The sequence below is a fragment of the Arachis hypogaea genome, chromosome 18 (genome assembly GCF_003086295.3).
Source record: "Arachis hypogaea cultivar Tifrunner chromosome 18, arahy.Tifrunner.gnm2.J5K5, whole genome shotgun sequence".
Taxonomy (NCBI): domain Eukaryota; kingdom Viridiplantae; phylum Streptophyta; class Magnoliopsida; order Fabales; family Fabaceae; genus Arachis; species Arachis hypogaea.
Window position 1 is genome coordinate 129,376,384 of NC_092053.1, and position 72,089 is coordinate 129,448,472.

The 72,089-nt window shown below is 34.9% G+C and overlaps 4 protein-coding genes and 1 long non-coding RNA gene across 10 annotated transcripts; all 5 read right to left on the reverse strand.

Annotated features, from left to right (window-relative positions):
• Positions 1–19,129: 19,129 nt before the first annotated feature.
• LOC112771822 (uncharacterized) lies at positions 19,130–20,929 on the reverse strand. Its single transcript, XR_003187230.3, has 3 exons — positions 20,198–20,929; positions 19,817–19,944; positions 19,130–19,492 (listed from the first exon to the last, which is right to left on the reverse strand). It is a non-coding gene; the product is annotated as an uncharacterized lncRNA (long non-coding RNA).
• Positions 20,930–28,960: 8,031 nt separating this feature from the next.
• Positions 28,961–32,859, reverse strand: LOC112771075 (F-box/kelch-repeat protein At3g23880). 3 transcript variants are annotated; one of them, XM_025815665.3, is made up of 2 exons: positions 32,349–32,859; positions 28,961–30,713 (listed from the first exon to the last, which is right to left on the reverse strand). In XM_025815665.3, exon 2 carries the CDS (start codon positions 30,603–30,605, stop codon positions 29,289–29,291), a length of 1,317 nt encoding a protein of 438 aa, XP_025671450.1. In that variant the 5' UTR covers positions 30,606–30,713; positions 32,349–32,859; the 3' UTR covers positions 28,961–29,288. The 3 variants fall into 3 exon arrangements, with proteins under 3 accessions (XP_025671450.1, XP_025671449.1, XP_072080621.1); XM_025815664.3 differs by having other exon boundaries at positions 28,961–30,768; XM_072224520.1 differs by having other exon boundaries at positions 28,961–31,205; positions 31,386–32,857.
• A 17,638-nt stretch (positions 32,860–50,497) lies between these two features.
• LOC112770541 (F-box/kelch-repeat protein At3g23880-like) lies at positions 50,498–51,811 on the reverse strand. The gene has a single exon (XM_025814883.1). The coding sequence runs from the start codon at positions 51,809–51,811 to the stop codon at positions 50,498–50,500; it is 1,314 nt and encodes a 437-aa protein (XP_025670668.1).
• A 9,868-nt stretch (positions 51,812–61,679) lies between these two features.
• On the reverse strand, positions 61,680–62,987 carry LOC114925810 (F-box/kelch-repeat protein At3g23880-like). The gene has a single exon (XM_029294959.1). It carries the CDS (start codon positions 62,985–62,987, stop codon positions 61,680–61,682), a length of 1,308 nt encoding a protein of 435 aa, XP_029150792.1.
• Positions 62,988–66,004: 3,017 nt separating this feature from the next.
• Positions 66,005–68,090, reverse strand: LOC112770542 (uncharacterized). Of its 4 annotated transcripts, none has more exons than XR_003815401.2 (4): positions 67,652–68,090; positions 67,110–67,177; positions 66,376–66,640; positions 66,005–66,253 (listed from the first exon to the last, which is right to left on the reverse strand). XR_003815401.2 is itself a non-coding variant. In XM_025814884.3 (4 exons), exons 1-3 carry the CDS (start codon positions 67,779–67,781, stop codon positions 66,448–66,450), a joined length of 387 nt encoding a protein of 128 aa, XP_025670669.1. In that variant the 5' UTR covers positions 67,782–68,090; the 3' UTR covers positions 66,005–66,253; positions 66,376–66,447. The 4 variants fall into 4 exon arrangements, 2 of the variants coding, with proteins under 2 accessions (XP_025670669.1, XP_029150617.1); XR_003815402.2 differs by having other exon boundaries at positions 67,106–67,177; XM_025814884.3 differs by having other exon boundaries at positions 66,376–66,636.
• Between the last annotated feature and the right edge of the window lie 3,999 nt (positions 68,091–72,089).

The following is a 72,089-nucleotide window of genomic DNA, read 5'->3' on the forward strand; positions in this document are numbered from 1 at the left end:
GCGATCCGTTATCATTGCATAATGTTGGTGTAAACAGGTGTGTGGTTTGACGTTCTTGTTAATGCAGCAGGTACCCGTCGTTGTCCGAGATAATTGTCAGCCTGAAAATGCATGTCAAGCCGGAAGCGACAAATGGGAACACTTTTCGCTTGCAGACCCATGATGGCGGTCGACTTAGTTGTGACCTGTTATTCCAACTATGATGTTAAGGAGAACATGTTAGCCTGAAACCAATTTTTATCTAACTTCTTATGTTTGCACATAGGGATATTGTTAATAATAAACTCATAACTCTAATTTGCATGTTATTTGATGGCCACAATGTTAGATTCTGCTCCTACTGTCTTTTATTGGTAAGAACACAAGCTCCCTTGTGCATTGGAATTATAAATTCCTTTATGGACGGGATTATGCCGATTAGTTGGATTTTACGTGTAGTTACGGAATGATTTTGACGTTCTGCGTTGAGAATTGATGCACGAAGCTATTCATTTAGGTAATGTAAACCATGATGTGTTCCCATAGCTTGTGTATTGTTCTAGGAGTCTTCGTTATTGTTAAATTTCATAACAGTTTATGGTCTCAAATCACTGAAATTGAAAGCTAACAATTTTATGAGAACAAAAAATATTTTATGTAACATAGGTTGAACTTATTTTGTTATTTAATTAAACAAAATATGCTATCATTATTTATAGTAAAGTTATCTATATTGTTTCGTAAATAATATTGATATAATGAATACTCCTAAGTATGCTGTTTTCTAAAGATTAACGAGTGGAAATTATAGAAGTTTTTTACAACCAAGTTTTAGGTTCTAACACAATAAAAGATTTAAGTTCTAACATAATAAACCAATTCTTATTCTGAACGAATCACTTCACAATTTATAATTACAACTAAGATTTGCTCCCAAACTATTTTTATGATTTTCATTTCATCCCATACCCTAATATTTCTGCACAGTGGATATAGCAACAATTAGATATCATTGTTATAGCTTATCTTAATTAACATGACCAAAATTAATTGAAAAATTTTATCCCTTTTCTTGTTCAATCAACATGTAAGAAAGGGAAAATGGGGACAGCTCCTGCTATTACTTTAACACTAGCTAGAACTTCATTCATTAATAAACTTCATATGGTTGACATAGTCTTCCAACCAAAAGCAGTCAGCCATATATGGCATCAAGGGAAACCAAATTGCCACAACCTAGGTACAAATACGTATTGGCCATATACCCCCTTTCAATGACAGTTGTCGTAGCTTGGGGGTGTGGATATTGTGCTCTAGTCTGTCGACAGGACCACTAGTATCCACACACAAAAGTAGGCATGATACACATATAGAAGCAGACATACACATACTACACATTACGAAATAGAAGTTAACGAAACAACTAATACAAATTGTACTTAGATCACAGTTTTCGGCTTGTAATCATACGTTAATCTACAACAAAATGCACTAGAGTTCTGTCTTTTGGCCAGAGTTGGAAAGTTTTTCACTCCTTCATGCGAATAAGCTTCCTCCACGCTGCATCTGCCTTCGAGACCACTGTTGCCCTCACCTCGTTACAATCCAAAAGGAAAATCTTTGTTGCGGTTTTCATCCTTAATTTCAGCCGGTCCATCTGCTTGTAACGAACATAAATGGTTAAAATGCATGTACTCCTTCGTACAGACACAACATGGTTAGATAAGGGATGACGAACCTGCCAAGGAAGGTTGGAAACCTTGAATTTGCCCTCTGTTTGGATCCAGTTCAAAATCCACAGACATGAATCGTTGCTGCAAATTCGGAACATGGCATTTCAATGACAAATCCCTTCGGGTTGGACAGATGACACTTTAAAAATAAAGAATTACCATTCCGGGTAACTTGGGACTCCATCGGGATACTTAATTGCTCCCCAAGTGGTCGGATCAGAACTAACATGGGAAAAGCTCAGCATGTTAGGTTCCAGGTTGAAAAACTGGCCGAGCATTAGTAGCTGCATGCAAGAATAGCAGAGTTGTCACATCGCACGGAATGATAACCGCATTTAGAGCTGTCAAACTTATGGACTATTTCAGTGAGGTGAAATGTTGTGCAAATTGTGTTACACTTACAATGGTTTGCATGTTCCGTTCTCTCCGTTCCTTGTGCTCCGGAGCTCTCGTCACATCTAGGCAGTACACCCTCCCATGCTTTACGTCCACCACCATCAGGAACCAGGTGTATGTTGGTTCGCACACCGGGACGAAAACCTGTCAAGAGAGTGATATGAATGATAGGTTATAACTTAAATGAAAAATGTGCAATTGTGGAGTTAAAGGTTACGTTAACAACATGTTCGAGACGACTAGTTGCCGGCATCTATCTGTTCATGTATTTTCTTCTAATGACCTCGAATGGCCTCATGGCTAGGACGTCGTCGGCAAAGACGGAAGGTGTGTACCAAACGCGAGGTGGCAGAACGCAGCAGGCTCGCATGGACGCACTCATAAGGATTATGTTCATTATCTGTGCACAGAGGAAAACAAATGTGTCATCGTTGTTATATATATCATATTACTAAAATTAACGCCACCGTCGGTTTAAACTCACGTCAACATTGGGCGTATAAACCGGCGATAACGAGTGGAATCCTGCTCTTGGGACCTCCAATGTTGAGAACTTGAACAGCATTTCCCTGGAATTTAGGAAACAACATTGACACTCACTACAACCTTTTCTACGAATAAATATTGGGCACATTGTAAAGAATTTAATAATCACAAATTATCCCTACAAATATTGATCATTTTTTCCATAAATGTACGCGGCCATCTTGCATTCGTCAAGTGTCAGGTCCATGTGAACGGTTGGCCTAAAAACCATTTGGAATCCCTTCAGAAAAAGGAATACAATGTTAGTTACTCACCGGAAATATGGTACTAACAAATTAATTGCGTAACGAGTTATATACTGAGCATTCAATGGTGGGGAGACTTGCCAGTGGAATTAATAGCACCGGAGACTCCATTACGTTCAGCATTCCATACGGTTTGAATGCACTCCCACCCCGTATCGAAGAAACATTAACATTCGTCAGGCTATTCTGCTGAGTGGTTGCAAGCCTGGTACAGTCCGGCTGTTCTTCCACGAGGTTTTGGTTAGAATCGATTGGCTCCAATTTTGGTATTTTCAGTGGAATGTCGCATGTTTCTGGAAGAGAGAACATCTCACATACTTTTATTGTGCAGTCAAGGTTAGACATGCTGGGTAGGTCCTTGTAAATCTGCACATCGGAGGTATCATTTATAAGTCATTTATTGAAAAGACAAACCAAGGCTGTTAGTGAAGCTATGAAGGCTGTAGCTTACTTTTTCACAGACTCTGTCAACTGAGTCATGTGTAATGGTCCCAGAGTGGGTGGTCCTTTTAGGCACACCAGAGCACCAGTACTGCGCAAGTGTTCGCTTTGGCTGGCCTGAAGTGTTCATGCCCTTAATTCCCTTAATAAGGCGAGGAGTTGAAAGTGCCTCGTCTATGATGACGTCGTCGTCATACCCAGGAGAATTTGGCACGATTACGTCTAGGGAGGAAATAACATTCGACATTGCCAACCCCTTTCCTTTCTCCAAGGTTTTCAATGTTTCTGCTGGTGATCCAATATCGTTAGTAATTGCTGCTATACTTTGCCTTTGCCCTATTATGTTGGTTTTAGTACCGACGTAACCATCACTAGGCATTGTCGCGGCAGCTGTGGATGGTATAGTGGCTGCTGCAGCTTGACTCCCCCGTTGGCTGGTTAGTAGTGACTGGATCTCAGTTACGGACTTCCCTGTGTGGTACATAGGTCGCTCCAATTCCGACATGCGATCCTCCAAAGCAACTGTCCGAGCATCGATCTTCTGCGTACTCAGTCAACAAACCAAAAAACACAAACAACAAACAATATCACATATCAATACGACTTATGAAGCTAACCATCATGTTAGAACCGGTCAAATGCGGGATTGGTAAGACATGGTGACGTGGAAAAAAAATTTTCGCAGGGTCAAACAATAGACATAAAAAGGTGTGGACGATAAAGGGATCACCACATGTTCAGTAACACAGGGCATGTGAAATATTTGTTACAAAAGGTGCTGCTTTTGTTCCAAACCCAGGCACATTTCATTAATCTCTCTAGGTGCATAGTTTGATTAATGTTTCTTGAAATATCAATTGGCTCACGTACCTCGAGCAGCTTCACTGCGAGGAGCAGTAGTCCATCATGTTGGGACTTTGGATCTTCAGTTAGGTTTTCACCCCGACCCCCATTAGGGCTCTGGGCCATAAATCGAGTTAGACAAATCATAATAAGCATCTCGCGTTTCGTACAAAGATAACAGGCTACAAGAATAAAGGGAAGTGTCATTCGTACCACGTTCATCGTTAGCTCTAGATTAAGCGTCGAGGTTCCATCTGCGTTCGAGACGCCTCCAAGGGTTCCCATATCTATCGTGGGTACAACACTGGAAGTCAAGGTGAAAATTGTTAGTAAATTAAACAAACTGCATAAACAGGTACAAATACAATATTTTGACAACCCGATTAGGCCGAAGAAGATGTGCGCTTGTAAAGACCCACGGCGGAGAAGCAATATAGACGAATCAAAATGTAACTTACGCATCATTGGTTTCAGGCTGCTGGGACTCTTCCAGCTGATGCTCAATATCCTCCATTCCCGCCATTTGCTCTTTGAGGGTAGCGTCTGCCTTTGGTAATTGGTTGGAGTACCGGGGTTAGGCTTCCTTTAGCTTGTGTGCTCCTCTCTTGCTTCAGCTAAGATTTGCTTTTATAGAGATCCAATGAGTGAAGAAAGGGTGCCAACATTGATTGATGTGACCCTTTCAGGTTGACCCACCTAGTCCTGTGCTACCCACCCCATGACAATCTATGTGGAAATACTCGTTATTGTTCACAATATACTCCTTGAATCACTTGCATTTGCAAACAAAATGAACAGTCTTGCCTTTTAGCGGTTCGCATTTCCACCAGGTTTAATACACACTAATAAGCCATCCTTTAGTTGCACGTATGTGCCGATGTTCGCGGTACGGTTTGGACCGGTTTTGAGCCAAAAATTCAGAGGGTCCGAACACTAGTTCTGTCTTCGGTTCGGTTTGGTTTGGATGATTTTCCTAACAAAAAACCCCACACGATCGGATACAATGTTAGGCGGTGTGGATTGGATTGGATTTGATGTTTCCGTAAATTATATTATTTAAATACATATAACAAATCTCAACATAAAATGTAAAATAATCAACAATGGCATAACAAGTCTCAAGAATATCTTAAAAAGGCAACCACAAACTAACATAAAAATAAATTTATCAGTTTGTTATAATAAATAATAAATAACATTTTGCACATAAACTATTTATTAAACAATCACAACAAACGAATAATCAAAAAATTAGTATTATGAATTTAACATTTATCAGTATAATCATAAATATAATAATAAATTAAAAACATTATAGCACATTTTGCGGTTTGGATTGGATTGGATCCGATATGAAAAGTATATCCGAAATCGCATTACGATCAAACTGTCCGTTAAAAAGAAAATCTAATAAAGTCGAAACTAGTGCGGTTTTAATCGGTTTCGGTTTGGATTGGATACGATGAGCGGTTACATTTGGCTCTGTTTGGATTTGAAGACCTTCAAACGAATGATGCACGACAGTTTAAAAGGTAATCGAACTGAAGTAAAAGTTAATTTGTATCTACATTAATCAGTACATACAACGTCTAATATTCAATGAATTCCAGATAGAAGTATTCACCATAGTTACAAATAAACCTTTACCGGTTTCATGATGTGGTACTTCATCAATTTTGCATGAACTTCGGATAATTTCAATAGCACATCTTAGATTTTTCCATACAGAGGCCTTACTCGTTCATAAGGTACTGTCGATTATAGATAACTCGATAAATGCAACGACATAAATGGAACCATATTTGTAATAACGGGACGGCATGGGCGTATTCGGTCCGAAAATCGATGAACCTTTGGTCTGCTCGGCTCGGAAGAACCTTTGCTGCGGTTGTGGAGGCTAGGTAGCACGGGTTTGTGTGATGTGGCCAATTTGGAGTGACACGGTAGAAACAAGATTTTTTACATTATCAAATTTATTGTAATAAATTTGAGAAAATGGCACAATGAAATCACTTTTCATCTTCTTCCTCTGCCAAACCATTCGAACCCTACGAACCCTAAAAACAGGACGAAAATAAAGTCTTCAGTCATTCTGTTGATTTTCTTCTGTCCATTTTCTTCCTGTCTATTATAATGGGGATTTGTGAACTCTAATTTATCAAAATATCGCACTTTCAAAGAAGGAATAATAAACGTCATTCTTGTGCCAGTGGGTGTGGTGTCTTGTCTTCTGCCTTAAAAATGGGAAGAAGAAGAAGTTCGACAACAATAATGGGAAGTGTCTGTATGGACTTGACGCAGTCGTGCTTTAGTCTACTACAGAGTGGGACCCTAAAAGATTGTTTCTTCGTTTAGGTATGTGAATTCTGATTTTGTTTATGAATGAGAGGAATCCGGGTCCACACGAGAAACAAAAATCTTGGGTAAACTCATTCCTTCCTCCTTGCACAAACCTTTGACCAGTCGATGCTGGCCTCTTATACGATGATCTTCTGTTCTTCTGATTGTTTTTAGATTGTTGGGTGGGCACGTCATTCTGAACTTCTTGCTGGGAACCATTAGGAGGTGAGAACTCTGCTTCACTTTTCCTCGTGCAGCGTGTTTCGGTTGACGTTTGCGATTTGGGGTTATTGCATTGATTGAGTTGTATGAGCAGAATTGGGATATGCTTGCTTATTCGTTTTATTGCAACTATGGTTGGTTTTTTCCGACCCTGTGTTAGGGTTCGAAGCAGCTGGAGAAGGAATAAGACGAACAGTGGTTTCCTTGTGACATTTTCTTATAATAATATTTCAACAAATTTCATAGTAAAATATTTATATTTTCTATTATGCTACTCCAAATTGGCCATATCGCACAATACGATGACACTTGCTCTCCACCACCGCCGGAAAAATTACTCATACCACTAAAGGGTAGAATTGACAATGGAATTTTATATTTTTGTGTGCAAATGACTCGTTTAAAAATTGATGAGTATTGACCAGGCACCGTGCGAAAAGTCGGGTGTACTTTTGCCAATGTTTTTTACATATTCAAACCGATTAAACGCGGGCAGCACGAGAGAGAAACCGATGAAACTGGCCGGTTATATGGTGCTACCAATGTTGAAAAATGCATACCGCCATCGAATAGTATTGACCAGTCTCCATCGACTTTTACCGGTTCGCACAGCTTTGTTCCCTACTGTGGTTAGATACTACGACCGGACTAGCTATGCCATTAATGCCAACTGCGCTTAAGGGTGGAAACAGGTTAGGCAAGGGCAGACATTGCTCTGAACAGGCCTGGGTTGTTAAACAGTTAATTGGACTGCGCCTGGCCTATTAACGTATTAAGGCTTTTAAAGGTGCCTGGGGCTGTACCTATTTTATAACACCCCAGCAGCAGGCCAGGCCAAGCAGAGCCCAGGTTGCAAGCTGGCATTTTTCGCCCTTAATATTTTCGCTCCGCTTAAAAATAAATTTCCGTTATAGTAATGAAGACAACATTTGTTTCGATTGAATTACAATCAATGCCCTCTTAGTGGTATTAAAAAGAATAGTCCGACTAAGTTTCCTTTAAAACTGGTCCTTTAATCAGCCATTTATTACAATATTTTAAAAATTAGTTAAAAGACATATATCTAAATAGATTTCGTGTCTTTTTAACATTATATATACATCCAAAGGATAAAGTAAATAAAACTTATATGTAAAATTTAAGAATTCAACATCAAAATTTAAAAAATATAGTTTTAGCATTTTTAACTATTAACGGATTATAATTAAACTATATTGTCGAAAAATTGATTAAGTAAAATTGAAGATTTTCAGTTTAGAATTATAAAAAATAAATACTAAGGGTTTTAATTATTAACCTACACATGTAAAGTCCCTAAAAAATATCATGTATGATACTAATATGTTAAGAATACTTTCATCGAATAAAATCCTAAAAAATTGGGCTTAATTACTCGTTGCAATAAATAAAAAGTTAATAAAAGAATTAAGAAGAAATTAGACGTGTATTTTTAGATTAATAGCAAAAAATGTTATTTTTTAATTAACGTTGAAATTGAATTATCTGATTTATGATTTCTGATGTGTTTCTCAGATATTTTATGAAGTAGATAGGAAGTTAGAGAAAATTCAAGTATCTGAAGTTTAAATTATTTTTAATTACCAACATTATTTGCTACAAATAATGAGTGTCTTTTAACTACATTTATTCGATAATTAATATTTTTTATATTTAAAGGCGGAATAAAATCTGAAATTTAAAAGATACCCATGAGTACCCGTTTGGGATACTCTAGAATTTAGTTTTTTTAACTGTTGACTTATGAAAAGTAGTAGTATTAATGTCTGGTGCAATTTTCAAAACCAAACTGCAGCTTTTTAAAAAGCTATTTTGGAGCTTATAGATAAGTTAAAAAAAATGACTTCTCTCATAATACTTCTACTTTTCATTACATTTTCTATAAACTAAGGACTTTTAGAGTTAAAAATCCAAACACAAAATAAATTATTTATAAGTTACTTTTAAAAAAAATCATTTATTGTTTAAGTTAATTTATGAAAATGAGCCTAATTAAGTTGATCACCGAAACTGGGCCTTAGCATTTTCGTAAGAATAAATATAAATCTGCCATTTCCTAAGACAAAACACTATGAAATTTTGCTATAACAAACAATTGCGACAACAAATTTCGCTTGCCACCGATATTCTTTCACGTTGGTATGGTTAATGTAAAAGAAAAATCGATGTTCAATAGACGTCTTCAAGTGGACACACCGATACGATCTCCTCATGTCACATCCTTATATTTCCAATGATGAAGTGGCTCCTGACATCGATACATTAACGGGATTTGAACCAAAATCCCTCCTCCTAGCTCGAGTCCGTGGCCCAGCAGTGACCATGGCTTTCCAAGCATGCAACGCGTGTAGTCACATACCGTAGCCCCCATTCATGTAATTTATCTCTCATTACCTTCACCAAGCTAGTGGCCCATGCCTGAAACCAACCCGGAACTATACAGGAGCCGGAGCCCTAGGACTTGGATTTCATTACACGTCAGCAGATACTGTTGTATCCACTTGCCTAAAATTAAATGATCCGGATAGGGCAAGTTTGTCGAATAACGGCAGACACATCATTCAGATAAAGATATTGATGTGACGCGATTGAAGAGAGTAGACCGTGTTTTCATGTTTTTTAGGGTGTTGTTATCGAAAATACCACTTTCATAGCTTCCCCTGGAAGTCTCCTTAACCATACAAAGACTTTATTTGTGGTGAGAGGGGCAGAAGAAAAACCAATAAAAAATTCAATCCCCGAATCCTTCCACCGTAAAAAACCCAAGATTTACTAACTCAGCACCCTTGTCCGAGCCCAATGGAGCCGACCATGAACCAGTTCACATTTTTCGTTGTCACGAAGGGACACAACACGGGAGTATACATCTCCTTTGAAGAAGCCAACAAGCAGATTCTGAATCACCCCGAACCGGAGTACACCGGCTACAATAGTTACGTCTTGGCACTGCACGCCTACAAATCAAGGATAGAGACGCTATTGGCGGACAGGGAGGCAACTGCGGAAATCATGTTGGAGACAGGCACATTGGAATCACCGCCGCGAACACCGCGAACCCTCCCAACATTCGACGGACGCGTTGCTTCTGTTGTTGGCGGTAAAGTTCTGATTTACCTTTCCATGTATGTCACTATATTCACAATTAGCATATTAACAAACAACGCATGCATTGTTGAGAGACCAAACACTACCATGGTCAAATTATAATGTTTTCATTTACAGGAGCACCAATGATTCCAGAAGATGAGTGTGCGTCGCATAACTTCGCCCTTAGCAACAGCATGGAGCTCTGGCTATCGATGTATTACTACGACACTAAAATACCCACCCCTTGTTTCTTTCGTGAGGAAAAATTCCACCACGATCTGGGTCCTATTTATGCATTCAATGTTATAATCCCTGGAAATCCGTTCGGATCAAACCTACGGGCGAAGGGTCGTTACACGGTCCTGGAGGATGACGCGAGGGAGGACGCTGCGTTCAGCATGTTGTGGGTTCTTTTAGAAAAGACGGGTAATGAGGTCAGAGACTTCAACTATCTTCGTGCAAAGTCTTTGCAGAGGGAAAACGCGCATCTTTTGGAGGAGATAACCAGGCTGGAGTCTAAGATACACATGCTTGAATCTATTTGCGACAATAGCCTCGATTGCATTACCCCGTAGGTTAAAGTTAAACTCATGGCAACTAACCAGATATAAACGTATGTTTCTTGCTTCTAATCCCTTGGTTTTCTAAAATCTGTAATTTCCGTGTCTCTATGAGAAGGTTTAGGCAGAGATGTAAAGACTATTTTGGTTGAAAAATTTGGTTTCTCATTACTTGTGTTCTATGTCCTGATGAAATGAGACTAGGAAACAGGCAAACAGCTAAAAGAGATGGTTAATTTGATATTTATTTGGCCAGCTTAAATAGCGATACGATCATGCTGTGAACCAACATATACCGGTACCTTTATTTTATCCGGCTAAAATCTTATTAATTGCTCCAACTTGCAGTTTTGGGTTGCAAAAAAAATCTCTTTTTCGTAATGTTTGATAATGTATGAATAAACAATTCAATGCAACGATGCATGTTTGCCCTCTCAGCTATTCAATTCTGAAACCAATATGGGACACCAACAACAAATAGGCAGAGATGATTTTATGCATAATAAAATGAAATCAGCAAAACCATAAACAATAAATATTTGAAGCGAAACATTTATTCCAGGCAGCCAAACAAACCAGCTGTTTTCCTTCTAGTAAACAATTCAACAAACAAATGTTCTCTTTTCCAGTGCAGATATGGTCACATAAGCACAAGAAATTACGAAACTTGCACCTTCCAGGAATGTGAAAGAACAAAAACCACTGAGAAAGATGAAAATATTCCTCTTTTACCTGTGTTACATACTGACAGTGAAGAACCAAGCCAAAATAATGCAGATAAATGCAACATTTGTGTAACGCTAATAAAGGTTAAAGTGCAAAAAACATGACACAACAGTTAAAAAAATTGCGCAACAACTTCGGTAAAACAATCTACGGAGGGAAAAGGAGAGTCACATTAAATTCAATGTACATAGCATCCATGGTGTTGTGCGAATTGAACTTGTATAATAATCTAAGGCACATAGATTGTGTCTAAACTACTTAATTAATGGACAGAACATTGTATCATGAACAAAATCAGTTAAATGTCGCTGTTGCAAGAAATCAGGATTCGCAACACAGCACATAAAGTTGTTGACAAATCGAAATAGCCAATCCAAAAATAACATAGTCAGGATGTTATTCACACCACTTGGATTCATTCAAAATCAACAAATTGGACCAATAGCTGCACGTCTGGCTGGGTACGGGAGATCTCAAACACGGCCAGCTTGGGCACAGTTATGTTGCACTTGGTCAAGAATTTCGCCCACCCTTGGCTAATGCTTCCGCAATTGCGCCTTCTTTGGCCGACGTATCTTGCGTAGACGGCCCGGACGGAGATCTCCCCTGAAGTCAGAGTGACCATCACATCATCGTTGACGTCGTCTCCAAAGTGCGGCACATTCGGCTGGCCAAAAAAAGATATAGAATCATATGGACTTAAGGGGATGTGTAACAACATTGCACTGTCCATGAAATGAAACAGAATGAAACCACTACCACTGATGATGGCATTATGAACAATTAGCATGCGTTGCGCTGATTCTGTAATGAAATTCAAACAAAAAACGAGAAGGAGAAGTTCGAAGAGGCAGTTGTAACGTGAATGCAATGTGCATGAATTCAAAATTATACAAACGGCAACTACTGATGACGGCACTATAAACAGTTAGCGTGCAATTGGGTGCTTGTTTCCCTAGACAATGGAATTTAAGAGTTTAACAACAACAGACATTCCCAGCATATATCCGTAATCAATTTGAAGTCAAAAACTGCTCCAGCACATAGCCAACGATTAACAACTAAGCAACAGCACAAGACACAACATATGGCCCACGTAGAATGGCACATTGGCAAACAAAGTAAGTACCATCAACAGAAGCACAGTTGGTGCGGACCAGGTTGCCACGCAGATTACTTTCAATAAAGGGAACGGCAGGGGAACAAAACATATAATGTGGTCCCCAATTGTAACCAAAGAAACAGGTCTATATATCGTGCAGAGGGAAAGCAATTACCAGGAAGTGTATGCCCAAAAGCCTTTTTGTGATGTGCATGATGAAGAAGGGGTGCTCGGACTGAAATGTCTGCTCCACCTCAGCCGCAGCTGCGCTCCTAGGGACATTGATACACCCCAGTCGACGCCGGGGCGCTTGAGTAGCGGGTGTACGGTTCCTTGGCACTCTGGGCGGTGTGACGTCGCCAGAGTCATCACCGGACACATCATACGTCCTTTCCACACCCGGTGACTGAAATATGCGAACGCTGAAGTCGTCTCTGCCCTTGTGCTTGAACAATAGAATGTTAGATGGTTGTAGCTTGTATTCATGATAGAACCTTTGCCATCCCCTGCCGAGTGTGATCTTTTTCCACCCCTTGGGGCTGCATGCAATCTTGTAAGTATGGTTTGAGCCATCGGCCACCGTGACATACAGATGATTGCTACCTTTGGGGAGGAGACCATTCGGTAATGGCAGACGCTGCATATAACGGCACACGAGGAGTCGGCGTGAGAGGTAAAACAAAATGCGGAGAGTAGAGTGACAAATAATCGCAACAAAAGAAGCGGAATCGTTAACCTACCATGGGCCGCGACGGCTCTCCTGCCGCTTTGATAGCCCTAACGGTGTCGCCTTTGGCGTATTGTTCGGCCATTTGTTCCTCACGGCACCAACACAGAAGAAGAAGGGGATAATTTGAGGTAAAAGAAAACGTACAGAGTGGATAACGTGTGGATCCAGCAGATATCAAGGGTGAATCTTATCTAATTCATTAATTGAAGTAACGTAATCAGAATTGCAGTACTTAGAAGAATGTGCCATCAGCCCTCGATATATAGTCTTCTTCTGGAAGGCATTCGGTTTCGTGCCTCATGGGCCAGAAAACTTTATTAAGTGGTTCCCACTCACATTTTTAAAATGCAATTTATAAATTAAAATTTATTATTTTCTTATATCGTCATTTTTTATTTTTGAAGTGCGTTTTATTACGTTATTCGGTAATTACTCTTTGTAATATTATAGATGTAATTAAAAATTTTATTTATAATTAAACTCATTATGTGGGTCATTTTTTAATTCTTATATTATAGTTACATTTAACTCCTATTATATAATAATTAACCTTTTAATTAAATAAAAGACAAATAAATTATAGTTTTCTAAATAAGAAGAAATTCACGTAATATTTATCTAGTATAGATTTAAACCAACGTACCGATATGCAAATATTTTTTGGAATCCTTAAGTATCGTACAATATAGATTTAACCTTTAGAATTTTGACACTCTGCCCGTTTGGAAAACTTTAGAAGTAACTTTTTTTAACTTTGGACTTGTTAAAAGAAGTAGTATTAATGTCTGGTGCAATTTTCAAAACCTAATTGCAACTTTCTAAGAAGCTATTTAGGATCTTATAGAGAAGTTAGTAAAAATGAATACTTCTACTTTTCATCGCGGTCGTATAAAATATGTACTTCTAGAGTTAAGAATCCAATCACAAAATAACTTATTTGTAATTTACCTCTATCAGAGTAATTTATTGTTTAAGTTATTTTATCAAAAGGAGATTAATTTAGTTGGTTACCCAAACTGTACCTGAATACTCATGGGTTTGATTACACATATTTGGTTTGTATGTTTATTGTTTTCACTATTTAGATAAAATTAATTCAGTCATAAATTATTTTATTTCATCCATTTTCTTTGGCAGACGTATGCACAAACAACAAAATTCTAATATTAATTTGCGTTATTTGCTTAGATTGTTCCTTGCTTTAAATTTAACTTTTTTTTGAAATTTTTTCATTTAAATTTCGATACAATTTTTGAGGTTGTCATTTTTAAAATTTAAGTTATTTGGTTAGGTTGGTATTTTTTAAATTTTAAGTCATATGCTTAAACCGTTAATTTTTAAATTTGTAAAGACACTTCCTAACGATGTTCGATATTTAATTTTCATGGTTGTTTAGCTAATTTAAACATTTGATTTTAAATTATTATTTTCGAGTCATAGTTTTTAAAATTTTAAATAATAGTTATATTTTATTATAATTACAATAAAATTTATCTTCTATTAAAAAGAAAATAAATTTCAGAATTTCGAAAAAAATAAGTTCAACAATAACTTACTTTGAATGTACTTTTATTATTATTAATATTTTTATTGTTATGATTATTATGATGAATATTATGAATATTATGCTTATTATTATTATTATTATAGCTAAGAAAATTTAATAAAAAAAATTCATTGTATCCTTATTTCCTTCATGGATACAAAATATCAACTATCAATAGTATCCATCTATTTAAAATAATTATAAATCAAATAACAAGGAAGGCCACAAACCTAATTATGTTCATTATGCTAGTACATTCTACATTATTAAATACCAAACACTTTCTACCCTTTCGGCTACCACATTTATGATAGCAACTTCTGTGCTCTTCCATTTACTCCGTATTAGATGTTACACTTCCATCTACAAAAAACTTTCAACCACACGTCGGAAGACTTTAAATTTAACTTCAATTGCATGCAATGCACCTTAATTTAGAACAAAATAACACATACCTGCATGACTATCTATGCAATAAAAATAATATATCATATTCGAAGCTGCATGTAACGGGTTTTTTCAATTTTTTCTTTGTGCCAGCCATTGTAAACCACGCATAAAGAAATACATTGTCAGTATTACATAATAACGTAATAAGAAGATAAATGTTAGAGTTACCACACAAAAAGATGGATAATAAACCCTTCACCACAAACCCTAAAACCATCAACCATGAACCCTAACCAACAAACCCCAAACCCCAGAAACAGTAAACCGTCAGCACAAGACCAAACAAACATTATCCACGGCCGTTCAAGGTTTCCCAATAAGCCAGCCGCTCCCTAAGCCGAGCGTTCTCAGCCTCCAGTTCAGCGACACGGGAGTCGACGGACAGACTAGATATTCGCTCCAAATCCATAAGACGTTCCCTGCAACTTTGAGCGACGTAGTGATTGTAGTCGAGGATCTCCTTCCCAGACTCTCCAACAACCGCTTGCAGGGATGATAAAGCGGCATCTTGCCTGGCCATGCGTTCATCGGCTGAGAACCTACCGTTGGCCATAAAGTTGATTCCGTCCGGTGGGCCCCCCACATGCACAACAAACCCATAGTAGCGGTCGCCATGAACGTAAACGCAATCGTGGGGCTCAAACACTGGAGGGTCTGTCTTAAGGGCGTCACATGCCCTGCGCAGCATTTGCTCAAGGTCTTCCATGATGACAAACTGGTCAGGATTCACCGTGGGGACAACCTCTACACTTTCAAACCAGAAAAAACAATAACAATGAGTAAACGTAAAGGTTAACAGGGAAAAAAGATAATGTGAAACCCCCTACCGTCGTCGCGGAGAGGGGCGCCAGGGCGAGTTCCTCCGGAAGAACCACTTCCATCACCAACGGTGGGGCTCGACATTGTTTCAACCCAATGAACAGCGATTCACTCACAAAAGGATGTAACAACCTTCAATCTTATTAACAAATTCCTCAGCGAAGTAATCTCAAACATCAAACTTATTGATATTTATATATGACATGCCTCATCACATTCTCCATTCCAATTATGTATACAAAGTTATCTCAGTGGACAGTCACACCGCTTCCCCATGGCTTTAAATTCGATAATAAATGTATTAACCTCACCTATCCGTTTTTCCCACCTTCCACCATATGTTCAACGCTTTATTATCTCATTTTAAACGCGTCACATTTAATCTCCTCTCTATGTGATACACGAAACAAAATTGAAAAACACAAAAGTCACAGCCATGATATTAAAGTACCCAAAACTACGCAGATAACATTAAAAATTAACTATTAACTATTCATAAATTAAACGGCTAAGAATATGCCCGAACCTTTAACAATCTTCTGAGTGCACGTGGAATAATGTATACTACTACAGGTTTAGAAAAGTGTAGCTAACTAACAACTATTGTTTAACAACGTCTGAAAAATGTATTATAATAACATTAATAGAGTAAATTTAATTAGGAGAGTGGTAGGGGAACATTGTTCAAAAATCTTCTTGGTAATGTATTATTTTCCAATAATTAATAATATCATTTCCCATACAGTTTTCATTTTTCACCATAATATAGTTACGCTTACTCTAACGTTTAATATTACGCATGCATAACTCAGAATGTATGTGACACAATCAACTTTAGGTTTCTAACGGGATCGGTGGACTTATAAATATGGAGGCTACACTACTATGCCACACTCCAAACCCCATACTCTAAACACGTATCCCCATCCCCATCGAAATAGGAACCAACAGGAACAAACTGAAGATGACAATCGACTGTTTTTCAAAAATCGCTTTCATTCCGAACGACATCTGGGTAGCAATAACCATTAAAGTTGCGTCACACTCCATTCGCGACCTGTGCAGTCTCAGAATGACCTGTAAGGCTGCACGCAATGCGGGAGACACCGATATTGTTCGCCGGAGTGTTTCCATCCCACCGCCGCATGCCACGCCGTGGTGGTGGTGCATCAACCCAGAGTCAAAGAGATTCTTTGATCGCTGCATGGTAGCTGGCCATCCAGAACTTCTGTTTCGAGAGGCACTTCGGGAACTCTTCATCAGACGTAACGAAAACGTTGGCCTCCAGATGCTGAATAGTGCAACAAGTACAGGCCATGCAGCAGCCAAATACGCACTGAGCATGACGTTGCTGCTTCGCACGGACGACAACGTCGGAAAACAAAAAGGGCTGGAACTGTATCGCCAGCTTGATGCGGCTGGTTCACTCGCTGATTGTAACGTAAGGTGCTTTTCAATTCTGATAATCTTGTGGTCAGGTGAGGTCCAAATGCCACACATACAAGAACAACACACCGTCTGTGCCTCACCTACGTGCTTCACGAGGGGCCACATGCCTCTTCTGTATGACTATCGCAGACGTGCAGCGGAGCGAAACTCCGTCCATGCTTTCGGAGGGGCCGCTCATATCCCCTGCATCCAGTGTCGCGCAGACTACGACCTGCAAGCCTTCGTCAACCTCCCATGAGTTAATACAATTTAAATAAAACCTGTATATTAAACGTTAAACAAATGAGTCGATACAATTGAATTACGTACTTGTTTTATATTTCATTTGTTAAAATTAAGTATTGAAATTTGTATTATATTTCATAATATTTTATTTCAACCAGAACCATGTCCTTAAGCAAACCAAAATTAGCCTAGTTTATGCTCCTTGGTAAACGACACATGTGAGCCCCACATTCGATAACATTTCCAACCGTTGGAAATATTACAGTTGCACAATTTCAATTTCCTATTCAAATCACAGTAGCCATACTCGTTGCCTTTAAAAACCACCAAAACCAACCTCACAGCTTAAACATACTCCACACAACTCTCCCTTGGAATGTCAAAATGGTCCGTGCCAAGAAGAAATACTATGTTGTTTTCGTAGGGAGGGTTCCTGGTATCTATAGTTCCTGGCCGGCCTGTCATAGCCAAGTTAACGAATTTAGCGGCAACCTCCATAAGTCTTACGAAACCTTAGATGAAGCTCGCATGGCGTTCGAACAATTCGTATCTGCCAGACGATTAGAGACTCAGCTCACCAACAATGGTCCTCTAGCGCAACAAATTCATGCAACATCCATTTGCCAGAACCCATCACCCATTCCTGACCAACTACTCCCTTTCGACGAAGGCAGACAGGAGCAACGTCAAATTGAAGGAGGGGAGAACCACTCAACTGTCCGTCAACCCAACCGATCCAACCAGAGGCGCCGGCAACGAAATCCCTACCCGTGTATCCTATTTAGCTTCGTTACCATGTTCGTCCTATACTTAACTCTGGTTAGGAAGTAGGCTCCTCTTAACCTTAGTTATAACAGCACCTACCACCATGTGTTTCCAGCCTTGTAGCAGTCTTACATTTCACTGTCTTCCATTGTTTACTTTTTAACGTATATTCTATTGTAATAATTAATCTAATGTTCACTTCACGCATAACATCACCTTATTATTCCAGCGTATCTGTTATTAACTCAGCGATGTCTAATTATTCAAACGTGATTTTAGCACATTAATCCGTTAATCCATTTACCCTCCTCATCTGTTTACGGCATCTCAACACATACGGTACATGCATGCTAAGATATTTACATATAGACAAATTTAATGTCAGATACGATAATTTTTGTTCATTTTGATATTTTACATTCTTATTATGATAGTACATAACGTTACTGAGGTTTTGTAAGACAAATATTTTCTAAAAATATAATAAGACAAAACGTCGTTGTGAATAATATATATTTTTTTATTATAAAAAAGCCAAAACGTGATACACGTTTTGTAAAAAAAAAAATATTTGTTTTTATATAAACAAACTAACTTGCCCAATGTAAGTAACAAGAAAAAACCACAACAATCTTATCATCTGGTGCAATTGGGGATTGAGAATGACACACATTTAATTAATGATAATAATTTCACGAAACACATACAGCTACAAAAATTCATTATAAACTGATAACGGATATAGGAAATGCAAAATGCAAAAAAAATAAGTTAATACAATGCAACGATGCAAGTAAGCCAAAAAAAATACTAAAATCTGTACCGACTCTCTCACACCTACATCTAATAAGCAGACATATTTATCTGCATAATAAAATGAACACAACAAAACCATAAACAACTTCCATGACAAACATAATTGCTTCACTTGCTAAAAGAGACATGAAAATGCCTAGCACAAACTACATTAAGAAGTTTAATTGATGTCTCAGCCCTACTAGGAAGTAGAAAACGAGACTTGATGAAATGGTCATGAGGAATAGGAATGGCATGACAAGAATTGTCCAACTTAAAATACTAGTAGTGCACTTCAATGATGGTTACATTATTGACATTCATGCATCCGATTGACATTGTATTTCTTCCTTGAAGCCAAGTCCAAATACAAATAAATTCATGGCAACCGGGTTGTTACATTTATAGGAAACAGACATTTCTTTTATAGATTGAACATTCTGTGATGAATTGGAGAACTGCCTTCAGCATCCACCTGTCTTGCAAGTGACACATTTCAGTTAAAAGTGTTAACATTTCAGACAAGTTTGCAACTCTAAAAAAATATCAACTGAAAAGAACAATACAGACCATAAAGTTGCCCTAAACAAAGTGCAAAACAGCTAAAGACCAAACAGTTCTACTTGATTGAATTACTCTATAGCATCCCCTGGGACTCCAATGCCCAATAGAAACTTCGCTAAAGACAATCTTTTATCAACTAGAAGCTGCTAAATGCAAAGGCAAAACACAAAAATTTTATTTTTCGAAACTTTTTTCTTTAAAAAAAATGGACAGTAATCACATATACTCGACATACATTTATTTCTCCACAAACTGTAGCAGCAAATGCAGTTACCCATGGAACAACTGAAGAGGTCATGGAAAGGGAATCCTTATGCTCATGCCCACCAATAGTTTCCCCATCAAAATAGAAAGTTCCAAAATCTGTAAATTTATAATACGTTTGTATAAGCTCAACATGCAAAATATTAGACATAAATAATGGCAGGACCAATTAAATTATGCATGTGTGTTAAAGGAAATCGTTTCTATCAATATGATGCATGCAGCCGGAGCTTCTACATCTGCCAGGTATTAAGTTTCAATTGCAAATACTGTTAACGACAAATAATAAGCAATTTCAAACAGAAATAGACTCAATTACACAACAAAGAAAAGAAATTGGTCAAATTAATACCTGAGATTGAGGCTCCATACTTGGTGTCAGAGGGGTTGGGTTTGCCGGTTTGACACTCTTCAGAGGGGATGGTCTGCGCTGCTTCGTCACTGTCCGGCGCTACTAGGAGGCGCTCGTTCTGCGAGACCCGAAGGGGGTTAGGCCGCGCAGGTTCCTTGGACTGGGAGTGGCTAGGAGGTGCTTGTTCGGCGCTTCTTCGGCGCGACTGTGAGGGGCTGGGAGGCGCGGGGTGGGCTGCCTGGAGTTGGGTTTCGCGTTGGGGTACTGGGGTTTCTCCCCTCTTTTACAGTGGCTGCGCTAGGTTACAACTTAGGAGAAATAGGTTTTCTACTGGGGGTGGGGTAATGGTTTTTTAAGCTAATCGGATCCAACAACAAAAACCCGGCCCATAATATTACCATCCTGGCCCATACACTTTCAGCAACTCGTTCTATATGTTAGCTGGCTTGAGCCATAAAAGGGCAACAATGACCCCAGCTTCCATATATACCCCCTACCAGTAGACAACCTCACCATCAGGTCACCTCATATGGTAGGCTCAATATTTTATGAATCACATTAGAAAAATCTAGATAAATCAGTACCGTATGTTTATTTAATTGTTAAATCCGACAGCCACTAGCATTGGATCATCAGAGATCCAGTAAAGTGCTCTGGACTATTTGAAAACTTTCCTATATGATATATCCATCTACGATATCAACAAATTCTCACAATCAATCATATAAAAATTCTATATGTTTCAACAAATTTTCATTAACACTTAATTAAACACATCAGAAACGGGAAAACGAAAAAAAAATCAGTAACGGTATTCTTTTACTCGCACTCCCTTTAGCAAGCCATGCCATACACGCGTCACTTTGAGATTATGCCAAATACAAACCACATCCCATGGTGCAGACAGTACCACAAAATCTTCCAAGTAAATAGACCATAGAATTGTTTTTTTTTTTTTTTTTTCAAAAGTTAGCCAATATGTAAGTACGAAAAATGTTACTTTTTAAAAAGAATGGATAAAAATATATCTGAATATTACACGGTAGTTATAATTACGTCTAAATTATTTAAGGAATCATATATACCTACAATTTTTTTTTTGGATGGACACATTCATCTTCCCAAAGCAAAATTGCATATGTGTAATGTTTTGGGTCCAAAATAGGATTATTACTATGAGTAACGTGATAATTTGTTGTAAGATAAGATAAAATCTTTTTAAAATTAAATTATTAAGTAAAATTAAACCTATCTCTAGAAATGGTTTTATTAGATAGACAATGACTTTTGTAAATAATGTGAATAATAGTCTAGAATTGACCTAATAAAGTAAAAAAATACTCTACCTTCAAATTACCTCTTAAATATTAACATTAGGATAACCATATGCATATCTAGTGAATTGAACATCCAGTCATTGTTAACTGTGCATGAGTAAATCGAATCAAAAGAAATAACCATCCAATTAAAAATAATGAATATAATCATCTGCATATCTATTGAATTGAACATCCAATATATCCATTATTCATATTATTTAGTAATCTCATTGTCTACTTATACTTTTTCCTCTAGAAATTGCAGAAATTTTTAGAACTCTAACTAAGAACGAAGAACATGACTTCACTTCAAGAAACGAAGTTAAAAATTTTGAAAAATTAATGAACCAGCCAGAATTTGAAAGAAAAAATTGAATATCTAGCAATATCAAATTTAATCAACTAGAACCAAAATTTAAAACAACAATTGAGAAAAACAATCAACCAGAAATCAAATATAATATATAACAATAATTTTTTAATAGTAAAAGCAGAAGAAAATATGCCAAAGTAGAATTGTAGAAACAGAATGCTAGAACTGCAGAATCCTATATAAGAACGATGAACCATGAGCTACAGAATGCGAACGCAAACCTAACGAGAACAGAAAGCAAAGAACCGGCAGAACAAAGACAGTAAGGCGGCGTGATTGCGATGGACAAAGCGGCCAGGCGACGATGACAGAGGAGATGAGTGGTGATTAACCACGACGGAGGAGGCTGTTGAGGAATGCCAAGGAAGAGAAGAGAAAATGACAAGGAAGAGAAGAGGAACAACGAGAAAGAGAAGAGGTTGACCACCAGTGAAGTAAAGAAACTACTTTTAAAATGATTTAATTTATTGAGTATGCTGATTTGGATTTAAAACACAAGTTTTGTTTGGACGCAGTTCTAATGTAAGTATTTATTTTAGGGACAATTTACTATAATAAATAAACTGGCATCCAATATTACTAGATTACACAAAATGCAAAATAAATACCAAAATGCATTTTTCTCATAATTTATGTAAACCGCGACAGGGGTCCTGCGGTTTACAAATACATGTAATCCGCTACAGGGGTGTCGCGGTTTACATTCTAGGCCAAAATTAACATAATCCGCAACAGGGGTATGGCAGTTTATGTGTGAATGACGAGTGTGCATAAACCGCGACATGAATCTAGCAGTTTATGCGTTAGTATAAATACCCTTTAGGGATCTCGCGGATTACATTTGTGGTGGTTGTAAGGTTTTTTAGAGAGATAATGAGAGGATTTCTAGAAAGAGGAAAAGAGAGAAAAGTGGGGTTGGTTAAGTTGAGATCGGGCCAGGACTATAGCGGAGGCACGCAGTCTTTACAAGCTCAACGGCGTTGCGCACGTTGCTGGCAGCATAAACGAAGAGGTTAGTTTGGTTATTTTTAGTTAATGTATTTCGTATAATATTTTTCTAATGTGATTTAGATATTTAAATTTAGATTAAGGTCTTGAATCGTTTATGCCTTTCATTGAATTTTGTGATTAGAAAACAGGAACTGTATGTTACCTGTTTAAACTTTAATATTTTGTTTTTAGTGTTAGATTACTTTAAATTAATGTTGGATTTTTTATATGTTTTGTTTCTTCTGTCACATGTTCCAGCCGACTAAGTGTATTTATAGTGTCCGGAGGCAGCAGAACATGCCTTTGCATGACAGGATCGTACCCTATCTGGAGAGGGCTGGTTTGTACCACCTGGCGAGGCTCAACGTCCGGTGGTTCTGGTTGGACGAGCCCATAGTCAGCGCTTTCATTGAGAGGTGGCGTCCTGAGACGCATACCTTTCATATGCCTTTTGGAGAGTACACTATCACACTGCAGGATGTAGCATACCAGCTGGGGCTGCCCATGGATGGTTTACCTATATCCGGGTGCCTAACAGATTTTGAAAAGCTTATGGAAGAAGGCAAACCGGCTTGGGAGTGGTTTCAGGAACTGTTTGGGGAGCTTCCACCACAAAATAAGGTAAAGCGATATACAGTCCACTTCACCTGGTTTCATGAGAGGTTCAGGGTGCTGCCGGATGATGCTACGGAGGAGATCGCACGCATATATGCACGGACTTTTATTATGATGCTACTTTCCACTCAGTTGTTCGGTGACAAGAGTGAAAATCGGGTTCATATACGGTGGTTGCCCTTTGTGGCGAGGCTTGATGATATGGGTAGTTATAGTTGGGGGTCGGCAGCGTTGGCTTGGCTATATCGTTGCATGTGTCGGGTGGCCAACAAAAACGTGACAAACATGGCAGGCCCCCTGCAGCTACTGCACTCATGGATTTTCTGGCGGTTTCCTAGCCTCAGGCCGCGGGGATACGACACCTATTCCTTCCCATTGGCATCCAGGTATACATATCTGTACAGTTGGACTTGAACTGTAACTTTTTTTTTTATTATGGTTCTACCTGTTAACTACGTCATTAGCAATTTATACATGTGTATAATATTGTGTTCGTTTAGGTGGGCCACCTACTTGCCAACATCCGATCACAAAGGAGGAGAGAGTTATCCAGTGTCGCCTAGCATTGGACCGCTTAGGTGATCGAGATGTAAGTTTATTCATTTAGTTTCCATTTTTATCTAGTAATTAACTATATATTTGTTAGTTAATGGACTAATAAATGTGTTCTGTCAACGTTTGTAGATTGTTTGGGAGCCTTATACTTCGCTCGACGTGATAGCTGTTGTTCATCCAGAGATTCTCACAGAGGAGCATAGTCGGTTATGGCGCGCATGTACTTGCTTGATATACTTCGCCGTCATTGAGTGACACCAGGTGGATAGGGTGCTGCCACAGCTGGGTGACGTTCAGCACGAGCCTGAGCCGGCCTCGAATATAGACTGGCTCCATGCCAAGGATGGGAGGGTGGGGACAGATGGTTCCCGAGCTACTATTAGGTATGGCACCTTAGTTGACAGAACAGGGTTGATGCTGTTCTGAGTATTTCCCGGGTGCCTGATCCCAGGCCGTCCGTAGACTTTCTGCGATGGTGGTACAAAGTGGTCCATAGGTTTCTGTCGCCAGATTCCTTGATTGCCGATCCTAGGATCGAGGGGATCAGTCAGGATGTTGTTCAGAGAGGGTCGTCACAGGTGCCTTCTAGGGTTCCGATGCCGGACATGCCTGATAACAGGCGCGTCGAGCAGCAACGACGCATTGGTACCCGGGCTACAGACCGGGAGTGGCGATGGCTGGATGACATGATTCAGGATGACAGATTTGGTGGCGACGGAGTCGGACATGCCGATCACCGTGTCCGGTGTGGCCGTCCTCAGTGTCAGGGTGGTACATCAGGGTCGCATCTAGTGTTCCTAGTGACAGACCCACTGAGCAGGCAGGGGAGGGGTCCCAGGAGGTTCCTCTTACACATGTTTCGAGTTCCCAGATATACCATGAGATCCATGGATAGATGTATGATGACTTGGCGAGCCCGACTTTCACGATGGATATGGACCACGAGGTCAGAAGTTCACAGTTCTATTCCGACTTTGCAGATCTCATCCGGAACGACGACCCTCCGCATTTTCAGCACCATACCCCATAGGATCAGGTGCCGGAAACTCAGCCCCAGATGGACGTTGCACAGGGGTATCGCTCAGATATGGAGGATATGCAGCGGTACCAGTCCCACATGTCCAGTCCCACATGTCTGATCCTCAGGGGTACCAGCCCCAGTTTCATGTAGACCTGAATGAGCCTGCTATCAGCCCGTATGACAGTTGGTTGGGCATGGGAGGGACGCCTCCATCTGCATTTGGCGTGGCATGCCCGTCGATCCTCGAGCACAGCAGCGCCAGAGGCCAGCCAGAGTGAGACCAACCGCTCGATGTGGTACAGGGTCGCATCTTTTAGGCGCATTTGGACATGACTCTCACGAGGAGGATGAGGACAGGTAGGAGCCGTAGCTGTTTATTTCATGTTTTCATTCATGATACCTATGTATGTCAGATTTGTCGTGTACTTTTGTATTGTATGACGGTACTTAGTTTATTTCCATGGACTTGTGTTTGTGTTATGTATGTTTTTGTTTACTATACACTTACTTTATTTTGTATTTATGCAAACTGCTCATTAACGCATAAACCGTTAGACCCCTATCACAGATTATGTTAATTTTGGCCTAGAACGTAAACTGTAATACTCCTATAGTGAATTACGTGTATTTATAAACCATGGAATCTCTGTCACGATTTACATAGATTATAAAAAAAAAATGCATTTTAATATCTATTTTACATTTTGTGTAATCTGATAATATTGTATCCCAGTTTATTTATTACAGTAACTCCTCATTTTAGCCTTAGCTTTAAGCTATTTTGCACATGAAACAAGAACGTTGATTTTGAGATGTACTACCATAATGCAATCTGCTTCTAAAATAGCTTATTTACTCAGATTTTGCTTCTAAAGTTATTTGACTTTAAATATAGATTTTAAATTTATATTTTCGTAATTTACTTATTATTACTTAAAATTTTTTTAATACATTAATACTTAAACAAATATTAAATAAGAATTAAAAAAATTATTAAACCATATTTATACTTATTGATAATCAAATTAATATTGAGAAGCAATGAATTAATAAATGTCAGGCCTAACCTCTGGAGGGAGTGGCATTCGTCACGTAAATAAGCACCACATCCTCTCAAAGCTAAATGTAACTTCATAGAAATCAAAATCGTTGCCATACATAAATGTAACAAGGAAAAAAGATTTGACGGAAGCAAACGGCTTTTCAATGAGAGTTTTTGAGGCCAATAACTTTTAGTATTTTTTGTCATTATTTGACCAACATAAATACTAAATTATCTTTAATAAATAAATTTTACTAATTTATATATGTAAATTCTGAAAAAGTGTAGATGCAAATCGTTTTATTTTATGTATACAAAATTTTAATAAATATAAATACAAATTTTATATTTTTTGTGCACAAAATATCTATAAATAAGGAAATAAATTATTACTAACTAAAAATAATAATATTTATTGACCATATGACACATGTAGCATTGCTCATTCAATATTCAATTCACAAAAGCAAAGATCCCTACCGGATTCTTTTTGTCAAGGTACATTTGAACCATGTGTTACAATAGAATAATGGGTTCAAATCATCAGAAGTCCTTAATCTCTTTTTAATAAAATGAAAAATTGAAGAAACATGTTGCTTCCCATGCTCCACACAAATCACAAAAGCAATTGAGAGAGACAAAAAATTAAAATCTAAACTGAGTAACCTTAGAAACAAATAGACAACAACAAAATCAAGTACAAAAGGGAATCAAAACAACATATAAAAAGCAGCTTCAAAACAAAATATAAATAAAAAAAGGCCTCACTAAAATCAACAAAAGCATGAACAACAAACTCTTGATTTTGATAATTTTGTAAAGGAAAAGTAGATGCGAGCCAAAAACTAAACAAAACCACATTAATTTATATTAATAATTAATTAATTTTAAATTTTTTAAATTCAAAATTTAAAATTTAATTAAAACCTAATTAAAACTATAAAAATCTTCCTTTTCTTTCTCATATTAACCTACTCACCTCCAACAATCACACACACAAATTCCTCTCTCTCTCTCTCTCAGATTCTCTCTGCCTCCTCACTGAAACTCACTCCTCTGTAACGGAGTATGTGCTGCAAGGTGCCGGTTATCATCTCGTTCAAATCTCTACCGCAGAGCCTATAGAACTTGCTGCCAGCACTGCAACTGTGTGCTCCCGGACACCGCCAGCAACCAAGAAAGAGATGCAGAAATTTAAATAAAAGAAAATAAAAAGTAATGCTAAATTTTTCTTTTTTTTGTTTCTGTTTTTTTTTTTAGCTGGACTAAACAAAAAAAGAAGTATAAGAGATGAAGGGAGGTGGACGGACAGAGGAGGGGAGGCTCTCGGTTGGAGTGGGGATTTGGTTTCAGATGTGGTTTTGAAAGGATGAACGGGTAGTTGAAGAGAAGGGTGTTGACTACAAATTACACACTTGATCTTAGTCAAAAGAAATTTTTAAATAATTACATAAATATAAAAAAATACATTTAATATGGAAAAAAGAAATATCTTAATATTTAACAAAAGAAATATCCAGTTATAATTTAAAAAAAATTATAAAATTTTAAAGAAATAGAGACATTCACATTTGTAATACAAAAAAATTCGAAAAATATATAAAAGAACATCCATTTAGTATGAAAAAGAAACATTCTGATACTTAGCAGAAGAAACATCTATATATATTAACTCGTAGAAATTTTGAATTCACCCAAACGTATTTGGCTGGTTTTTGGCTAATACCCTTTTGGTTCCTAGCATTACTCTTTTGTAAATAAAGCTCGACTCAGAAAAGAAAGAAAAAGAGAATCATATGTAAAAGATCAGTACACTAAACATTACATGAGACATCCTTGTATAATCTAAATTCTATACAATATAATTCGAATTACTACCTCACTCTACTGTCTCTACAGACATGAGAATACCATAATTAGGAAACTAGTGTTGAAACATAAATTTAAAGACAAAGGATGAATCTAACTACAAAACAGAACGTTGGAAATTGTTCTTAAAGTCCATGTATTTATTGTAGAAGCTTTAATTAAATCAAGTGCAATCTTATCTTCTTTTATTATTATTTTTATACAGCAACTCAGAATCTAACTATAACATAAGCACCTATAACTTGAAATGCAGTTTTGAACAAAGGAGAAATCGTGATCAGCATTCAATAGCCTCTATATAATGCTTCAAAATCTCATGAAACTTTCGCAACTTGAAGATGGTCATTAATTATTCTGATACACAGACCATTCTATAAAGTCTAAACAGCCTTGTCATCAATTTTGTATACATTACTTATATGAGTTTAAGAAGAATTGGGGGGTGGGGTAATATCTAAATTATCGAAGAAGAAATTGGAAAGCTAAAAAATGCTAATTGCATCAACAACAAATATGTAAACAATTTTATTTTTTAATGTCATAAAAAAATATCAAACAAGTATAGAATCTAAAAACAACTAATAAGCGGACTTAATAAATGTTGGAGGGACATGAGTGGAAAATAATAGACAAGTTTAAAAGGATGAAGACATAATACATTAATCTATTCCCTTCTTTTATTCCAAACAACAATCTTGAATACAATCAATGATAAACAATTTAACATAATGTGGTATTTTTATTCTAAAGCCTAAAAATCTTGAAAGCATGAGCATAACATTACCAACTATATATGAATCAATGATTTTACCAACTTGACCCAAGAGTTAGGAGAACCCAACAAAAATCTCATCACCTGAATATTGAGCTGAATGTCATTAAGTAAATTGAATTCCATAAGTTTCCTTATAAATTGATTGAAACAAGATTGCAGAAACAATATGCTGGTACAATAGCATATTCATATGGGCAGCAGAAATTAATGTCATAATAGTAGTATTTCAATTCAGTATGAATAAATAAAATTAATGTGATAATAGATTTATTATCGAAAATCATAAGGTGCAACTGTATACTAATTTTTTTACCTAATCAATGATTTACAAGAAGAAATAACGATACCAAGAGCAAATACAATTTCTTATGAATTATTTGACAAGAATATGAAGAAGATCAAATGAATTATCATAAAGCCGTAAATTCCAATTGAAACAAGAACATAATACTGAGATAAATAAATTCGATAACATTAATAACAAAGTTGGTAGTGCTAGAAAGGCTTCACCAAGAGAAGGCGCAAACAGGCTTTAAGAGTCAATAGGCTTGAGTTTGGGTTTGATGAAGCGCAGCAGCATTTTGGATGAGTTGCTTTGAAGACCATTTGGTGAAACTAAGCTGTCATGGTAGATACAAGCCATCCTATACCCGACACATTGAGAAAAAGCAGGATGGTTCCCCATGCCAGAGTTGTCAATCTCAGGAAAATCTACGCTCCCATCATTTAAGTTACACAAAACTATGCCGAAAAATGGACAAAATGCCAAAAGAACATCACTTTCCGAGATGTAAAGAGGTTGAAAACAACGACAAGGATCTGGATAAGTGAATTTTTCATAGACCGGAATCACTGCCAATTTAGTCCAAGATTGAGCATCTCCGTATTCCTTCATCTGCCACACAATCCACTCGTATGTACTCTTATGCCCGTAACAAAGAGAAAGGCAATTTCTCAAGACACATAAGTGAGTGCACCCCCTTGAAAAATAATAAGGATGATCTAAATCTATTTCACTATCAGGCAGAGAAAAATGACCATAAGTCTCTTTACCCAAATCAAAATAAAGAACCACGTAATTAACACACCAATTAAGAGTGCATAATCTGCTACTACCGAAAAATTCCCCTTCCCTATTAACATCCCAACTAGGATTGTCACTTGGGACACCAAATAGGGCTACTGGGATATCATCAATTTTTCTCCATGACGAAGTTGGCCCAAATGTATAAATTCTGGTACTAAACTCAAAATTAGATGGCCCTTCCGTCCTTATAGTTGCAAAAATTTTGTAACTGTCACTGAGATAATCGTAACCAAAGCCACAAAAGCGGACTTCGCCGCTGATTTCCGGTGATTCGAATGTGAATCCCGTACAGGGGTTCCACAAGATGGCATGCATGTATTTGTAGGCATGTTCATCAACCAAGCATAACAATCCATTGCAAGAACCAATGATTCCGTAGTAGCGTTGTTCCCTGAAGCAATCGACTTGAGTAGGCTCGGAAGGATTGTCCAAGATTGAGTGTACGGAGAGAAGTCCGATAGTACCGCATCTGACGTCATTTCTGTAAGCCCAAGTGCAATAAGCAATTCGTAGCGTAGTCAAAGTTGGATCAAGTAAGCATGAACGACGAAGGTGGTTACAGGTGAAAGGAGGGGAGGAAATTAGGTTTCTCCATGAAGTGCACACGCTCCTTAAGGAAGCAAGCGTCCTTGCCGGAAACCTCAGCAAGATTTCCATCATATTCTCATCCGAAACATCTGCCAGCTTCCGCGTTCTTGCCGTGGGGCAACTGACCAGTTCCGTCCCTGCCTTCGTCTCCGCATCATTATGGTCAGTCAGCATAGCTAGCTGCTGTTTCAGTTTGATTTTGGGTATTCTCTTATATTCTATTTATATTTAGGTTACATGTTTCAATATCATCATTAGCATCTCCATGGATCTTTGGCCCGGCTTCAATAATATAAGATAAAAATCATAAACGGCCCCTCCAATAATCTAATCAAATCTAAACAAAATAATATATTGATCAAAATCACAAGTTTTTATACTCGTGCAATACACGAAAATAAGACCAAATCAAATATATTTATAGGTCAAATTTTATAATACCGATATACTTAGTAGACAATAAATATATAATTAGACAAACATTAAAAGTGAACAAATTTACAGTAAGAATCATAGTTATCAGAAACGAACCGACAATCAACCTGATCATATGACCGGGTCACTGGGTCACTGGTTCAACTGGTGGGTCACTAATTCACCTAGTTGACCCGGTCCATAATTTAAAAAAATATAAATTATATAAATAAAATTAAAATTATGTATTAAAACTTAAAATGCAAGTCTGAACAAACATAATAATAATAATAAAATATTAATTCATTTTTTGAAAAAAACCCAAAATAGCCCCTGACAATTACCTCAAAAGACAACGAGGCCCTTGACAAAAAAAAATACCAACCCGGCCCCTGAGATTTACTTTTATGGGACTGATTAGCCCCTGTGCCAAAAAAAATCAATGTTTTTTTTGGCACAGAGGCTAATCAGTCCCAAAAAAACAAGATCAGGGGCCAGGTTGGGTGTTTTTTTTCTTAGGGGCCTCGTTGTCCTTTCGAGATAATTGTCAGGGACCGGATGGGATATTCACTCTTAATTTTTAGACATAACTAATGATGTAAAAAGAGATAATAAACTAGTTTCTAGTACAAAATACTTTCTCCATTTAAACAAACAAGAGCAAGCAAAAGATAACACAATCGATAAATAAAGTCCAAGTGATCTTAAAAATTAAAATCGACATCTATATCTTCATAGGATAAATTTGGAGCTTGATCAACATTTTCCTCATTTTGATTTGCATCTATATCTTCCATAAGAAACACGGCATTATGCATAACATCAGAAACAAAGAAAGAAGAGTTTGAAGAGAGAGGTACAAGAAACTAGTGAACTGAATTAACTTCATCTTATTCTTCCATCAATGAATCAATTCTACACACCTCTTAGAGGGATGCAAGAGCTTCATTTATAACAGAGTTGGAAAAGAGAAAGATCAGATATCAGAATAACAAACCCTGACTAACTGTACCAAACTGATTTTGTTATTGACCAACACTCTTATCTCTTATCCCTTAACATACACCAACAAAAGATTTAGCATTTTTTAAGCAACACAACAACAAGGTTCATTAACAAATTCAACTCAACTCAGTTATCCAGCAACAAATTCTACTTCCAGCAACAACCACATTTATGATATGTTCAACATCAAATTCAACTTACAGCTAACAACAAATTCTACTTCTAGAGTTCTAGCAACAAATTCAGCTATGATAACTATGATAACTTCCAGGCAGCATCAAAAACTTAACTATGATAACTTTCAGGCAGCAACAAAAAAACAAGAAAATTGAAACAGAAGGAACAGGGGAAACTCACCAACAAATTCAAGGTTCATGATAATCAATGACAAATTTCAGCAACACAATCAACACTTTCAGCAACAAATTATTTTGGCAACAAAATCAAAGTGCAGTGATGCAGCAACAAAATGGAAACACAAAGAACAGGGGAACTCACCAAATCGGGTTGCACGAAGGAAGCTGATGGCGAGGGAGAAGCTGACGGCAAGGCGAGAAGCAAGAAGACGACAACGAAGACCAGCCCACCGGGATCTGTTGCCTCTGCTACCGGCGACGAAGAGCGCAGGGAAGGGAGAGGTCGACACCAGGTGCGAGACAGAGACCGTTTGAAGCAAGAAGACGACCACCACCACCACCCAAGGGACCAGATCCGGTTCCGTCTGCTTCTGCCGCCGGCGAAGCGAGGGCAAGGGCACGGGACCGCGACGACGACCGAGGTGAGGGTACGAGGTGAGAGACTGAGAGAGCGACGAGGTGAGGCCGTGAGAAACTGAGAGTGACGACTGTCGAGGTGAGGGGAGAGACGAGAGAGTGACGAGGTGAGGGTGAGGGTGACGGGAAGAGGCGGAGAGAGCACAGAGACTGGCTGGGTTAGGGGGGTTCCACTCAGACTCTCAGATTTGGCATTTGGGCATTAGGGTTTCATCCAAAGGGAAAGTGGAGGGGGTGTCTGAAACGACACCGTTTCAGGTATTAGGAAAAAAAACACGAGCCGGACCGGGTTAAATTAACCGGCCAAATTATCGGTTTTATGAAAAACTCGCCTGGTTAAACCGGGTTCGACCGGATCCGTTACACTTCCGATTTTACAAGTGATTCGGCCCGATCAAGTGATTGAATAACCGAATTTTCAATCGAACCGACCGAATTAAACCGAATCTGATAATTATGATAAGAATTTATTAAAAATTTTGGCTTAATTCTTGATTTAATTTTAGAATTTTTTAATAGTATAATTTTAAATAAATCAACTAATTTTATAAAATCTTTATTAGATTAAATAATTTTATAATTTAAATCTTATATTATAATTTTATATTTTATGTATTTAATTTATTTTTTTGATATCACCTAAAAGAATCTCAATTTTCAAATTTAAAATTAGTTTTGAAATTTGAAACTAAAAAAAATTGAAATTTCAAATTATTAACAAATGTTTAAGTTGCATGCTCTTGAATGTATTTTGTATTTAATTTATTTAAATATATTTATTAATTTGATTGAGATAAATATTAAATTATTTAATAGTTTTTGGACCATATTAACTATGATTAATTGATTACATTAATTATTTGATTTGATTAAAATAAATAAATTTTTATTTTAATTTACATTGATTTTTCCATCTTATATATGTTGATTACTGATTTTTTAAAAGCAGTATAATTAATTATTTATTTAATTTAACTGAGATAAATATCAAATATTTAATATTTTATTTGACCAAATTAACTATACTAATTAATTATATTAATTATTTGATTTGACTAAAATAAATAAATATTTTTTAAATTTGTATTATTTTTTTTGCCTTGTGTATTTTGATTAATATTTTTAAAAGTGTTATAATTTTTACATGACATATATTTTTTATTTATTTAACTTATTTTATTAAACTAAATAATTATAATTAATTTATTATATTAATTATTTAATTTAAATTAATTTAAATATATGTTATTTGATTCAATTTTATTGTCACGATAATGTTTGAGTTATTGTTTACTAGAAATTTCTCTTCATTTCATTTTTTGATTAAAAAAATATTTTAATTAAATTTTAGATTTATATTAATTGTTTATATTTTTATTTTAATATCAAATCTAATATTTCTGTTAATATGTCCTTGCAATTTTAATGTCTAATAGTTATATTTTTACCATTAATTATGTAGTTGTGAATATTTTTTTAATTTATTAAAAAAGGCACAAATTCCTTCCTTTCTTTTTTATTTTACCTATTCTTATAATTTATAACTTATTTACTATAAAAAGTTATATATGCTAAAACAAAATTTCATTTTTTTATAAATTTATCTTTCATTTTATAATACTTTTTTTCTCCTAGAATGTATTATTTCTATTTTTTTATTTTTTATAAACTATAAAATATTATTTTTTGTTATTGTACTATCTTTTTTATATTTTTTATTTTGTTCCTATTATTTAAGTTGTTATAATTTTTTATTATAAATTTTATCATTTTTATTTCATACAAAGTTAATTTATCACAACTCTTCACATATTGAGTCTTCTCAATATTTAAATTATATTCTTTATGTACTTAATTTCTTTTCTGATTTAGGGGATACAATGGTAAAAAAACATAGATGAAAGCTATTGTACATCTCTTCTTCGTCCTTTTAACTTACTTCCCTTTTTGTACAGATCATGAACAATTATATATAATAGTGCTTATGCATAAAGGATAATTATAAATTGTATCCTATCTTCTTTTGGTAAAATTTTTATTATTTATCTTGATGAAATAGGAACAAAATATTGCAAACTATTTTGGACTAACAAGTCTATATTAGAGAAATAGACAGCACCATACAATTCATCTAAAATTTCATCAATAGTAGGAATCGAAAACTTATCTTTTACTGTAATAGAATTGAAAGCTCGATAGTCTACGCAGAAATACCACGCCCTTTATCCTTCTTTTTGACTAGCAGTACTGGACTAGAGAAAGCACTTGGATTATCGCGAATAATCCATGTACTTAGCATTTCTTCCACAAGCCTCTCCATTTCTTCTTTCTGAAAGTAGGGATAACGGTACGGTCGTATACTCACTGGTGCAGAGCCAGGAACTAGATGAATAGGGTGATCGATTTCGCATTACGGCGGCAATTTAGTGGGCTCTTCAAATACTTCTAAAAATTCAACAAGAATCCTTTGAACACTTTCATCTTCTACAGTAGCTTGTGGTGTGGAATCAGTGGTGGTAACATTTAAATGAAACATGAAGACAATAGCTTTGTTCTTATTTAGCTTCTTAAGCTTTCTGAAATTAAGACTAGCATCTTTCAACAGCCACTCACCTTGGAACATTACTCGTTTACCCATGATTTTAAATTTCATGAATAATTCCATGTAGTTGATCCTAATTGTCCTTAACCGCATCATCCAGTACGCCCCTAAGACAACGCCAATACCCCCTTTAAGTCTATTACATAAGTATCAACCGCAAAATTATATTCTTGAATCGTTAGTGCTAAGTTCTGGCTTATTGCTCCGCAATAGATGGAATCACCATTACCCACCATCACTTGTAGAGCAGGGGTTGGTCTGAGCGACAAATTCAACTTCCTAACCACAGACCCTTTCACAAAATTATGAGTACTTCCACCATCAACAAGGATCATCAATTGCCGATTAGAGTGGGTACCACGAACTCTGAGCGTTTCTGGATGAAACTCCCCTTCGAGTGCATTCAAGCTAATCTTGGGTGGTTGTTCATCTCCTTTCTTAGCGTCATTGAAATCAGACTTTGGTTTGATGACTACTGTTTGAGGCTATTGCATCAATTCTTGTAATTCCTCTTCCCCTACTAGGAGTTGCAATGACGACTTGCAGCGGTGACCAGGGGTATCCTTGTCGTCGCAGTAATAACAAAGTCCTTTTTTCTGGCATGCACGTATATCGGCACTGGTGAGTTTCTTGACCAGCGGTGGTTGTGCGAGTGAGGAAGAATGGTTTGACAAGGTGAGGGGGGAAAATGGGTTGAGGATGTGAGGGGGGAGTGATGGGTTTCTGAAGCTGGGAAACTAGGTGTAGGGTCCGGTTGGGTGCAAACCAATTCGGTGGCCCAAATGAGGAGTTTGGTTTACTGTCATTATTTTTTGTGAGGCCCAATGTTACTGCATGTTTCTGCTTATGTAGTTTGGCAAGAGAGACAGCTTGGATATAAGAATTGGCCTGGGCTAGCAGCAGCTCACACTTCAGGTGCTCTTGGAGCCCAGCTGTAAATAGGACCACAATTCACTCTTCACTCAGCCCTGTCACACTGTTGCTCAGTTCTTTAAATTGACACTGATACTCTTACACAGAACCAACCTGCTTCAATTCCTTGAGAGCTGTTCTTGGATAGAACACGTTTTTGCCAAAACGAACATTCAAAGCATCAAGGAATGAGTCCCAGGTATAAGTAATATTGTTGTTGACTCCCCAGCGGTAGCACGCATAGACTGCACCCACAAGTTGGCAGGATAATACCTGAATCCTTTATTCAATTGGAATGTTGAATATCTCCAAGTATTGTCTTTCCCAAAAAACCCAGTCCTTTACTCCATTTCCTTCGAACATGGGAAGGTTAGCCACCTTCAATTTCCATGGTCATTGCGGTTCTCCATTCAAATTCACAGACCACGATCTAGATCCTTCCACCACATCATCTCTTGCAAAACTGGGATCACCACTAGCTGCCTTGTGTTTTAGACCCTCACGGAGTAGCTTTTCAATAACACGTAGTGATGAATCCATCATTGTAAGCTGCTGTTGTGTCTCTGTTATCCGTTCGTTTACGTCCACTAAACCACGGCTCATTGTCGCTATGTCATGCTTATTGGAGAGTGTTAATTCTTCTAATCAAGTTCCTTCAGTCATTGATGCGAGGCGAATGTCGGTTTAAAAGTTCGCTAATTGAAAGAGTGGATTCATTATAAGTATAGCTCCAAACAAATAAACAACCCGAATCAAAGTTTAAACAAGAGTGTCACAAAATTACAAACAAATAACCGGGAGTATTAATTCCGGGTCGTTCTTCCTTGAACTAGCAATTAAGTGCACATCAATGGTTATGAATTCGGGGGTTTTCACGCATAAAAACGGAAATTAAAGAGACTAGAAGTTAAATGAGTCAACAACAATTAAATAGCAAAGAACTAGAATTAATAAGCAAGCAAAACAATTAACTAAGCAAGCATGAATGAAGAACAATGATTAGACTAAAACTATATTAAAAGACAATTAAATCAAACTATGAAAGGTTGAAGCAATAAACTAATGAAGATTGTAATTCAAATGTATAAATAGGGTCTTGACTAGGGATTGAGAGTTAAGGATTCATATCCTTGTCATAACCACAACCATGGCAATTGCAATGAGTTCATCCCACTTAGTTAACCCCTAATATAAACAATGGAGAAAGCCAATGCAAGTAGGCATAATTGGTCATAATCCACAAATTCTAGCCAACTTACTAATTAAGCTTAATAAAAGGCTAGCGTTAGTAGAAACAAGATCAACTAATAACCCAAAGCTACCATTCAATGTTGGACATTAATGACTCTAGGATCCTAGTTCCTCAATCCCTAATCCAAGAGATAAAAATCTACTCCATACTCAAAGTAAACATTTCATCAAACACTTAGTAGGCATGGAAATAAAGCATAATAAATTGCAAAAACTAATGAAAACTATAACTAAACAATGCAAGTAATCAACAATAACAACTCAACTAAGCATATATAAACCTCAAAACATCAAATTCATTAATGTAAAATTCAAGAATTCACCAGTTCATACACTAACAAAGTAACTTCAATTACAAGAAAATTTAGGTAAAGTATAGTGTAAAGGATAAGAAAATTAAAAGCAACTTACAGTTAAAACAAGTTATAAATTGCTTAAACCTTAATAAAACCTAGAGAGAAGTGAGAGTTTCTCTTTTTAGAAAAATTATGAAAAAGCTTAGCAAAAAAAATCTAAAATGATGATACGATGGTGTGTGGTGTGTCCCCTCCAAAAAGTGAGCTTTAGTATGACTTCAAGACATAAAAAATGGGCCAAGACAGCCTCCAATTCGTGAATCACGTGACTTTTTAAATGAAACACGCATCCAGACTTCTGTGTATACACCATTGTGTGCGTACACACACTAGCCAATTTTTTACTTGTGCGTTGTGTGCATACGCACAAATCCGAATGTCGTTCTCCTTTGTTTCTTCATGAATTCTTTCACTTTGCATGTTTTTGCTTCCACTTCTTTAAGTCATCCTTGCCTATTAGTCTTGAAATCACTCAACAAATATATCAAGACATTGAATAGAATAAAGGTGAAATTAATTTGACAATTTAGAGCACAAAAATATGTTTTTAACAATTAAGCATAATTAAGAGAGAATTCATAAAAACATGCTATTTCAATGAATAAGTGCAAGTTTATATGATAAAATTCACTCATTTCAAGCCAAACATTATCATCAAATATAAATTCATCAGTCATCATGGACTTCTCTCAACAAGAGCACCAATTAATAGCTTGTTCAATAATTCAAGCTCAAGCAACAGTATAACAACCACAAAATAAGAACAAGAAGATCATGCATCGATGAATTGAATAAAATCAAATATGAGTGTGTATATAATCTGAAGGAATGAACAATAATTTTTCCTTTCGAGTAAGAGAAGCATTCCTCAATAATAACAATTTATATTTCTTACCATTCTTTGCCTTCCCTTTTAATCTTTTTTCTCTTTCTAAGTTGTTACTTAACTAACTTGATACTACTTCTAATTTTATTATTCTATAGCGTCTCTATTTCACAGCTCGTAGTCCTTCATCCAAGTTGGTTACTTCTTCACACGCCTCTAATTTTATCTGGTCCAATTGCCTCCTCATCACTTTCAGCTTCTTGTATTGGGCCGAAAATAGCAGCTATTGTTAATAGGCTCATATCAATTTATGTGTGTCATTGACTGAGAGATTTGAGAAGCTTTTTAGAAAGTTCACTAATGTTGGTTTCATAGATGGTTTGGTTTATTTTGATTTGGTTGAGGGTTGGTTGCCTTTTGATGTGAATTTTCTTTTTGTTCTGATCTCCATTCTATTCAGGTAGCTCTCACCTCCGCGCTCCAAGCCTCCTTTACCTGTTGAACCGCCGCTGAAGCTTCTAGGTATTTATAGTAGGTTCTACTTTAAAATCCAAGCCTATTGACTCTTAAAAGCATGTTTCCACCTTCTCTTGGTGAAGTCTTTCTAGCACTGCCAATTTTGTTATTAATGCTATCAATTATTTATCTCAGTACTATGTTTATTTTCAATTCCAATTTACTGCTTTAAGATAATTTGTTTTATCTTCTCTCTGTTCACGTAAAATATTTCTTTTAACACTTTTTTTGCACTGATGACAAATTGTACTGGGTTTAAGATAGCAAAGCTGAATTTAAAAAAAAATATTGATGGAAATTTGGTTGTTGATGTAACAATTAGCATTTTTTAGCTATCCAATTTCTTCCTCAATATAATATAGTGATTACCCCACTCCCATTCTTTTTAAACTCATTATAGATAATGCTAAAAAAATTTATGACAAGGCTGTTTAAAGAAATGTCTCTTTGTTAAAATAATTAATGACTATTCATTCATGGGAAACTACGGCATGTAAAAAATGGAATCTTCAAGTATTAATATTATACAGAGGCTATTGATTCGAATATAAACATGCCAAGATAACAAAACTATTAAATAGAGGTGATCTGAATACTGATCATGAGCTGTTCAAATACTGCATTTCAAGTTGTAGGTACTTATGTTATTGTTAAATTCTGGGTGGTTGTATAAAAATAATAATGAAAGACAAGATTGTACTTGATTTCATTAAAGCTTAAGTTGGACTATAAATATATGAAAGTTTAATAATAGAAAGATGTTTTCAATGTTCTGTTTTATAGTTTGATTCAACCTTTGTCTTTTAATTTATGTTTTCATCCCTAATTTTCTATAGTATTCCCATGTACGTGGAGTGAGGTGGTAATTCGAATTAAACTATATGTTAGTATAATATTTACTGATTTTTTTATATATGATTTTCTCTTTTCAGCAGTACTACAAGGTCAATAAATATTATTATTTTACACATAAAATACATAGTTTGCACTTATATTTATCAAAATTTACATATATAAGTTAATACAATTTACATTAATATTTACTAAAGTTTACACACATAAGTCAATATTAAAGAAAATTTGGTATTTGTCTTCGCCAAAATTGGTAAAAATTGCTGCCCCTAAGATTTTTCGAATTTCATAAACTATTATATATATATATATAAAGGCATGCAGATAGATTTAAAAGGAGTGGTTTGGATTTACAAGTTGAGGTGAAGTGTACTTTCTTAATGAGCCTAAATTAGTGCACCATAAATTGTGATGCTTGTTTGAAGAATATGCCTACTAGAAGAAGCATGCCATGTTGTGGAAATCCTATACCGGATTCACATTCCAATCACTGCAAATCAGCGGTCATGCCTTCTATTAATTGGAGTGTTTATCATGTGATTCTTTATTTTGATTTGGACAAAGAGACATGGTCATTTTCCCCTGCCTGCTATGGATTCAGATGATTATCCCCGGAGGCAGTACACTCACTTATGTGTCTTGAGAAGCTAGAGGATCCTAAGAAATTTAGAAAAGTATTTAAGTTGTGAATTGTGATTTTAATTTCAGGAATATCCATGTATCTGTTTCAATAGAAGAAGCAGATTACTTGCTGCTTATGCAAAAGAAAACAAAATAAAAATTTTAGACATGTTTACTGGAAATTTTAGAAAGGTAAGTTGCACTTTACACTTGTTATGTTAAGCCTTGAACATTTTAATGTACCAAGTCCAATTTTAATTGATGTAGAGCTTGAATTGCAGAGACAATGTTCTCGATCTTTTTTTTTTGTTTTTAAAGATAAAGAGACTCGAACTTGTAACCTCTAGATAAGTATGGAGAGACAATGTTTTTGACCTTTTGTTGTAATTTATAAAATATTCTGGTGTACTACGAATATAATAATAGAGTTAATTAAGGCTTGTCTTTTCTTTTTAATGTACTGTTATAATATAATACCTTATTATTATTGTTTGGGTCACTCTAGTGTACAGATACAATTTCATATAGATTTACATAATTGAAGGACACGTGTAGCAGATGATTAAAAATTCTGATCAGGTTGTCTGAATTCTTGTGAAGCCTTGTTGAAGAGTCAAAGCCAAGCCGCTTTACATATTGTTTATATTTTTACCATCATGGCATAAAAGGATCTGATCAAATGTGCTGCCAAATCTTTCAAGGGGAATGCTCCCATAAAGTTGCATAAAATATCTTTTTTTAAAGACGCTTATGTATCGTCATATTATTAGACGTTTTAATAAACTGATTTTTTAAAATTTTTTAACTAATCCGAATAAAACCGATTTTTTATAACAATAATCAGTATTTTAAAGATCGGTCGGACTGGCCGATCCAACCGGTTTAACCGAGAACCGGCTTGAAAAATGGTCCGGTCCACTTTCCAAAACCCACCATTAAAACAATTATGAAACTTCCAGATTGAAACAATTCCTGCATCCCACGCCATTAAAAAAGATCAATCCTATAATTTCATTAGCCATTACCTCAACCCAACCAAGATAATAAAAAAAAAAACCAAATCCAAATGCCCTAAACTTTGGAAATTTCATTCTCAATTTGAGAGTTAATACTCAAATTGGCCCCTGAAATTTGACCCCCGACTCAATTTAGCCCTCAAAGTTTTAATTGACTCTAATTGTACCCTGAAATTTTGCCCCACGCCTCAAGTTGGCCCTTTCGTCGTTTTTCGTCACCAAAAGGTTGAGCTGGCAATTTTGGTAGACACCTGACACCTTAGCAATTAGATGACGTGGTAAAATGTTTGAAGGCATCAATTTAACCCCTAAAAATTTCAAATAAAACCTAGAACTCCCAATTTCTCCAAATCGAAGAGTTGTCGCCAAGAGGTGAGAAGAATGTTGGGAAGTAGTAGCTAAAGCTCAGGTAGCTCTAGTAGAGCTCATTCGCGTGATGGCTTGGTGAAGAACGCACACCGTGACAGAGATGGAAAGGTTCCACATTGGTGCGGTTGTGGGTTGCGTCCTATTCTTCGGTGGTCTGGGACGGATTCCAATCCAGAAAGACCATTCTATGGATGCTCTAACTATAATATGAGTTGGTTGAATTGTTGCAAGTTAATTGTGTGTCTTATTTCTCAAATGCTTGTTGATTTTGTAGTTGTTCCTCCTCTCATTTTTTTTTTTTGGATTTTTGGTGTTGTAGACTACTAGTAAGAGATGGTGTGGCTTTTTTAAATGAGCAGATGTTGAAGAAGAAGAAGCCATAGTTGGCAGAAATGAAAGTTCAGTTAGTGAAGACCATTGAAAAATATCTCTAAGATGGAAAATTAGTGCAGTTGAAGCTGAAATTAGAATATTAAAAATGTGGAATATTATGTTGTCTGTTTGTTATTATTTTTGGAATTGTGATTGTAGCTTGTGGATTAGGTGGGATGAAATATATGTAACTGTATATCAGTTATGTGAATAAAGCATTGTTATGTATTTAATGACAAAATAGAAATGAAATTTTATGTTCTCTTGCTAATGATATATCCTGTAAAAATTCTTTAAAACTGAGATTATATATGAAGCTGTTATGAATCTGTATATGAAGACAAGATCAGGAGCTGGCTCTAATAACTTATATGTAGTATGCACTTCTATTAGTGAATAAATTTAAGTGTATAGTTCATTTGTGAAAACATTGAATACAAAATAATAACTTCGACTCTCAATAATTATCTTCTTTGTTCCCATGAAAACAAAAATAGATGAGATGTTATGACAAAAGAAAATTTAATAAAACTTTTTGTGGTTCTTGCACTTGACAGAAAACCCACAAATAAGTAATTCATTAAGTAATTCATAGTCATTAATCATTGTCAATATCATAGCATTAGCAATAGCAGTATCTGTATCATACTTTAAATACCCTAGATAACATAGTTTCAAATATCCTAAACCAAAACAGATTACTCTACATAACATAGTAACAAAATATCAAAAGAGCATAGTTTGATCAAATGCTCTCTACAAAATATGTTCTACACAACTTCCAGTCAACATTGCAAAGTATTTTTTATTTTGTTGTTGGTGGTTTGAAGCCTGGGGTGGGGACGAATGTCATAAACTCTACCAAGCGTATAGCTGTCCTAGAACTTGCTCCTTGCACTGGGTCCACATTGAAAGTTATTTTTCTCTTAGATTGCAACTTATCAGGCCTTGTCACCTGTTGTGGAGGTGGAGGTGGGTCTGATGGAGGGACCTAGTAAAATTGTTAACAGAAATAGTGACCAATACAACCCAATAAAAACCAATCAATATATTATCAAATAGTATCAATCAATTAGATCTACCCAACATTTACTCGTGTATTATAAACCAATACAAACCAGTGGACATTTAATCAAATATTAGAAACCAATCATTACCTGTTCCTGATTTTCCGGTTGTGAGTAAGTGGGTTGGGTGAGTACAATCTCTGAAGCATTTGCATCATCAACAGCTTGCCCTGGTGTTAATGGAGTATTTTCATTAATCTCAACAGCTTGAGTGTTAGTAGTAGCAGCATTTGCTGGATCTGTATTCTCTCCAGCCTTATAACCTTTTTCTTTTGCAACAGCAGCCGCTGCTACATTAACAAGGGCACTAGCAAGGTCATCAACTTTCCTATGAGCGCAACTCCTCTTTGTATGCCCTCTCGTACCACAGTAAGTACATGTGAATTTTTTGTATTTTCTCTTTAACTTGGTTTCAGTTCTTGACTTCTTAACACTAGATGACTCTTCATCCGCATCATTCCGTCTTTTTTGGGTTATTGGCCCTGGCTTTCGCTTCATTTTAGGTGCATGAGGCCTATTTTGTTCACTTCTCTCCCAAAGATCTTATCCTGGTATTGGATTGAGAGAGTGCTTATAGGTATCTCTATAGGCTTTCATGGTCAGCCAATGATAACAAAAATCCTCAGGATTTCGATTTATTTTGGAGATGGCTGCACATGCATGGACACATGGCATGCCTACAAAGACAGATGTTATAAAACAGTATCCAACAATCTATTTAAATAGACAATAATCACCAGAGACATAAAAAATAGTGAAACAAATAACAACACTTAAATGAATACAAACTAGTCACTATCTAATCTATGTTTAATTAATGGGAGAAACTATTCAAATTAGAACATTAAGAAGGAAAGTTAAAAATATGGTATAATCTCTATTTACTCAAACTTCTTCAAATATTTTTTTACCAAAAGAGCACATTCTTCCATTTAACAAATTGATATGCAAAGAGTTGAAGTCAACTAATATTAATGAAGCACATACTAGGATAAACACCAGATTCATCCATGGAATTCACACATGCATATATTCCACCCTATTATTAAGTGTTAGGTTGGGGAGGTCGTCATCCACAATCTACAATTATATCAACATAATATAAGTTGACAATGGTGTTCAACCGAGTTTAAGAATTGTCCCATATTAGCAATTTATGTGTTATGCTACATTAGATGAAAATATGGAAACAAGCTCCTTTTTTAATGTGATAAAGATCGGTAAAAAACTATGACAGGGTAAGGGAAGAAAGGAATATCTAGAACAAGACGAACATAATGAAAAAATTAGCATAAACTCTCTTAACGAAACACTAATCAAAAGTTAAATACACTGCAATGACTGGTCAAAATACAAAATTTTCCGTGACAAGACATCTCTATAAATGAGAAGGCAATATATTGAGGGATTTCTTATATTCATTCATGAATAATGATTGATTCAAGGCCCCCATTTTAATATATAAATGCACTGAAGGAGTAAAATTGATGCAGACAATGTTTATGATTATCACTTAATTTCATATGCATAATAAAACATTTATGGTGGTTATTGATGCAGACAATGTTCAGCACAGAAAATACTTTATTTTTACAAGAAATTACCCAATCAACAATTAAATTAAAATGGAATATGAAGGAGTAAAATTGTTATTTTAAAATGGAATATGAAGAATCAAAGACTGCTCAAACGGACAAAGAATTAAACGATTCGGTTGATCACAGTCACACACATACAAAAAAATTAAACCCTAGCATACAAAAACTCTAAACAACCATAATCAACCACATTCTCCCAAACTTTCACTGATGAAGTAGAGTTTGAGAAAAACAGAACATGGTAGTTGAGAGCATCAATTTTGTTACTAACCTGTTTTTCAAAAGATGACTCTCACGTAATTAATCTTCACAATGGGATAGAAACAAGTAAGAAAAGCTTCAAAGCTCCATTACTGCGACATCCATAGTGCTTCTCTGACGGGAAGGAAAACGAGGGGAAGAGGAGGAAGAGAAAGGGTCAACTAGGTTTCACCTTTGGAGTGGTTAATGTTTTTATTTTCATTTAACCCCTTTCTAAGGTGAACGACGTCGTTTTTTAAGATTTCGGCGCCAACAGTAAAACGGCGTCGTTTTGAGACTGTCAGGTGTCATTTAAAATTGCCAGGTCAGCTATCCGGTGACGGAAAACGACAAAAGGGTCAAATTGAGGCGCGGGACAAAATTCCAGGGTACAATTAGAGTCAATTGAAACTGAGGGTTAAATTGAGTCGGGTGTTAAATTTCAGAGGCCAATTTAAGTATTAACTCTCAATTTGACTGTGCAGATCAAACCCTAAACCAAAACGAAGCTAAATTTTTCCTCACAGTAATTTCATCAAACAGATATATGCATAATTTTTGTTGTTTACATAAAAAAGAGGATATAATCCGATGCAGGCAATGAGAAAATCACTGTTCTCAGGGAACTTCTCTTATAAAATTGAAAGAAGAGAGCAATGACGATGATTATGGTTCCAACTAAGAGCCTCACGTTGCTCAATCTCACATCTTCCACGTATCCACGACTCGTCACAACCTAAAAAATTAGAGGTATTGAGGCTCAATTAACCAATTGAAACAATTTCAATATGAAACGATAATAAGGGGTTAGGCTTGAATTTGGGCTTGGGCAGGGATAAGTGGTTAGAGTTAGAATTTTTTTTATAAGGACTTAATTGTATTTTTAAATTATTAGAGATTTAAATGTTCGCAAAATAAAAAATTAAGGATATATTTATTTTTTTATAAAAAAATTTAAATATAATTCGATTTATATTGTGTAAATCCATCGGAACAAACCGAATCTAATAATTATAATATAGACAATTGGGTTTATTATTTTTGCTATAATAAACCAATTTTGTTCTGGTTTATTAAAAAATAGCTTATTAACCGGTTTAAGAAATATGTCCAATCATATTATGACATGTATACACGTCTTTAAAAAAAGACATTTTTTGTGTCTTTATTAAAGTGGCCCCATCTTCCAAACGTTAGTGTTTTTTATTAGGAATAGAGAAAGTATTGGGATCCAATATTAATCATGTACAATGTGTACAATGAATTAAAAAATAGTAACATTAAAATTAAAAATTAGATCATTAATTAATTATCTAATTTCAAATTTTAAAATTTGAAAATTAAGATTAGTATTTAAATCTATTCACACTATGTACGATTATTTCTAATCTTACCGTCATCTTCTCCGGTTCTCACCTCGCGTCACTGAATTTCTCGCCGGCCATACAGAGGCCGCCACATCTTCCCACCGACATTGTCCTAACCTCCGCCGGTCAGCCCGATGCGCCTTGCCCTCCGACGCTCAGTCTAATGTTGCTGCCGCTGTTTTCGTGTCTCTCTTTCGAACCAGCTTCGCTTTCTCCCATTCCTTCAAGCCTCTTCTCATCGATGATACTACCATGCTCTTCTTTTTCTTCTTCGGATCCAAGCATGGTTAGCTTCTTTCATGATTTGAGCCCTATGCTTCACAATAGTGCCATTTTTGTCATGACTAGTCCTTCAAAATTATGTTTCACCACAATAATAGTTTCTTCTGTTTATTCATCTTCTTCTATTTTAATGGTCAATTTAGGATGGTCATTTTAGTAGATATGCGGATAGTTATTTTATTTTTATGTAGATGATTATTTTGATTAGATTGAGTTTAGTTATTTATAATTAAAATATGTTAGATGTTCAATTTATTAGGTATGCGGATGATTATTTTTATCCTTAAGTAGATGAAAGTGTGATTTTGGTCCCCAACGTAGAGGTTGAAAATCAGAATCATCCCCAACTTTTTTTTGCTACAAAATAGTCCCCAAAGTTTCGGTTTGTTTTAAAATCATCCTTTTTACCAATTTTATTTTTTTATTACTAAATTACCTCTCAGTAAAAAAATTATAAAATAAAATAAATATAAAATAAAAAAATAAAGGGATACATAAGCGGGGGGTGGGGGGAGAGAGAAGGGGGCGTGAGAAAAGGGGGGAGGAGGGGGGAGAGAAGGGGGACAGCCATATCGCCGCACCACCGCACCACCGTCCTGCCGCGCTGCTGCCCTGCCGCCTGCTGCACCACCACCAGCTTCTTCGCCGCCCTGCCGCCTTGCCGCCCTGCCGTCCTGCCGCACCGCACCGCACTACCGCACCACCACCAGTGAATTGGATTTTTTTTAAATTTTGGATTTTTTTTTAAATTTGTTGTGGAATATTGTTGTTAGTGAAATTTAAATTTGGAATATTGTTGCTGCTGAATTTGTTGATTATTGTTCAAAGTGCATGTTGCTTGAATTTTCTGATGATGATGATGATGAGGCCATGATGATAATGGTGGGGGTGGTGGTGGGTTCTTGTTCAGCTTGGACTTCTGATTGATTTTGGTTGATTTTGGAAAAAGTTCTGATGAAGATGAAGATGACCATGATGATACTGATGGTGGTGGTGGTGGTTCTGGTTGGGCGTAGGCTTCTGTTCTGGTGGTGGTGGTGGTGGTTGATTTTGGGGTGAAGGGAGAAGGGTATTTTCGTCCGAGGGACGATTTTAAAATAAACTGAAACTTTGGGGACTATTTCGTAGGAAAAAAAAAAGTTGGGGACGATTCCGATTTTCGACCTCTACGTTGGAGACCAAAATCATACTTAACCCTTATTTTTATTAAGGGTGAGTGGCGTGTGGCAAGTCAAGTAGCGACGGTGAAATGTGATGATTATTGATGAAGGTGGGGTGGCCGCGGTTAAAAAAAAAGAGAGTATTGGAAGATTTCATATAGTTATTTTTTTGAAATAACTAACTGGATTTTTTAAAAATTTGAAATTTGAAATTAGAGAATTTGAAATTTAAAATTTGATGTGAAATAACTGAATAAGAGTTTTTAAATTTATTATTTCGTGGGTAATTTTTATTTTTAACTCATATTGGGCTAAATAAGTAGCCCATTGTACACATTGTACAAATACCCCATTAGCTCCCTAGCGGGATTCATGACATATTTAAAAACGTGATAAAAAATGATAATTATAAATAAGTTTTTGAAATATTTAAAAACATGATAAAAGAATTAGATATTAAATATATATACTAAGTGATACAAATTTTGGCAATTATTATTAGAAAATAAAATTTTTTATCTTTAAAATTTAAAAAATTAAAAATTTTATGTCACTTGAATTTTTAATTTTTTTTATTGTGAATTATCACAATTTTTTGAAAAATAAAAAAATTTAGAGATCAGATTTTGTTCTGAATTCTTTTGTGTACATTTTAAATATTTGTTCAAATATTATTAAAAAATTCAGATCAAATGGATAAGATATTTATTAAATATACAAATTTTTTATCACTTATAAAAATATAATAATTATTAATTATTTTTGTTGCATTTTTAAATTATTCAAAGATTTTTTTTCTTAGCAGATGAATTTTTTTATATTAAATTAGTAGTCGACCCTTTTCTATATTTAATCTAATTTAATTATAATTATTTCAATAAAACACATTAAATATTATTAGTATACTTAATTAAACAATGGAAAAATAAACTAAAAATAAAAGTATTAAAAATTATAATAATATTCAATAAAGAGGAGTGTTATGGGGCTAGCAATTTTTGTATTTTGTAACCATCAATTGACCATCAATAGTATTTTTAATGGTGTGAGATTATATTCAATGGTAGGAGATCACTCACTTTTCTTTTGATAGTTAAGTGCTGGCCACAAAACACAAAAATTGTTGGGCCCTAGGCTTTTTCATAAATAAATAAACATATCCAGCAATATTTTATTATTGTGCATTTGAACAACTAATGAATTTATTAGATAAATATATAGTACTATATTTTTTTTTACATTAACCACATATATTTATATATGTGTATATGTATTGAATCTAAAAAGTGTGGATAGGTAATACTCAAAACAAAAACAGTAATATTATGTCTATCTAATATAATTTATTTTTACATTAATTAAATTATATATGAATTAATTACTCACTAATGTATTCACACAATTACTGGTTGAAAATCCAATTGCTTCAACAGAATTTACATGCTTAGGATCACTAATGTATTCTACTATATACATTTGCATCTAATTTCTACCACTAAAGTGTTCTATTTTTCTAATGATATTTACAAGTTTATCTCCCCCACTGTGTTCTCTCTTTTTAATGCTGTTTACAAGTTTTGTTAAAAAAAAAAAAAATACTCATTATGAGCAGTTCTAAAAGTAAAAAAAAAAAAAAATTAGGATGTCAAGTATTTTTTGAGAAATCGGTAAGTTACTAAAATTTAAAAGTTGCGTTTGAAAGAAAGACTAAGATTGAAAGACAAAAACTAAATTAAATTTTTGTATTGTATTTATACTAAAATGAATTATGTCTTAATATCATATTTGATTTAAGATAAATATAAAAATCAGGAGTAAACTTGGAATTAAAAAATTAAAGGAGAGTGTTAATCTTTCTAAATTTCTAATGTGTACTTAAAATTTTTACTCTCAATGTTAAAGTTTTAAATAACACAAACAAATCTGATCCTAAATTTCTTTCTTTGGTTATATTTAATAATAAATAGTAACGAACATTATGCTTGCAACATTTAATTTAATCCAAAATTTAAATAAATTTTAAAATGGAAAAAAATACAATTAAATTGAATTGAATTTATTTTAATGTACATTACTAGTTTAAATTATTTTATGAGTAGAAATTTAATTTTTTGATAGGAACATATTCAATTACAGAAACATAAAAGATAAAACATCATCATCTTAAATAGATATAATCGAACCATATTGTTAAGATAATATCAAAGTTTCCTAAGCATGTTTAGCAAATAAATATGCAAGTATTAAGTTGAGAGTATAGGGTAGTATGAAGTTTTTCTAATGGAGTGGGGAATTATTTTTTTAGGATTTTTTTTTTAATTAAATGCAAAATTGTCAAATAAAAGCATGATACCAAACAAGTACAATTCCTCATAGTACACAAATAAATTTGATAATATTATTAATTACAAAGTTGGTGGTGGACTAGTGCTAGAAAGGCTTCACCAAATGAAGGTGCATACAGGCTTTAAGAGACAATAAACTTGGATTTTTGCAGCAGCATTTTGGATGAGTTGCTTTGAAGACCATTTGGTGAAACCAAACTTTCATGGTAGATATAAGCCATTCTAAAACCTATACTTTGAGAAAGATTAGGATAGTTCTCCTTTAAATTTATGCTGTCAGGTAAATTTATGCTACCATTCTTTAAATCATACAAAACTATTCTTAAAGATGGAGAAATGGCCAAAAGTTCACCACTTTCCGAGATGTAAAGAGATTGTAAAGGAGAACCCAAATTGACGAGTTGGGGATGGAAGGGAATAATTGCCAATTTAGTCCAAGATTGAACATCTCCATATTCCTTCATCTGCCACACAAACCAGCATTGTGCGTTCAAATGCTCATAACAAACAGAAAGACAGTTTCCCAAGATACATAAATAAGTGCCCATCCTCTGAAAATAATCATCTGAATCGGTATCAGGCAGAGAAAAATGACCATAAGTCTCTTTACCCAAATCAAAATAAACAACCACCTGTTGATTAACACTCCAATTAATAGTGCATGCTCGGCTACTGCCAAAAAATACCCCTTCCATGTTATCAGGCATGAAAGGGTCGTCAGTTGGGACACCAGATTGGCCAAATGGGATATCATCAATTCTTCTCCAGGAAGAAGTTGGTCCAAATGTATAAATTCTGGTACTAAATTCCAAACCAGAAGGCCCTTTCTTCCTTAAAATTCCAAAGAGTTTGTAGCTGTCACTGAGATGATCGTAACCAAAGCCACAAAGGCTGGCTTGACCGCTGATTTCCGGTGACTGGAATGTGAATCCGGTACAGGGATTCCACAACATGCCATGCGTATTCTGGTCGCCATCTTCATAAAAAAAGCATAATAATCCATGGCAAGAACCAACGATTCTGTTGTAGCGTTGTCCACTGAAGTAATCGACTTTAGGAGGTTCAAAAGGTTTCTCCATTATTGACCGTACGGACAGAATTCCAAAACTGTCGTATATGACACCATTGTCGCTGAGGGGCAAACTGTTGTAACAAGCAATTCGTAGCGAAGTGAGGCTTGGATCGCGTAAGCATGAACGACGAACGTGGTTGCGGATGAAATCAGGGGCGGAAATTAGGTTTCTCCATAACCTGCACACGCTCCTTAGGGAAACAAGCGTCCTTGCCGGAAGCCTCAGCAAGATTTCCATGATCAACTCCTCCGGAAGGTCTGTCAGCGGCGGCGTTCTTGCGGTGGCCGTGTAACGACGGAGCAGTACCATCCCTCTCGACGCGTTCTTCTCCGCGTCATTCATAATTACGATCAGTAACGTCATGGTTTCAGTTTGAGTTTGCGTTGCTAGATGACTATACTAGATGGATCGTCTATTCTAATGTTCTATTGCTTTCTATTTATAGGAAGGTTTTCATGTTTCAATATTATGATTAGCATCTCAATGGTATAGACGGTTTCAAACTTTCAATATAAGTTCAAAATCACAAACGGCCAATTAATTGAATCTAATCAAATCTTCTAAATTAAAATAATATATTGATCATAATCATAAAAGATTTGAGTTGAATTTGTTTCAAATAAATTATATAAATTGGATCCCATTTTTTATATACTTTTTCTACACAATTGAAGGGCATAATTTGACAGGATTTTGGATAAATTTTTTAAATTGATCCAATTAAATTAAATTTAAATCACAAAGGACTGGAGTTTCATAATAAATCAAATAATTTATATTTATATTTATATGTCAAAAATTTTATAATGCCGATATACTTAATAGACAATAAATATATGGAAAAGTATAGGTAACCAATAAGATTTTTGAACAATGTGTAAACAATGTGAATTAATAGAGTTAAAAGAGTAAATTTAATTAGTAGCATTAAATTAAAGTATAGTATATTTTCATTTGATTGGTAGTTGTTCATGTTGTTCAAAATTTTCATTGTTCCCCTAGCATTCCCCTAAATATATAACTACACAAACATTAAAGTGGAATCTAGCATTCCCCTTTTAAAAAATCTGATTAGAATCTTGATTTAATTTTTACAATCTTTTAATATTACATTTTTAAATAAATGAACTGATTTGATAAAAAATTTATTATGACAATCAATTTTACAATTTAAATTTTATCATAATTTTATATTTTATATTTTACATATTTAATTTATTTTTTAAGGTCACCTAAAATCTCAATTTTTCAGTATTTTGCAAAGAAACCCTTTTTTTTACCATTTTATAATTATTGGTAATGTGTTTATTTTTCTTATTTTCTATTTTCAGGATTAATGAAAAAATGTGTCATCATTGGTAATTAATTGTTAATAGAAATCAATTTTGAAACTGATAAGGTTTTGAAATTTTAAATTATTAACGATTGTTTAGGGTTTGAAAATTGGAAAGATCATAAATATGCATTTAATAATTTGGTATAGTACGCTGATAGGTAACCGTAGCATTTATATAGAGAATACCTGAACATTTGATATTTTACTTTCAAAAAAATTAAAAATAATGCTTTAAAAAAATAAATTTATCTATTTTGTGTTTTAAAGACTATATTAAGTTTACAAATAAAAAAAAATTCATTAAAAATATAAAAATTTTAAGTCTCTAATATATTTGTTTTAAACATTTTTTTTTTTACCAAAGATAGGAGACTCAAACTCGCAACCTCTTAATTGAGTATGGGGAGACTATACTATTTGAGCTATTACTCATTGGCATATTTGTTAAAAGTTTGGTTCTAACTAAAGTTTAAAGTGAATTAAATCAGCTTGTAAATTAGTTCGAGTTTAATTTGTTAACAATTTAATAAGATAAGCTTGTGAGTCAAATTTAAGGTTAAATTCATGTGCTAAATTTAAGGTTAAGCTAGCCACATACCCTTTCACAAAATTATGAGTACTCCCACCATCAACGAGGATCATCACTTGTCGATTAAAGTGGGTACCACGAACTCTAAGCATTTCTGGGTGAAACTCCCCTTCGAGTGCATTCAAGATAATCTTGGGTGGTTGTTCATCCCCTTCCCCAGTGTCATCGGAATTGGACTCTGGTTCAACGACTGCCATTTGAGGCTCTTGCATCAATTTTCATAATTTCTCTTTCCCTACTAAGAGTTGCAATGACGACTTGCAACGCTAACCAGGGGTATACTTGTCGTCGTAGTAATAACAAAGTCCCTTTTTCCGATGCGCACGTATATCGGTGCTGGTGAGTTTCTTGACCGGCGATGGTTGTGCGAGTGAGAAAGAATGGGTTGAAGAGGTGGGGGGAGAAGAATGGTTGAAGAGGTGTTGGTGTGAGTGATGAGTTTCTGAAGTTGGAAAACTGGGTGTAGGGTCTGGTTGGGTGCAAACCGATTCGGCTGCCCAAATGAGGAGCTTGGTTTGTTGCCATTGTTTTTGGTGAGGCCCAATGTTACTACTCATGCAGTTTGGCAAGAAAGACAGCTTGGATATAGGAATTGGGGCGAGCCAGTAGCAGCTCACACTTCAGGTGCTCTTGGAGCCCAGCTATAAATAGGGCCACAATCCACTCTTCACTCAGCCTGTCACACAGTTGTTCAGTTCTTCGAATTGACATGACAGGAATACATGTTCTCTTGGCCAAAACAAACATTCCAAGCATCAAGGAATGAGTCCTAGGTGTAAGTAATATTGTTGTTGACTTTCCAGCGGTACCAGGCATAGGCTACACCCATAAGATGGAAGGATAATACTCGAATCCTTTATTCAATTGGAATGTTGAATGTCTCCAAGTATTGCCTTGCCCGGAAAACCCAATCCTCTACTCCATCTCCTTTGAACATGGGAAGGTTAGCCACCTTCAATTTCCATGGCCATTGTGGTTCTCCATTCAAATTCACAGACCCCGATCTAGATCCTTCCACTACATCATCTCTCGTAAAACTGGGATCGCCACTAGCTGCCTTGTGTTTTAGACCCTCACGAAGCAGCTTTTCAATAGCACGCAGTGATGAATCCATCATTGTAAGCTGTTGTTGCATGCGTCTATGCTATACGTTCGTTCGCATCCACTAAACCACGGCTCAATGTCACTACCTCATGCTTATTGGAGAGTGTTAATTCTTCTAATCGAGTTAATCAAGTTCCTTTGGTCATTGATGCGAGGCAAATGTCGGTTTAGAAATTTGCTAATTGAAAGAGTGGATTCGTTATAAGTATAGCTCCAAACCAATAATCAACTCGAATCAAAATTTAAACAAGAGCGTCACAAAGTTACAAACAAATAACCGAGAATGTTAATTTCAGGTCGTTCTCCCTTGAACTAGCAATTAAGTGCACATCAATAGTTATAAATTCGGGGGTTTTCACGCATAAAAAGGAAATTAAAGAGACTAGAAGTTAAATGAGTCAACAACAATTAAATGGCAAAGAAATAGAATTAATAGGCAAGCAAAACAATTAACTAAGAAAGCATGAATTAAGAGCAATGATTGGACTAAAACTATATTATAAGACAATTAAATTAAACTATGAAAGATCAAAGCAATAAACTAATGAAGAATGTAATTCAAATGTATAAAAAGGGTCTTGATTAGTGATTGAGAGTTAAAGGATTCATATCCTTGTCATAACCACAACCATGGCAATTACAATGAGTTAATTCCACTTAGTTAATCCCTAAACAATGGAGAAAGCCAAGTAGGTATAATTGGTCTTAATCCACAAATTCTAGCCAACTTACTAATTAAGTTTAATAAAAGGCTAGCGTTAGTAGAAATAAGAACAATTAACAACCCAAAGCTACCATTCAATGTTGGACATTAATGATTCTAGGATCCTAGTTCCTCAATCACTAATCCAAGGGATAAAACAAGGATAGTGTAAACGATAAGACAATTAAGAGCAACTTACAGTTAAAACAAGTTATAATCCAAACTAAGGCATAAATTGCTTAAACCCTAATAAAACCTAGAGAGAAGTGAGGGTTTCTCTTTCTAAAAAAAACTATAAAAAACTTAGCAAAAAAAAAAACGTAATATGATGATTTGATGGTGTGTGGTGTGTCCCCTCCAAAAATTGAGCTTCAATATGACTTCAAGACATAAAAAATATGCCAAGACAATCTCCAATTCGCGAATCACGTGACTTTTTAAATGAGACACGCATCTAGACTTGTACGTACGCACACTAGCCAATTTTTCACTTGTGCATACGCACAAATTCGAATGTTCTTCTTTTTTGTTTCTTCATGAATTCTTCCACTTTGCATGTTTTTTCTTCTACTATTTCAAGTCATCCTTGCCTATTAGTCTTGAAATCACTCAACAAATATATCAAGGCATTGAATATAATAAAGGTGAAATTAATTTGACAATACAAAAAAGATGTTTTTAACAATTGAGCATAATTAAGAGAGAATTCACAAAATCATGTTATTTCAATGAATAAATGCAAGTTTATATGATAAAATTCACTCATTTCAAGCAAAAAAAATTATCATCAAATATAAATTCATCAGTCATCATGGACTTCTCTCAACAAGAGCACTAATTGATAGCCTGTTCAATAATTCAAGCTCAAGCAAAGGTATAACAACCACAAAATAAGAAGAAGATCGTGCAGCGATGAATTGAGTAAAATCAAATATGAGTGTGCGTATATAATCTGAAATGGAATGAACAATAATTTCTCCTTTCGAGTGAGAGAAGCACTCCTCAATGATAACAATTCATATTTTACCATTTTCTGGTTCTTTGCCTTCCTTTTTAAGCTTTTTCTCTTTCTAAGTTGTTAAGTAACTAACTTGATACTACCTCTAATTTTATTACTCTATAGCGCCTCTATTTCATAGCTAGTAGTCCTTCATCCAAGTTGGTTGCTTTTTCACAAACTTGTTTCTCTGCTTTGCTAACATTTTATCTGGCCCAATTACCTCCTCATCGCTTTCAGCTTCTTGTATTGGGTCGAAAATAGCAGCTGTTGTTAATGGGCCCGTATCAATTTATGTGTGTCATTGACCGAGAGGTTTGAGAAGCTTCTTAGAACGTTCAGTAAGGTTGGTTTCATGGATGGTTTGGTTTGTTTTGATTTGGTTCAGGAGGTTTGGTTGCCTTTTGATTTGAATTTTCTTTTTGTTCTGTTCTGCATCCTATTCAGGTAGCTCTCACCTCCGCACTCCAAGCCTCCTTTACCTGTTGAACCGCTGCTGAAGCTTCTAGGTATTTAGAGCAGGTTCTACTTTAAAACCCAAGCCTATTGACTCTTAAAAGCATGTTTCCACCTTCTCTTGGTGAAGTCTTTCTAACACTGCCAACTTTGTTATTAATGCTATCAATTATTTATCTCAGTACTATGTTTATTTTCAATTCCAATTCCACCTTCTTTTTGTTTTATCTTCTTCCTGTTCTCGTAAAATATTTCTTTTAACACTTTTTTTGCACTGATGACAAATTGTACTGGGTTTAAGATAGCAAAGCTGAATTTAAAAAAAAATTCATGGAAATTTGGTTGTTGATATAACAATTAGCATTTTTTAGCTTTCCAATTTCTTCCTCAATATAATATAGTGATTACCCCACTCCCATTCTTTTTAAACTCATTATAGGTAATGTATAAAAAAATTTATGACAAGGCTGTTTAGAGAAAGGTCTCTTTGTTAAAATAATTAATGACTATTCAATTCATGGGAAATTACGGCACGTAAAAAATGGAATCTTCAAGTATTATACAGAGACTATTGATTCGAATATAAACATGCCAAGGTAACAAAACTATTAAATAGAGGTGATCTGAATGTTGATCATGAGCTGTTCAAATACTGCATTTCAAGTTGTAGGTGCTTATGTTATTGTTAAATTCTGGGTGGTTGTATAAAAATAATAATTAATGAAAAACAAGATTGCACTTGATTTCATTAAAGCTTAAGTTGGACTACAAATATATGAAAGTTTAATAATAAAAAGATGTTTTTAACGTTCTGTTTTATAGTTTGATTCAACCTTTGTCTTTTAATTTATGTTTTCATCCCTAATTTTCTATAGTATTCCCATGTATGTGGAGTGAGGTGGTAATTCGAATTAAACTGTATGTTAGTATAATATTCACTGATTTTTTATATATGATTTTCTTTTTTCAGTAGTACTATAAGGTCAATAAATATTATTATTTTACACATAAAATACATAATTTGCACTTATATTTACCAAAAATTACATACATAAGATAATACAATTTACATTAATATTTACTAAAGTTTACATACATAAGTCAATATTAAAGAAAATTTGGTATTTATCTTCGCCAAAATTGGTAAAAATTGCTGCCCCTAAGATTTTTCGAATTTCATAAACTATTATATATATAAAGACATGCAGACAGATTTAAAAGGAGTGGTTTGGATTTATAAGTTGAGGTGAAGTGTACTTTCTTAGTGAGCCTAAATTAGTGCACCATAAATTGTGATGCTTGTTTGAAGAACATGCCTACTAGAAGAAGCATGCCATGTTGTGGAAATCCTATACCGGATTCACATTCCAATCACTGTAAATCAGCGGTCATGCCTTCTATTAATTGGAGTGTTTATCATGTGATTCTTTATTTTGATTTGGACAAAGAGACATGGTCATTTTCCCCTGCCTGATATGGATTCCGATGATTATCCCCGGAGGCAGTACACTCACTTATGTGTCTTGAGAAGCTAGAGGATCCTAAGAAATTTAGAAAAGTATTTAAGTTGTGAATTGTGATTTTAATTTCAGGAATATCCATGTATCTGTTTCAATAGAAGAAGCACATTACTTGCTGCTTATGCAAAAGAAAACAAAATAAAAATTTTAGACACGTTTACCGGAAATTTTAGAAAGGTAAGTTGCACTTTACACTTATGTTAAGCCTTGCACATTTTAATGTACCAAGTCCAATTTTAATTGATGTATAGCTTGAATTGCAGAAACAATGTTTTTGATTTTTTTTTTAAAGATAGAAAGACTCGAACTCGTGATCTCTAGGTGAATATGGAGAGACAATATTCTCGTAATTTATAAAATATTCTGGTGTATTATGAATATAATAATAGAGTTAAGGTTTATCTTTTCTTTTTAATGTACTGTTATAAGTTATAACATATACTTTATTATTGTTGTTTGGGTCACTCAGTGTACAAATACAATTTCATACCGATTTACAGATTTACATAATTGAAGGACACGTGTAGCAAATGATTAGGAATTCTGATCAGATTGTCTGAATTTTTATGAAGCCTTGTTGAAGAGTCCAAGCCAAGCCGCTTTACATATTGTTTATATTTTTACCATCATGGCATAAAAGGGTCTGATCAAATGTGCTGCCAAATCTTCCAAACGTTCGTGTTTTTTATTAGGAATATTATGACATATTTAAAAACATGACCAAAAGAATGATAAATATAAATAAGTTTTTGAAATATTTAAAAACGTGATAAAAGAATTAGATATTAAATATATATACTAAGTGATACAAATTTTGATAATCATTATTAAAAAAATAAGATTTTTAATTTTTAAAATTTAAAAAATTAAAAATTTCATATCACTTAAATTTTTTATTTTTTTATTGTGAATTACCACATTTTTTAAAAAATAAAAAAATCTAGAAATCAAATTTTATTCTGAATTTTTTTGTGTATATTTTAAATATTTATTCAAATATTGTTACAAAAATTCAGATCAAATGAATAAATTATTGAGGAGTGCTACACATACAAGTCTTTTTGACTTACAAGTCTTACAAGTTACTAGACCTTTTAATGCGTTATTCAACGTTTCCTATTTTCAAAGCACTACACTCAGAACGGTTCTTCTTCTTCTTCCTCTTCTTCTTCCTCTTCCTCTTCCTCTTCTTCTCTTCCTCTTCCTCTTCCTCTTCCTCTTCCTCTTCCTCTTCCTCTTCGTTTTTTTTTTTTTCGATTTTCATAGTTTCTGAAATCAAGCTTTGAAATCGTTTTGAAGAAGAAGAAGCAGCAGAAGATGAGAAGAAAGAGAAAGAGTTCTGAATTATGCAACGAATTTTGGGTGTATTTTTTGTAATCCTTTGAGTGTATTTCTGTAATCCTTTTGAAGATAATGGAACTTCAGAAATACACCCAAACGATTACAGAAGTACACCCAAAATGATTACAAAAATACACCCAAACGGTTACAAGAATTTACCCAAACGATTATAGAAATACACCCAAAGGATTACAGAAAATACACCCAAAGGATTTAAAGAAATACACCTAAAATTTGTTAAAATACATTTTATGCATAATTCAGAACTCTTTCTCTTTCTCCTCCTCATCTTCTACTGCTTCTTCTTCTTCAAAAACGATTTCACCATGAAAAATAGAAAAAAAAAAAGATAAAACAGAGAGAAAGAACGTAAATGAAGAAGAAGAGGAAGACGATGAAGAAGAACGTGCAGAAACGAAAGAAAAGGAGAAGAAGAAGAAGAGTAAGAGGAAGAAGAACGTGCAGCAAGAAGAAGAAGAAGAAGGAGAAAGAGAAGGCAAGAAAGAAGAAGAAGACGAAGAGGAAGAAGAATGGTTCGAAGCGTGTTTTGAGCGTTAGTTTTAATTGAACTTGTAAGGCTTACAAGCCTTAATCGCTTGTATAAGTATGCCAAGAATTACTCTAAATTATTTGTTAAATATATAATTTTTTTGTCACTTATAAAAATATAATAATTATTAATTATTTTTGTTGTATTTTTAAATCATTCAGAGATTTTTTTTCTCAGCGGCTGAATATTTTGGTATTAAATTGGTAGTTGATCCCTTTTCTATATTTAATCTAATTTAATTATAATTATTTCAATAAAACATATTAAATATTATTAATATACTTAATTAAACAATAAAAAAAATAAAATAAAAATAAAAGTACTAAAAATTATAATAATATCCAATAAATAAATATATCCAGCAATATTTTATTATTGTGCATTTGAACAACTAATGAATTTATTAGATAAATATATTGTACTATATTTTTTTTACATTAACCACGTATATTTATACATGTGTATATGTATTGAATCTAAAAAGTGTAGATAGATAATACTCAAAACAAAAATAGTAATATTATATGTCTATCTAATATAATTTATTTTTATATTAATTAAATTATATATGAATTAATTACTCACTAATGTATTCACACAATTACTGGTTGAAAATCCAATTGCTTCAACAGAATTTACATGCTTAGGATCACTAATGTATTCTACTATATACATTTGCATCTAATTTCTACCACTAATGTGTTCTATTTTTCTAATGATATTTACAAGTTTATCTCCCCCACTGTGTTCTCTCTTTTTAATGATGTATGTTTACAAGTTTTGTTAAAAAAAAAAAAATACTCATTATGAACAGTTCTAAAAATAGAAAAAAAGTTAGGATGTTAAGAATTTTTTGAGAAATTAGTGAGTTACTAATATTTAAAGGTTGCGTTTGAAAGATTAACTAAAATCGAAAGACAAAAATTAAATTAAATTTTTGTATTGTATTTATATTGAACTGAATTATGTCTCAATATCATGTTTGATTTAAGATAAATATAGAAACCAAGAATAAACTTTGAAGTTAAAAAATTAAAAGAGAGTGTTAATCCTAAACTTCTGATGTGTACTTAAAATTTTTACTCTTAACGTTAAAGTTTTAAATAACACAAACAAATGTGATCCTAAATTTCTCTCTTTGGTTATATTTAACAATAAATAGTAACGAACGTTATGCTGGCAACATTTATTTAATCCAAAATTTAAATAAATTTTAAAATAAAAAATATAATTAAATTGAATTGAATTTATTTTAATGTACATTACTAGTTTAAAATATTTTATGAGTAGAAATTTAATTTTTTGATAGGAACATATTCAATTACAGAAACATAAAAGATAAAACATCATCATCTTAAATAGATATAATCGAACCATATTGTTAAGATAATATCAAAGTTTCCTAAGCATGTTTAGCAAATAAATATGCAAGTATTAAGTTGAGAGTAGGGTAGAATGAAGTTTTTCCAATGCAAAATTGCCAAATGAAAGGATGATACTAAGTAAGTACAATTCCTCATCAGTACACAAATAAACATAGTACTTGGATAAATAAATTTGATAACATTATTAATTACAAAGTTGGTAGTGGACTAGTGCTAAAAAGGCTTCACCAAATGAAGGTGCATACAGGCTTTAAGAAACAATAGACTTAGGTTTTTGCAGCAGCATTTTGGATGAGTTGCTTTGAAGGCCCTTTGGTGAAACTAAGCTTTCATGGTAGATATAAGCCATTCTAAAACCTATACTTTGAGAAAGATTAGGATAGTTCTCCTTTAAATTTATGCTGTCAGGTGAATTTATGCTACCATTCTTTAAATCATACAAAACTATTCTTAAAGATGGAGAAATGGCTAAAAGTTCACCACTTTCCGAGATGTAAAGAGATTGTAAAGGAGAACCCAAATTGACGAGTTGGGGATGGAAGGGAATAATTGCCAATTTAGTCCAAGATTGAGCATCTCCGTATTCCTTCATCTGCCACACAAACCAGCATTGTGCGTTCAAATGCTCATAACAAACAGAAAGACAGTTTCCCAAGATACATAAATAAGTGCCCATCCTCTGAAAATAATCATCTGAATCGGTATAAGGCAGAGAAAAATGGCCATAAGTCTCTTTATCCAAATCAAAATAAACAACCACCTGTTGATTCACACTCCAATTAATAGTGCATGCTCGGCTACTGCCAAAAAATACCCCTTCCATGTTATCAGGCATGAAAGGGTCGTCAGTTGGGACAAATAATGGGATATCATCAATTCTTCTCCAGGAAGAAGTTGGTCCAAAAGTATAAATTCTGGTACTAAATTCCAAACCAGAAGGCCCTTTCTTCCTTAAAATTCCAAAGAGTTTGTAGCTGTCACTGAGATGATCGTAACCAAAGCCACAAAGGCTGGCTTGACCGCTGATTTCCGGTGACTGGAATGTGAATCCAGTACAGGGATTCCACAACATGCCATGCGTATTCTGGTCGCCATCTTCATAAAAAAAGCATAACAATCCATGGCAAGAACCAACGATTCTGTTGTAGCGTTGTCCACTGAAGTAATCGACTTTAGGAGGTTCAAAAGGTTTCTCCATTATTGACCGTACGGACAGAATTCCAAAACTGTCGTATCTGACACCATTGCCTCCGAGGGGCAAACTGTTGTAACAAGCAATCCGTAGCGAAGTCAGGCTTGGATCGCGTAAGCATGAACGACGACGAAGGTGGTTGCGGGTGAAATCAGGGGCGGAAATTAGGTTTCTCCATAACCTGCACACGCTCCTTAGGGAAACAAGCGTCCTTGCCGGAAGCCTCAGCAAGATTTCCATGATCAACTCCTCCGGAAGGTCTGTCAGCGGCGGCGTTCTTGCGGTGGCCGTGTGACGACGGCGCAGTACCAGTCCTCTCGACGCGTTCTTCTCCGCGTCATTCATAATTACGATCAGTAACGTCATCGTTTCAGTTTTTGAATATTAGGGTTTTCATGTTTCAATATCATCTCAATGGATCTAGGGACGGTTTCAATATGAGATCAAAATCACAAACCGATCCAATTGAATCTAATCAAATCTTCTAAATTAAATTATTAAAATAATATATTGATCATAATCATAAAAGATTTGAGTTGAATTTGTTTCAAATAAATTATATAAATTGGATCATAATTGAAGGGCATGAATTTGACAGGGTTTTGGATAAATTTTTTAAATTGATCCAATTAAATTAAATTTAAATCTCAAAGGACTGGAGTTTCATAATAATATCAAATAATTTATATTTATATTTATATGTCAAAAATTTTATAATGCTGATATACTTAATAAGGTAGAGAAAATCGAGATTTTACGTGAAATCGAAAAAGTAAATAAAAAACGTAAAACGTAAAATCTTAATAAGATTTAAATCGTAAAATCGTCAGACTTAGTACAAATTTCGTAAAATCGATAAACTTATTTAAAATCGTAATATCGAAAGATTTTAAGAGTTAAATCGAGATTCTAGCTACTATGCTTAATAGACAATAAATATATAACTACACAAACATTAAAGTGGAACCTAGCATTCCCCTTTTAAAAAATCTGATTAGAATCTTGATTTAATTTTTACAATCTTTTAATATTACATTTTTAAAGAAATGAACTGATTTGATAAAAGATTTATTATGACAATCAATTTTACAATTTAAATTTTATCATAATTTTATATTTTATATTTTACATATTTAATTTATTTTTTAAGGTCACCTAAAATCTCAATTTTTCAGTATTTTGCAAAGAAACCCTTTTTTTACCATTTTATAATTATTGGTAATGTGTTTATTTTTCTTATTTTCTATTTTCAGGATTAATGAAAAAATGTGTCATCATTGGTAATTAATTGTTAATAGAAATCAATTTTGAAACTGATAAGGTTTTGAAATTTTAAATTATTAACGATTGTTTAGGGTTTGAAAATTGGAAAGATCATAAATATGCATTTAATAATTTGGTATAGTACGCTGATAGGTAACCGTAGCATTTATATAGAGAATACCTGAACATTTGATATTTTACTTTCAAAAAAATTAAAAATAATGCTTTAAAAAAATAAATTTATCTATTTTGTGTTTTAAAGACTATATTAAGTTTACAAATAAAAAAAATTCATTAAAAATATAAAAATTTTAAGTCTCTAATATATTTGTTTTAAACATTTTTTTTTTTACCAAAGATAGGAGACTCAAACTCGCAACCTCTTAATTGAGTATGGGGAGACTATACTATTTGAGCTATTACTCATTGGCATATTTGTTAAAAGTTTGGTTCTAACTAAAGTTTAAAGTGAATTAAATCAGCTTGTAAATTAGTTCGAGTTTAATTTGTTAACAATTTAATAAGATAAGCTTGTGAGTCAAATTTAAGGTTAAATTCATGTGCTAAATTTAAGGTTAAGCTAGCCACATACCCTTTCACAAAATTATGAGTACTCCCACCATCAACGAGGATCATCACTTGTCGATTAAAGTGGGTACCACGAACTCTAAGCATTTCTGGGTGAAACTCCCCTTCGAGTGCATTCAAGATAATCTTGGGTGGTTGTTCATCCCCTTTCCCAGTGTCATCGGAATTGGACTCTGGTTCAACGACTGCCGTTTGAGGCTCTTGCATCAATTTTCGTAATTCCTCTTTTCCTACTAAGAGTTGCAATGACGACTTGCAATGCTAACCAGGGGTATACTTGTCGTCGTAGTAATAACAAAGTCCCTTTTCCCGATGCGCACGTATATCGGTGCTGGTGAGTTTCTTGACCGGCGATGGTTGTGCGAGTGAGGAAGAATGGGTTGAAGAGGTGGGGGGAGAAGAATGGGTTGAGGAGGTGTTGGTGTGAGTGATGAGTTTCTGAAGTTGGAAAACTGGGTGTAGGGTCTAGTTGGGTGCAAACCGATTCGGCTGCCCAAATGAGGAGCTTGGTTTGTTGCCATTGTTTTTGGTGAGGCCCAATGTTACTGCTCATGCAGTTTGGCAAGAGAGACAGCTTAGATATAGGAATTGGGGCGAGCCAATAGCAGCTCACACTTCAGGTGCTCTTGGAGCCCAGCTATAAATAGGGCCACAATCCACTCTTAACTCAGCCCTGTCACACAGTTGTTCAGTTCTTCGAATTGACACTGATACTCTTCTATGGAACCACCCTACTTCAATTTCTTGAGAGTTGTTCATGGATCATAGAACATGTTCTTGCCAAAACAAACATTCAAAGCATCAAGGAATGAGTCCTAGGTGTAAGTAATATTGTTGTTGACTCTCCAGCGGTACCAGGCATAGGCTACACCCATAAGATGGAAGGATAATACTCGAATCCTTTATTTAATTGGAATGTTGAATGTCTCCAAGTATTGCCTTGCCCGAAAAACCCAATCCTCTACTCCATCTCCTTTGAACATGGGAAGGTTAGCCACCTTCAATTTCCATGGCCATTGTGGTTCTCCATTCAAATTCACAGACCCCGATCTAGATCCTTCCACCACATCATCTATCGTAAAACTGGGATCGCCACTAGCTGCCTTGTGATTTAGACCCTCACGAAGCAGCTTTAAAATAGCACGCAGTGATGAATCCATCATTCACCACATTTGCGAGCGTGCCGGTTGCTCTATCAGCACGGTTTTTTGGAGCTATCGGCACGCTTTTTTTGTTGGCACGCTTTCATCTCTTGCCACGCTTTAAAAGCGTGGCCATAGGTCTTAACCTATAGGTACACTTAAAAAGCGTACCGAAAGGTGCACATGTCGCCACGCTTTTAAAACGTCCCAGAATGTTTGTTTGAGGTACTCTTTAAAAGCGTGCCGATAAGAAAAGATATGGCTACACTTTTTAAAACGTGGCGATAACCAGTGATACGGCCATGCTTTAAAAGCGTGGCAATAGGCTTGTAAAATTAAAAAAAAAAAAAAAAAAACCTTTTTCTTATTTTTACCTTAACCGCTGCAAAGTTAAATTTTCAATCCTTTTTTATTACCAAACGTACAAATATAGTATGAAATTTTTCATACAAGATAAATCAAACAATAATTAGTGAAAATAAATCTCGAGTTCGAATTTCAAAACTAAACTGAAAAAAATACAGAAACAATACAACTTAAATTCTATTTCCTTTGCTGTTCCTCCTTCCTCTAGCCCTCTTAAACTTCTTCCCTTAGATCATACATAATTGTTTCTGGAACATTTGTGAACTTTTTTACCTACAAAAGATAATTCCTTGAGCTAAAGGTTAGTGGTACTACACTGAATTGCAAATTGTAATGTAATATTCTAGAGCAACAGTCACAAGAATGGTAAAACCAGGAATAGTTTAGTTGTTTACTTATTGCAAGTTGGAGGTGTCATATCCATTGTAAGAAGATGACATGAGGAATTGAACCAGTGACCAATTTTACTACTGTCCAGCTCTTGCATTGCATAGAGAAGTCTTGTAACCCCAATTGAGATGCTCTGAGTGATCAATTTTGTGAAAGAAATCAAGGAAAGCTTGTTCATCTTCCAATGGTTCAGCCTCAGCACCAAAGAACATTGCTCCAATGATCATGAAAACAAATATGAAAAGGCTCAGCTTTATGCTCATTTTCTGGCTTCAAAAGATGGAAAAGGAAAACACCAACACTTAGATGGAAGCTTGTGTAAAGTAAAGATTCTTCACACTTGTTTTTCAATACAGAGAGCAATGCAATGATTTGAAAAATTAATCAGTAGCAATGATGTTTCTACAAAGCAGTAAAAAGCACAATTGAGAGGGAAAAAAATCAAAATATCTCACGCAAGTTGAACTAATAATCACACTCATCTTGATACAAGAAAAAAACTTTCAGCAAAGGTAAACTAAGTGTCAAAACTCAAAACAAAAGAAATCTGATCCATACATGTTCCTATCCCTACATTATTGAATAACCAGCACTACAAAACATTGAAACCATGATTAGCCATTAATACTTGGGCTGATTCCACAATGAAGATAACAGTACAGCATCTTTTTGACAAAAATTAATTGGCATTCTATAAATTAAGAAAACAGAAAAGAGACAAATAAACAATCTTACATACGTGGGCAGACTCCGTCAATGCTGGGCAGCCAGCAGTCTCATTTCTCACATTAACATCTTCAATAGAATCTGGACAGGTTACAAGCAAGTCAAATAAAACTGTGATGTTTTCTTCACTGTCACCAGATTGACATACTAAATGCAAAGGAGTGATGCTTAGTTACAATTTCATCATAAGAATAATAGCACAGTGCTCTAAACTTATAGCCTTATCAGTTATTTATATCATTCTCTTTCACTTTAACGTGAACAAAGATAAAAGCAAAGTCCATTGATTCTTCTTTTAAGAGCATGTTGGGATCCATCATTTTAACCCCCCTTCAAAATGTGGACCAGTTTGAATCTTTTCTGTGTTTATTTATTTACTTTTCACAGAAAAAAAAAAAACACAACACAATAAAATAGAGCAAATAGAGAGCAGAGACAATCGAGTAGATAAAACTAATAAAAAATCATTTATTTCTTCAATGTTTTCTTTTTGTTAATTAGTCCAGAATAGAGAAGAAATAGAGGAACAGAGAAACAGAGGGAAGAAAGACTTACCAATGTTTACAGTGCCGATTGAGGGAGAGACAGCAACGATTGAGGGTTTCAAATCCAACGAGGGTTTGCGAGACAGAGACCACTGAGGGAGTAGTAGGGCACACCTACACAGAGACCACTGAGGGTGCATGGACGGAGCAGCAACGCTGGAGGGTTCCGAATCCAACGAGTGTTGCGTTGATGGTGCGAGGGTTGGGTGCGAATGACCGTTGAAAAACAGCTGGTGCGTGCGAGAGACCGTTTGATGGTACGAGGGTTGGGTGCGACAGAGAGAGGGCTGGGTGTGAGGGTTAGATGAAGGGCTGGGTATGAGGGTTAGATGAACACGACGGCGAGCTGGGTGGTGCGACGGTCTTGGTGATCGGCAGTGATGTGAAGGCTTGCTGGGTGCACGGCTTCTAGGTTATCTTCTAGGTTAATTAAAAGTGAATTTGGAAATAAAAGTGAAGTAGGGCTTGTTTGGGCTTCTATAGGAAAGTTAACTTAGAAAAAAAAGTTAAGTGTGGAAAAAAAGGGAGGGAAATTAAATTTTGGGCACGCTTTTGTAAGGTGTCTAAATAAACTCAGCATATGGGTACGCTTTAAAAATGTAACAGTTAGAAGACAAATTAGCTGCGCTTTTAAAGCGTGCCGATTTCTTTCTATGGGCACGCTTTTAAAGTGTGATAAAAAAAAGCGTGGCCAAATCACAAATTAGTAGCCACTCTCGTAAAAGCGTGCCGATTTCTTTCTATGGCCACGTTTTTCAAGCGTGGCAAAAAAAAGCGTGGCCAAATCACAAATCAGTGGCCACTCTCACAAAAGCGTGGCAAGAAAAAAGGTGCCGATAGGCCTTTTTTCTTGTAGTGATTGTAAGCTGCTGTTGCATGCGTCTATGCTATACGTTCGTTCGCATCCACTAAACCACGGCTCAATGTCGCTACCTCATGCTTATTGGAGAGTGTTAATTCTTCTAATCGAGTTAATCAAGTTCCTTCGGTCATTGATGCGAGGCAAATGTCGGTTTAGAAATTTGCTAATTGAAAGAGTGGATTCGTTATAAGTATAGCTCCAAACCAATAATCAACTCGAATCAAAGTTTAAACAAGAGCGTCACAAAGTTACAAACAAATAACCGAGAATGTTAATTTCAGGTCGTTCTCCCTTGAACTAGCAATTAAGTGCACATCAATAGTTATAAATTCGGGGGTTTTCACGCATAAAAATGGAAATTAAAGAGACTAGAAGTTAAATGAGTCAACAACAATTAAATGGCAAAGAAATAGAATTAATAGGCAAGCAAAACAATTAACTAAGAAAGCATGAATTAAGAGCAATGATTGGACTAAAACTATATTAAAAGACAATTAAATTAAACTATGAAAGATCAAAGCAATAAACTAATGAAGAATGTAATTCAAATGTATAAAAAGGGTCTTGATTAGTGATTGAGAGTTAAAGGATTCATATCCTTGTCATAACCACAACCATGGCAATTGCAATGAGTTAATTCCATTTAGTTAATCCCTAAATAATGGAGAAAGCCAAGTAGGTATAATTGGTCTTAATCCACAAATTCTAGCCAACTTACTAATTAAGTTTAATAAAAGGCTAGTGTTAGTAGAAATAAGATCAATTAACAACCCAAAGCTACCATTCAATGTTGGACATTAATGATTCTAGGATCCTAGTTCCTCAATCACTAATCCAAGGGATAAAACAAGGATAGTGTAAAGGATAAGACAATTAAGAGCAACTTACAGTTAAAACAAGTTATAATCCAAACTAAGGCATAAATTGCTTAAACCCTAATAAAACCTAGAGAGAAGTGAGGGTTTCTCTCTCTAAAAAAAACTATAAAAAACTTAGCAAAAAAAAATGTAATATGATGATTTGATGGTGTGTGGTGTGTCCCCTCCAAAAATTGAGCTTCAATATGACTTCAAGACATAAAAAATATGCCAAGACAACCTCCAATTCGCGAATCACGTGACTTTTTAAATGAGACATGCATCCAGACTTGTACGTACGCACACTAGCCAATTTTTCACTTGTGCATACGCATAAATCCGAATGTCCTTCTTCTTTGTTTCTTCATGAATTCTTCCACTTTGCATGTTTTTTCTTCTACTTTTTCAAGTCATCCTTGCCTATTAGTCTTGAAAACACTCAACAAATATATCAAGGCATTGAATATAATAAAGGTGAAATTAATTTGACAATACAAAAAAGATGTTTTTAACAATTGAGCATAATTAAGAGAGAATTCACAAAATCATGTTATTGCAATGAATAAATGCAAGTTTATATGATAAAATTCACTCATTTCAAGCAAAAAAATTATCATCAAATATAAATTCATCAGTCATCATGGACTTCTCTCAACAAGAGCACTAATTGATAGCCTGTTCAATAATTCAAGCTCAAGCAAAGGTATAACAACCACAAAATAAGAAGAAGATCATGCAGCGATGAATTGAGTAAAATCAAATATGAGTGTGCGTATATAATCTGAAATGGAATGAACAATAATTTCTCCTTTCGAGTGAGAGAAGCACTCCTCAATGATAACAATTCATATTTTACCATTTTCTGGTTCTTTGCCTTCCTTTTTAAGCTTTTTCTCTTTCTAAGTTGTTAAGTAACTAACTTGATACTACCTCTAATTTTATTACTCTATAGCACCTCTATTTCATAGCTAGTAGTCCTTCATCCAAGTTGGTTGCTTTTTCACAAGCTTGTTTCTTTGCTTTGCTAACATTTTATCTGGCCCAATTACCTCTTCATCGCTTTCAGCTTCTTGTATTGGGTCGAAAATAGCAGCTGTTGTTAATGGGCCTGTATCAATTTATGTGTGTCATTGACCGAGAGGTTTGAGAAGCTTCTTAGAACGTTCAGTAATGTTGGTTTCATGGATGGTTTGGTTTGTTTTGATTTGGTTCAGGTTTGGTTGCCTTTTGATTTGAATTTTCTTTTTGTTCTGTTCTGCATCCTATTCAGGTAGCTCTCACCTCCGCACTCCAAGCCTCCTTTACCTGTTGAACCGCTGCTGAAGCTTCTAGGTATTTAGAGCAGGTTCTACTTTAAAACCCAAGCCTATTGACTCTTAAAAGCATGTTTCCACCTTCTCTTGGTGAAGTCTTTCTAACACTGCCAACTTTGTTATTAATGCTATCAATTATTTATCTCAGTACTATGTTTATTTTCAATTCCAATTTCACCTTCTTTTTATTTTATCTTCTTCCTGTTCTCGTAAAATATTTCTTTTAACACTTTTTTTGCACTGATGACAAATTGTACTGGGTTTAAGATAGCAAAGCTGAATTTAAAAAAAAATTCATGGAAATTTGGTTGTTGATATAACAATTAGCATTTTTTAGCTTTCCAATTTCTTCCTCAATATAATATAGTGATTACCCCACTCCCATTCTTTTTAAACTCATTATAGGTAATGTATAAAAAAATTTATGACAAGGCTGTTTAGAGAAAGGTCTCTTTGTTAAAATAATTAATGACTATTCAATTCATGGGAAATTACGACACGTAAAAAATGGAATCTTCAAGTATTATACAGAGACTATTGATTCGAATATAAACATGCCAAGGTAACAAAACTATTAAATAGAGGTGATCTGAATGTTGATCATGAGCTGTTCAAATACTGCATTTCAAGTTGTAGGTACTTATGTTATTGTTAAATTCTGGGTGGTTGTATACAAATAATAATGAAAGACAAGATTGCACTTGATTTCATTAAAGCTTAAGTTGGACTATAAATATATGAAAGTTTAATAATAGAAAGATGTTTTCAATGTTCTGTTTTATAGTTTGATTCAACCTTTGTCTTTTAATTTATGTTTTCATCCCTAATTTTCTATAGTATTCCCATGTACGTGGAGTGAGGTGGTAATTCGAATTAAACTGTATGTTAGTATAATATTCACTGATTTTTTATATATGATTTTCTTTTTTCAGCAGTACTACAAGGTCAATAAATATTATTATTTTACACATAAAATACATAATTTGCATTTATATTTACCAAAATTTACATACATAAGTTAATACAATTTACATTAATATTTACTAAAGTTTACACACATAAGTCAATATTAAAAAAAATTTGGTATTTGTCTTCGCCAAAATTGGTAAAAATTGCTGCCCCTAAGATTTTTCGAATTTCATAAACTATTATATATATAAAGGCATGCAGACAGATTTAAAAGGAGTGGTTTGGATTTATAAGTTGAGGTGAAGTGTACTTTCTTAATGAGCCTAAATTAGTGCACCATAAATTGTGATGCTTGTTTGAAGAACATGCCTACTAGAAGAAGCATGTCATGTTGTGGAAATCCTATACCGGATTCACATTCCAATCACTGCAAATCAGCGGTCATGCCTTCTATTAATTGGAGTGTTTATCATGTGATTCTTTATTTTGATTTGGACAAAGAGACAT

Bases quoted from the DNA above. Each gene is read 5' to 3' on its own strand.
- LOC112770542 (XM_025814884.3), bottom strand. From the start codon at position 67,781: ATGCACCCTCAGTGGTCTCTGTGTAGGTGTGCCCTACTACTCCCTCAG. The intron at 67,178-67,651 runs GTAAGTCTTTCT...TAACCTGTCCAG, and splicing joins AATCGGCACTGTAAACATTG to ATTCTATTGAAGATGTTAAT. The intron at 66,637-67,109 runs GTATGTAAGATT...TTTTGAAGCCAG, and splicing joins CATTGACGGAGTCTGCCCAC to AAAATGAGCATAAAGCTGAG.
- LOC112770541 (XM_025814883.1), bottom strand. From the start codon at position 51,811: ATGACGTTACTGATCGTAATTATGAATGACGCGGAGAAGAACGCGTCG.
- LOC112771075 (XM_025815665.3), bottom strand. From the start codon at position 30,605: ATGCTGACTGACCATAATGATGCGGAGACGAAGGCAGGGACGGAACTG.
- LOC114925810 (XM_029294959.1), bottom strand. From the start codon at position 62,987: ATGACGTTACTGATCGTAATTATGAATGACGCGGAGAAGAACGCGTCG.